Genomic DNA, 72089 nt, shown 5'->3' with positions numbered 1-72089 from the left:
TCGATCCTGAGTTAATTACTTTGGTTGAATCTGATCCTTTTTATGGCTATGAATCTGAAACTGTTGTGGCACATCTTACTAAATTAAATGATAAGCCACCTTGTTTACTCATGATGAGGAAACTCGCTATTACTTTATCCTTAAGTTGTTTCCGTTCTCATTAAAGGATGATGCTAAAACATGGTTTAATTCTCTTGATCCTAGTTGTGTCTGTAGTCCCCAGGATATGATTTATTACTTCTCTGCTAAATATTTCCCTGCTCAAAAGAAACAAGCTACCTTAAGGTAAATATATAATTTTATGCAAATTGAAGAAGAGAGTCTCCCACAAGCTTGGGGGAGGCTTCTCCAATTACTTAATGCTTTGCCTGATCATCCTCTCAAGAAAAATGAAATACTTGATATCTTTTATAATGGACTAACAGATGCTTCCAGAGACTACCTGGATAGTTGTGTTGGTTGTGTTTTCAGGGAAAGAACTGTTGATCAAGCTGAATTGCTATTCAATAATATGTTGAGTAATGAAAATGATTGGACACTTCCTGAACCAACTCCTAAGCCAACTCCAAATAAAATAGGTATTCTATTTCTCAGTCCTGAAGATATGCAAGAGGCAAAGAAATCTATGAAAGAAAAAGGTATTGAAGTTAAAGATGTTAAGAATTTACCACCTATTGAAGAAATACATGGTCGTGATAACCCGACACGGGTAGTAAAGGTAAATTATCTCTATAGATTTGATAAATGTGAAATCCCATCTACTAAGTTTGCTAGCCAATGCTTAGATGAGTTTGATGACTTTATGGTTAGGCAAGAAGACATCAATGTTTATGTTGGTAGACAATCGAAATGCAATGCTTATATGATTGAACACTTGAGTGATTATATGTCTAGAGTTAAAGGTGAACTTAAACTCATTAGTAAACATGCTTCTATGGTTACCACTCAAGTAGAACAAGTACTTAAGGCTCAGAATGATTTGCTCAGTGAATTAAATAATAAGAAAAATGATAATGTTGTTAGAGTTATGACTAGAGGGGGTAAAATGACTCAGGAACCTTTGTATCCTGAGGGCCACCCTAAGAGAATTGAGCAAGATTCTCAGAGAACTAATATTGATGCACCTAGTTCTTCTAAGAAGAAGAAAAAGAAAAATGGTGGGACTTTGCATGCTTCTAGTGAACATGTTGTTGACACACCTGAGAATCCCAATGATATTTCTATTTCTGATGTTGAGACACAATCAAGTAATGAACATGAACCTAGTGATAATATTAATGATGATGTTCATGTTAATGCTCAACCTAGCAATGATAATGATGTAGAGATTGGACGTGTTGTTGATCTTGATAACCCACAATCAAAGAATCAACGTTATGATAAGAGAAACTTCCTTGTTAGGAAGCACGGTAAGGAAAGAGAACCATGGGTTCAGAAACCCATGCCTTTTCCTCCTAAACCATCCAAGAAAAAGGATGATGAGGATTTTGAGCGCTTTGCTGAAATGATTAGACCTATCTTTTTGCGTATGCGTTTGACTGATATGCTTAAAATGAACCCTTATGCTAAATACATGAAAGATATTGTTACTAATAAAATAAAGATACCGGAAGCTGAAATTTCCACCATGCTTGCTAATTACACTTTTAAGGGTGGAATACCAAAGAAACTTGGAGATCCAGGAGTACCAACTATACCATGCTCCATTAAAAGAAACTATGTTAAAACTGCTTTATGTGATCTTGGAGCCGGTGTTAGTGTTATGCCTCTCTCTTTATATCATAGACTCGATTTGAATAAGTTAACACCTACTAAAATATCTTTGCAAATGGCCGATAAATCAACTACTATACCTGTCGGTATTTGCGAGGATGTGCATGTTGTGGTTGCAAACGTTACTATTTTAACGGACTTTGTTATTCTTGATATTCCCGAGGACGATAGTATGTCGATTATCCTTGGTAGACCCTTTCTTAATACTGCAGGGGCTGTTATTGATTGCAACAAAGGCAATATCACTTTTCATGTTAATGGTAATGAGCATACAGTACACTTTCCGAGGAAACAACCTCAAGTCCACAGTATCAATTCTATTGGAAAATTTTCAACAATCACTATTGGAGGTTTCGAATTTCCTCTTCCTACTATCAAGAAGAAATATGATATTCTTATTGTTGGAGATGTGCATATCCCCGTTGAGGTAACCTAGTGTTATTCGAAATTTCTCCGGTTTCATGTTATTCGAAATGAGTTTGTTAACAAGACCTGATCAACCTTGTTAGTGGATTCCTTTTGATGAGCATGAGATGGATGAAGTTAGAAAGCACAACTTTCTGTACCCTCTTTTTACTTTCTGTTATTTATATTAAATAAAGTAAAAATAGTATTTTCTATCTGTTTTCTGAATTATCCTTGCAATGAAAAATACCCCGAAAATAAAAGTTCTCCAAATGCCCTGAAAATGAAATGTGATTTTTTTCCAGAATATTTAAGAATTATTGGCACTGAGAACACACCAAGGGGACCCACCATGTGCCCACGAGGGTGGAGGGCGTGCCCCCCTACCTCATGGACCCCATGTGGGTCCCCTCCACTTATACGTGCACCCACACACTTCGTCTTGCTCCAGAAAAAATCACCCACCAGCTCAAACCCAAGTTCTAGCTCATCTTGCTACCATTTTCGATCTCCTTGCTCAAAGCTCCATTCGCAAAACTGCTTTGAGGGATTGTTCTTTGGTATGTGACTCCTCCAATTGTCCAATTAGTTTTTGTTATAGTGCTTTATTTATTGCAATTTTTTGCAGCTTAGGTGACCCTGTTCTTGAGCTTGCATGTCAAATTTATGTGGTCAAAAATAGTTTTAATGCATGATATAGCCTCTAGACACTTGTAGGAGTAGTTGCTATCACTTTTGTTGAGTTTGGTTCACTTCTATTTTAAGTCACTAAAAATTTCAGAAATTTTCAGAAAAAGATGAAGAGATTTTTGAGGGGCTCATCGAGCCGAAGCTCGAAGGATAAGCAAAGTGAAGAGAATAAGAAGCCCAAGTATAATCCCCCTCGTGTTGCGGAGATTCATCCGTGTGAATGGCCTTGTGATGAGTTCTTGAGAGAAGCCGGGATTCATGAAGATTTTTATTATTTGGCTGAGAATGCAGGCCTCACCGACTTCCTCCACGACCAGCGCAAATAGTATCTCTTACTCGCCAATATTTTTGTGCAAAATTTTCATTTCCATACTAGGAGATCACCACCTTCGGTGGAATTTTATTTATATGATGAGCATAAGGAGATGTCGCTTTATGATTTTTGTCGGGTTTGTAGGATACCCTTTGAGGGCAGCATAGAGGAACCACATCGTAATGATGTGGAGGGATTTATTGATACAATTGCTGTAGGGGAAACGAGGAAAGTTTCCGATGCAAGAATCACTAGCATACATTTTTCTGTTCTACGTTACTTTGCAATATTTGCTAGTAGATGCTTAATTGGTCGCGGGAACTATGGAAATCTTAGTGCTCCTGATATTGTTATTTTGCGCCATGCTTTGTTTCGTGATACCACTTTCAGCTTAGGCGCTATTGTTGCTAAACGGTTAAATCTGAACCGTACGAAGGGTCCCGTCTTAGGAGGCATCTTCGCCTCGCGCCTTGCTACACACTTTAACATACCTATTAGGCATTATGAGAAAGAGCAAAAGTTGCTGCCTCATATTTTTCTAGATTATAAGAGCATGGTAGCACATGATTTTATTGTTAAGAATAAGAAGAAGATGCTTAACTATAGACTGATGTTTGATAAGAAGCACATTGAGACTATTACCTTGCCTGCTCCCTCTTTGTTTGGCATATTTTCATGGACGTACCTTATTTTGCCGGAGGCCGTTTAGGCATACCAGAGCCTGACTTTAGCCCCAGAGCTGGAGCCACTATCTGATCCTCACCGTCAGTCTATTTATTAGTGGGATCCGGAGGAGATCGCCAACCAGTGGCACCCCGAAGACCCTCCTCGGTACGACCCCAGCTACAAATTCGATCCATGGGCATAGACCAACTTAGGCCAAAAGCCTAAGCTTGGGGGAGTACGTATTTCTCACCGACATTACATTCATGTTTACACACTCATGCCGGTTGTCGGTGCTCATACTTTTTCATTGTATCATCCATGCTAGTTTTTTTAAGCTTTCTTCTTGTGTGTTTGAAAAACCTTAATAAAAAACCAAAAAAAGTAGTTGTAGCTTTTAGCTCGTTTACTTTCTATACATGTAGTAGTAGTAATTAAAAAGAAAACCCAAAAAGATTTCTCGTTCTTCTTTTGCTTGTTGGGAGCTTTCCCGTGTAAATAGTTTTGTTTCTTTTCTTTGGGGGTCGAGAGGAAAAGACCACGATGAAAATGTTGAGTGGCTCTCATATGCATTATTGTTGATCTAACAAAGAGCCCATATTACCTTGTCTTCTCCCTTGTATTGAATGCTTGCAGATTCCAGCTTAGCCCAATGCACGTGCACTATTATTATTATCCACACTATTCGGTCGTGCAAGTGAAAGGCAATAATGACGATATATGATGAACTGATTGAGATTAAAAAGCTGGTATGAACTCGACCTCTCTTGTTTTTGTAAATATGATTAGTTCATCGTTCCTGATTCAGCCTATTATGAATGAAACATGTTTGCAATGACAATTAGAGATTATAGTTGCCCATGCCATGCTTAATTTGCTAGGAGTTTATAATGGTTTACCTTGCGTGCCAACATGCTATTAAAATGGTTGTGATGTGGTATGATAGGGTGGTATCCTCCTTTGAACGATTCGAGTGGCTTGACTTGGCACATGTTCATGCATGTAGTTGAAACAAAATCAACATAGCCTCCACGATATTTATGTTCATGGTGAATTATATCCTACTCATGCTTGCATTCAGTGTTGATTAATTTTAATGCATGTTCATGATTGTTGTCGCTCTCTAGCTGGTCGCTTCCCAGTCTCTTTCTAGCCCTCACTTGTACTAAGCGGGAATACTGCTTGTGCATCCAACTCCATAAGCCCCAAAGTTATTCCATATGAGTCCACCATACCTTCCTATATACGGTATCTACCTGTCGTTCCAAGTAAATTTGTATGTGCCAAACTCTAAACCTTCAAATAGACATTCTGTTTTGTATGCTCGAATAGCTCATGTATCAACTGGGGTTGTCTGTATCTTCCATGCTAGGCGGGTTATTCTCAAGAGGAGTGGACTCCGCTCCTCACTCACGAGAAAATGGCTGTTCACCGGGATGCCCAGTCCCATGCTCAAATCAAATCAAAATAATTGCAAACAGAACTCCCCCGGGATTGTTGTTAGTTGGAGGCACCCGTTGTTTCGGGCAAGCCATGGATTGATGCTTGTTGGTGGTGGGGAGTATAAACTTTACCATTCTGCTTGGGAACCGACTATAATGTGTGTAGCATGGAAGATATCGAGATCTCTCGGTTGTTATGTTGACAATGAACGTATACCGCTCAAAATATTATTCATCTCTATTTCAAAACCGAGCTCTGGCACCTCTACAAATCCCTGCTTCCCTCTGCGAAGGGCCTATCTATTTACTTTTATGTTGAGTCATCATCCTCTTATTAAAAAACACCAGTTGGAGAGCACCGGTGTCATTTGCATGTATTAATGTTAGTTTACATTGAGTATGACTTGACTGGATCTATTTTACCATGAATTACAATTTCCACTCAGCCCTTGATCTTCAGGGGTGCTCTGCATTTATGTTTTGCAGTCTCAGAAAGGGCTAGCGAGATACCATCTTGTTATATCATATTATGATTATTTTGAGAAAGTGTTGTCATCCGAGATTTATTATTATTGCTCGCTAGTTTATTATGCCATTGATATGAGTAAATATGAGACCTAAATGTTATTGTGAATATGGTTATTTCATAATCTGTCGGTGTACAAATGTAGGGGATCTCCTTTTGACCCCTTTACTTGTGCGCGGGCGGTCAGAGCCACGCACCGCGGCCACACTTAGCAGGGTAGAGGAGGGAAGCCGGAGAGAAGCCGAAGCACCAAGGCAAACAAGACAACGCCAAGGCCGAGAGCACAAAGAGCAGAGGGACAAAACAGGTTCCCCCGGCAAGACTCTTGCCGGGGCAGCCTCAGCGGCCCCGACGAGACCCTTGCCGGGGCAGCTCGCCCAACGCCAGCAGAGCGCACCACCCTTGAGCCCACGGTTTCCAACACCATCAACCACGTTGGGCCAGGGCTCAGGAGGCACCTCTAGGGTGGCATGCAGATCTTTGTGAAGACAGAGAAACACTCAGGATCAGATGAGGACCAGAAGACGGCGACCCTTGGCGGGATCCTAGCCAAGGAAGTCCACAAGGCCCCCGGCAAGACCCTTGCTGGGGATGACAGCAAGTCCCCTAGCAAGACCCTTGTCGGGGATGACGGCAATGCCACGGAAAGACCCTTGCCGGGCCCCCGGCAAGGCCTTTGTCGAGGGCATCAGCAGGGCCACTGCTAGACCCGTAACAGCCAAGACTACCACCGCCGTTCGCATGCAGCTGCCAGCTCAACCAGCTGGGCAGCCACCTGCGTGGCAACATGCAGCTTCCAGGCCAAATCAACAGGCACCTGCGTGGCGTCGTGCGGACCTTCATGAAGGCCCTACCAGCGCGCCACCTCAGCTGCCTGCCTGTCTACATGGCACTGCATGCATCGCTAGCCTAGGCGCGTGTCGAAGCGAGAAGCAGCGGCGACGGACGGGACGGGCCTCGTTCCCGTCCCCGATAAAGCTAAGGGACACCTAAGCGATGCATTAAATGAGTCTTGTCCTGTAATATGGGCGATAGGCTCATATTACTGCAGGCCTTTCCACCTCCTGTGTGCCACTGTGGCAGCCCCTTTCGACTATAAAAGGAGGCCTATGGCGTGCTGGAGGGGGATTCGGCTCTTTTGAACTACACAGCCACCGTAGCTAGTTCGAAAGCCCAAGAACACTGAATACATCCACCAAAGCAGGACTAGGGTTTTACGCATCCTCGTGGCCCGAACCTGGGTAAATGATCCTCGTGCTGACTGCTAATCCTGCTCTTCTCACGACCCGCGCCCCGGCAACCGTAGTAGGGATTCTTGTGATCCCATAGGTGTCATTTCCCACCGACATCTTTGGCGCGCCAGGTAGGGGTTGCAGTTGTGAGAATCTGGTCTAGCAGTTAGCCTAGTAGTTCTTCGTCGCCATGGCTCCCAAGAAGAAGGCGGCCATGGCGGCCGGTTCATCGGGAGCCGGACGGCCCGTACCGGTGCAGGCGAGCAGCGGGCCGGTCACGGACAGAACCTGAGGCGTGACCCGCGAGCACCAACATTGCTCTGCCAGTCAGAGCCTGGAGAGCGGCATTGTTCTTGCACAAGGCGACGGGCCACACGCCGCGAAATCCAGAGATGGAGCTGGGCCCCCCACAGATGGCGCAGGACCCTCCGGGGGCGTCGCCGTACCACCCGCGGGCGGCGCAGCGACCTCCAAGACGCCCACTCTGGCGCCCACAGAGCGCTCTTCCCAGGTTGTGCGCGACGAGCAGCGTCACCACGCCGGTGACCCTGGACGCCGCCGTGGGAAAATTCATGTGCGTCATCCGCGGGACAAAGGAGGCCAGCACGCCCGCCGAAGTGCTGGCGAGGACGACGCACAGCCGCTGGGCCATGATAGAGCTCCTTCTAACGTGGTTAGAAGTTAAAGCGCGCCATAGTCCATGCAGCTTTCGCCACCGCCCACGCCAGCAGAACCTTGGCACGCGCGCAGCTGCTCCTCGACTCCCCCCCCCCATCGCGGAGAAGCTCGACGAGTGGAGAGCCACTATCTGGAGCCTCATCGGCGTCGCCAACAAAGACAAGATACGGCCAGCGGGGCCCTTGGGTCGGCGCTCCATTGAGCCACTGCATGCTAGCGGTGGAGAGGTCGGAGGCGCCGCGGCCACGGTGCACTCTCCTCCTCCACGCCAGTCACCACGGATGTCGGTCCGTCGTGATGACATTTGTGATGACATTTCCATATCGTCGCCCGACCCACGTACCCGTTGCGATCAACGCTAGGTTCTTCAGGAACGAGCCCATGAAGATGCTCGAACCACCATCGAGTGCCGGCGCGATATGCGCCACCAATCAGACAGGCGGGCAGGGCCCGCTATGGACCACCCAGCACTGAGAGGCTCTGGCGGCCTACCTTACGTGGTGGGTTGCCCAGCCTTTACCCGTGAGCTGCGGTAGTTCCAGTGGCCGTCCCACCGCATGTTCAAGCCCGACGTCGGCGAGAAGTACGACGGCAAGACCCACCCGTCAGAGTTCGTGATGCAAGCCGCTAGAGCTCGTGACGACAAGGTGCTTGCCAATTACTTCCCTTTGGCCCTGAAACCCAATGTCATGTCTTGGTTGATGCACTTACCGGCGGATTCCACTTCTTCTTAGTCAGATCTCTGCCACGAGTTCGTTGGTGCCTTCACTGGAGGCAACCAAGCTCATGGCCAGGCGAGTGATTTGCATATCATTCCCCAGAAGGAAGGTGAAAACCTACGCAAGTACATACAGAGATTCAGCCGAGTGCAATACAACATCCCGAATGTTCATCCTGCCACCATGATCAGCGCATCCATCAGAATGTGCGTAACCGCAAGATGCATGAAGAGCTGGTGATGAACAAGGTCAAAGATGTGGCCGAACTTTATGTTCTGGCCGATAGATGCGCCTGGGCTGAAGAGGGAAGGAAGTACCCCGGCGAAGACGCTGGTGCGGAAACCAACTCTACCGACGAAGACACCACCACCCCGACGAAGAAGGGTCAGCGTTGCAACAAGAAACGCAAGGACAAGACTGTGCTTGCTGTCGAGGGATCCGGCGACACCAGCGCCACCAAGAAGGCCAAGGCAGACGACCCCGACAAGGAGATTGCCGGGTGTGCCGCTTGCCGGGACTTCGCGTCTGCCGACAAGCCAGGAGGCTCCGACAAGCAGTACTGCAAGATCCACCGCACCAAGGGCCGCGACCTCCAGAATGCCGACAAGTTGAGCTGCTCGCTGAAAAGCAAAAAGTCGTATATGAGAGGCGGGACAAGGAGAAGGGTCGGGATGGTGCCGAAGGATCTGGCAAGAAGCATGGCGGCCAAGGGGGTCACCGCGGCAAGGATAACCAGCAAGAGAGGCCCGCTCGGGGCCGCAACAAAAAGCAGGAAGACGATGATCATGACGAGGACGATGAGTCTGGTGAGCATGAGTTCCAGAAGGCTATGGAGGCCATGTGCGTCGATGGTGGCGCCTCGCTGCACACTTCTCACCGCCAGCTCAAGCAGTGGGCGCGTGAGATTACAGCCGCAGAGCCATCGTTCGATGCTCAGAAGCCACTGAAGTGGTCCAGCACGCCCCTCATCTTTGACGCCGAGGACCACCCTGACCGCATGACTGCGATCAGGTGTTTTCCGTTGTTGGTCTCACCAACGATACGCAACCTCAAGGTGAATAAGATGCTGGTTGACGGCAGGGCCGGCCTGAACTTGATCTCGCCCGTCGTAATCAAAAGGCTGCAAATTCCTGATGGGGACCTTGAGGAAATGAGTATGTTTCAAGGGGTCAGCCCGGGGAGGAGCCAGCCGAAGGGGAAAGTCACATTGCCCATGACGTTTGGAGGTGAGTTGAACTACAGGACGGAGAGGATCGTCTTCGATGTGGCCGAGATCCCCTTGCCCTACAACGGGATCCTCGGCCGCCCGGCACTAGCCAAGTTCATGGCGGTGTCGCACTACGCCTACAATACGTTGAAGATGCCTGGGTCGATGACCATCATCACCGTCCCTTCCGACAAGAAGGATGCGCTGATCTGCGCTGACCAACTCTATCGAGAAGCAGTTGTAGCAGCTACCGTCAAGGCACCTTCTCCTGCCGTTTAGGCCCCGGGAGGGAAGAAGAAGACCGGCAAGACCTCTTGCACCCACTCCGGCAAGCACGCCTCTTCGGAGTATTGTGCTACCGTCGAGGACGTGCCCGAGAGCTCTACCGACAAGAGCAAGAAATCCAGAGCTGCACCACCAGAGACCAAGAGGGTGTCTGTCAAGGAGGATGGCACGGGAGGGGCTTTCACCATCAGCTCCACCCTCGACAGCAAATAGGAAAGGGTGCTCGTCACTTTCCTGCAAGCAAATGTCGATGTGTTTGCGTGGCAAGCATCCGACATCCCCGGCGTTCCCAGGGAAGTGATTGAGCACCACCTTGTTGTCTGTTCCCATGCGCGACCCGTCAAGCAAAAGGTCAGGAAGCAAGCTTTGGAACGACAGGAGTTCATCACAGAGGAGATCAAGAAATTGGAAGCGGCAGGTTTGGTGAGAAGAGTGCTCCACCCGACGTGGTTGGCCAATCCGGTGGTGGTGCGCAAGGCAAATGGGAAGTGGAGGCTGTGCATTGACTACACGGATGTCAATAAGGCTTGTCCTAAGGATCCCTTCCAGTTGCCGCACATTAACTAGATTGTTGACTCCACGGCCGGGTGTGATATGTTATCATTCCTCGATGCCTACTCAGGCTACCACCAAATCTTCATGGCAAGAGAAGATGAAGAGGAGACAGCATTTATCACCCCATGTGGTACGTATTGCTTTTTACGGATGCCTTTCGGGTTGAAGAGTGCTGGTTCAACATTTTCAAGAGCAGTCCAAATTGGTTTTGAACCCAAGCTACATAGAAATATGGAAGCCTATATGGATGACATAGTAGTCAAAACCAAGGATAGGGCGACTCTTGTGCAAGACTTAGAAGAGACGTTTGCCATCCTACGCAAGATCAAGCTCAAGCTGAACACTGAGAAGTGTGCCTTCGGCATTTCGTCCGGCAAACTTCTCGGGTTCTTTGTGTCGCAGCGTGGGATCGAGGCAAACCCAGACAAGATCAAGGCTTCGAGCGGATTGAGGTGCCCAAGCGGATCAAGGATGTGCGTCGACTCGCTGGCTGTGTTGCCACCAGCCGATTCATCTCCAAGTCTGCCGAGCACGCCCTTCCCTTTTTCAAGATTTTGAAGAAGGCGGGCACAATGGAATGGACCCCTGAAGCCGAGGCGGTGTTGCAAGACCTGAAGAGATACCTTTCCTCTACACTGATACTAGTTGCGCCTATACCACAAGAGCCGTTGCTGCTGTATCTAGCGGCAAAAAAATCAAGTGGTCAGTGCCGCGCTGGGGGCGTAGAGGGAGGTTGACAAAGAGGCAGTGGCTACGGCAGGACAGGCAGACGGCAAGTCAGAGACTCCCCCGGCAGGGCCTGGTGCCGGCAAGGCAAGGCTCCCGGCAGAGCCTGACACCATCGGGATAGAGCCCACGCCGTCAAGTGGGGTGGTGCAGAAGAACAAGATGATGCAGCACCTAGTTTACTTTGTCAGCTCCCTATTGCAGGGGGCTAGATCAAGATATTCCGGTGTGCATAAATTGCTCTTCAGCCTCCTTATGGCCTCGAGGAAGCTGTGTCATTACTTCCAAGCCCACGAGATCACTGTCGTCACCCGCCTCCCATTGCAACGGATACTGCACGACCCAGATGCAACCGGAAGGATTGTGGAGTGGGCCTTGGAGTTATCTAGCTTTGGGTTGAGGTTTGAAAGTACTTCGACAATCCAGAGTAGAGTACTGGCGGAGTTCATTGCAGAATGGACCTCGACGCCTGATGAAGAGATCCAGGAGACCACTCTCCCCGGCAAGGAAACAGCTTGTGACTGGATTATGTACTTTGACGGAGCTTTCTCGCCGCAAGGCGCCGGTGCTGGTGTGCTGCTTGTCGCACCCACCGGAGAGAACCTCAAGTATGTAATCCAGATGCACTTTCCCAGGGAGATGTCCACCAACAACACTGCTGAGTAGAGGGGCTGCTCGCCAGTCTCAGGATCGCAGCAGACCTCGGGGTGAAGAAGCTCATCATCAGGGGTGATTCGCAGCTTGTTGTCAGACAGGTCAACAAAGATTGCCAGAGCCCATTGATGGATGCCTACGTAGATGAGGTGAGGAAGCTGGAGGAGCGCTTCGATGATATTCAAGCGGAGCATGTTCCCCGAGCGGAGAATGACATCGCTGACTACCTGTCAAAGTGCGCTGCACTCAAGTTACCTATAGAACCAGGTACCTTTTTGCTTCGGCTAACTCAACCATCCGTCGAACCATCAACGGAGTGGAACAAGCGGAGGAAATCGGGCCCTAGCAAGTACCTTCCCGCCGAGCCCCCAGGGGCCGCCGGCAAGAGTGTTGTCGTGGATTCCGAGCCTGCCAAGGAGCAGCTAGCTCTGGCAGGGCGCCAACCCTGGCCGTAGAGACGGCCGCCCCCATGGCGGAAGAAATGCCTTTGGTCCTTGCCTTTGAGCCCCAGGCTCCGGCATGGGCACAGCATACCGTTCGTTTCCTCCAGATAGGGGAACTTCCTGAAGAGCAGGAAGAAGCGGAAAAAGTAGCTTGTCGGTCTACCTTGTACCAGTTCGTCGATGACGTCCTGTACAGAAAAAGACCGAATGGTGTGAAATTGAAGTGCATCCCCCGGGAGGAAGGACTGGAGCTATTGGCAGAGATACATGGAGGCATATGTGGCTCCCACATAGGATCAAGGGCCCTTGCCGGCAAAGCATTCCAGCAAGGCTTCTTCTGGACCACCGCCCTCCAGGATGCAACGGCACTAGTAACTAGGTGTGAAGCATGCCAGTTCCATTCAAAGAAGCTTCATCAACCAGCTCAAGCCCTTCAAACAATCCCTCTCTCCTGGCCATTCTCGGTCTGGGGGCTCAACATATTGGGACCTTTCCCCCGTGCTGTCGGGGGCTTTGAGTACTTGTACGTCGCGATCGATAGGTTCACAAAGTGGCCGGAGGTGGAAGCAGTGAGGAAGGTGACAGCATAGTCAGCCGTCAAGTTCTTCAAGGGACTAGTCTGCCGTTTTGGTGTGCCAAACAGATTCAACACCGACAACGGCACACAGTTCACAAGCCACGCCTTCATGCAGTACACCCAAGACCTCGGCAGCAAGGTCTGTTTTGCTTCCGTGGCACACCCACGAAGCAACGGCCAGGCGGAGAGGGCAATGGCTGAAGTACTACGAGGCCTGAGAACAAAGACTTTTGACAAGCTGCACAGAAGCGGAAGGCGCTGGATTGATGACTTGTCGGCGGTTCTTTGGTCGATCAGGACGACGCCAAATCGAGCCACCGGCCAGACACCTTTTGCCCTGGTGTACGGGGCAGAAGCAGTTCTCTCCACGGAACTCATATACGGGTCACCTCGAGTGCTCGCTTTTGACGAGCTTGAGCAAGAGCAGTTGCGGCAAGACGACGCGACGCTCCTTGAGGAAGATCGTCTTCGGGCGGCTGTGAGAGGAGCATGCTACCAGCAAGCCTTGCGCCGCTACCATAGCCGCAAGGTACATGACCGAAGCTTTGAGGATGGCGACCTTGTTCTTCGGCGCGTTCAGTCGGCCAAGAATTCCAACAAGTTGACGCCGAAGTGGGAAGGCCCTTATCAGGTAATACGAGTCACCAGGACCGGTGCAGTCCGCCTGGAGACCGAAGATGCCATCCCAGTGAGCAACTCCTGGAACATCGAGCATCTTCGTAGGTTTTACCCATAAGGTGTGGCTTGCCGGGCTCCCCGGCAAGCCACTTTTTTGTACAAGCTTTGCCGAAAAGGCATGTAACCCTCTGTACAGAGCCAGGCGCAAACCCTGTGTCGGTGTACAAAAATAGGGGCGCATCTTTGTACCCCTTTTCCTGTGCACGGGCAGCTAGAGTCGCGCACACGGCCACACCAAGCAGAACGAGGGAGGTGAGCCAAGGTAAGATCGAAGCCCAAGACAATCAAAGCAACACCAAGGCTAGGACCACAAAGAGCAGATGGACGAAGCAAGTTCCGCCGGCAAGACCCTTGCCGGGTGGCCTCAGCGGCCCCGACAAGACTCTTGCCGGGACAGCTCGCCCCGCACCAACAGAGCAAGCCACCCTTGAGCCCACGTCTCCAGTGCCATCATCAGCATGGGGCCAGGGCTCGGGAAGGCACCCCTGTGGTGGCATGCAGATCTTTGTGAAGGCATATTCAAGATCAGATTAGAAGACGACGATTCTCGGCAAGATCCTTGCCAAGGAAGGCCACCAGACCCCCGGCAAGATCCTTGCCGGGGACGACAACACGCCACGGCGAGACCCTTTCCGGGCCACCCGGCAAGGCCCTCGCCAAAGACGCCGGCAAGGCCACTGCCAAGCCCACGTCAACCAAGCTTCCACCGCCGTTCACATGCAGCTGCCAGCCCAACCAGCTGGGCGGGCACCTACGTGGCAACATGCAGCTCCCAAGCCAACTCATCAAGCGCCTGCACGGTGGCATGCAGGTCTTCGTGAAGGCTCCACCAACGCGCCAACTCAGCTACATGCCTTCCTACATGGCACCGCACGCATCCCAGGCCGAGGCGCGTGTCGAAGCAAGGAGGAGTGGCGACGGACGGGACGGGCCTCGCCCCGTCCCCGATAAAGCAAGAGGACACCTAAGCGATGCGTTAAATGCACCTTGTCCTGTAATACGAGGGATAACCTCATGCCACTATAGACCTTTCCACCTCTTATGTGCCACTGTGGCAACCACTTTTCTATAAAAGGAGGCCCGAGGCGAGGAGGAGAGGGATTCGGCTCTTTTGAACCACACGCTGACCACAGCTAGTTCGAGAGCTCAAGAACTCTCAGAAATACACCTACCAGAGCAGGACTAGGGTTTTACGCATCCTCGCGGCCCGAACCTGGGTAAACAATCCTTGTGTTGTCTACTAGCCCTGCTCTCCTTGCAACCCTGGGCCCCGGCAACCGTAGTTGGGATTCTTGTGATCCCATAGGTGTCGTTCCACACCGACATCTTTGGCGTGCCAGGTAGGGGGCGCAATTGTGAGAATCTGGTCTAGTAGTTAGCCTAGCAGTTCTTCGTCGCCATGGCCCCTAAGAAGAGGACGGCCATAGCGGTCGATTCGTTGGGAGCCGAACGACCCGTGCCGGTGTGGACGAGCAGCGGACCGGTCGCAGACAGGACCTGGGTCGTGGCCCGCGAGCACCAGCATCGCCCAGGCAGTCGGAGCCTGGCGAGCGGCGTCGCTCGCGCGCCAGACGACCGGCTACACGTCGCCGGATCCAAGGACGGAGCTGGGGCCCCTGCAGGCGGCGCGGGGCCCTCCAGGGGCATCGTTGTGCCGACTCCGGGCGGCGCGGTCACCTCCAGGACGCCTACACCGGCGACCACCGTGCGTTCTTCCCATGGTGTGCGCGCCGAGCAGCGTCACCACGATGGTGACCCTGGGCACCACCGTGGGAAGAGCCATGTGCGCCATCGGCAAGATGAGGGGGTTCAACACGCTAGCCGAAGCGCTGGCGAAAATGGCACGCAGCTGCTGGGTCGTGATGGAGCTCCTTCTAACGTAGTTAGAAGTCGAAGCATGTCGCGATCCACGCGGGTGTCGCCGCCGCCCACGCCAGCGGAAGCTTTGGCACGCGCACAGCTGCTCCTCGACTTCCCCCCTACTGCGGAGAAGCTCGACGAGTGGAGGGCCACCATCCGGAGCCTCGTCGCCGTCGCAAACAAAGACGATCCGCGACCAGCGGGGCCCTCGGGCCGGCGCTCCACCGAGCCACCACATGCTGGCGCTGGGAGGACCGGGGGAGCTGCGGCCATGATGCACTCTCCTCCTCGTCATCGGCCGCCGCGGGCGTCGGCATGTCGTGAAGACGTTGTGATAACATCTCCATAGCGTCGTCCGACCCGCGGACCCTCCGTGACCAGCGCCAGGTCCTTCGGGAGCGAGCTCACGAAGACGCTCGAACCACCGGCGAGCGCCGGCGTGAAACGCGCCGCCAGTCGGACAAGCGGGCGGGGCCTGCTATGGACCACCCGGCACCGGGGGGCCCCAGCGGCCTACCTTACAAGGTGGGCTGCCCGGCTTTTACCCGTGAGCTGAGGCAGTTCCAGTGGCCGTCCCACTACACGTTCAAGCCCGACGTCAGCAATAAGTACACCGGCAAGACCCATCCGTCTGAGTTCCTCAGCATCTACACCATCGCGATGCAGGCCGCTGGGGCTCGCGACGACAAGGTGCTTGCCAACTATTTCCCGCTGGTGCTCAAGCCAAATGTGATGTCTTGGTTGATGCACTTGCCGATGGATTCCATTTCTTCCTGGTCAGATATGTGCCATGAGTTCGTTGGCGCCTTCACAGGAGGCCACCAAGCTCATGGCTAGGCTAGTGATCTGCATATCATTCCCCTGAAGGAAGGGGAGACCCTGCGCAAGTACATCCAGAGATTCAGCCGGGTGCAGTACAACATCCCCGACGTTCATCCCGCCGCTGTGATTAGCGCGTTCCACCAGAATGTACGCAATCGCAAGATGCGCGAGGAGTTGGCGATGACCAAGGTTAAGGATGTGGCCGAGCTCTACGTTTTGGCCGATAGCTGCGCCTGGGCTGAAGAGGGAAGGAAGTACCCCGGCGAATACGCCGGCACGGAAACCGACTCTACTGATGAAGACGCCGCCACCCCGATGAAGAAGAGTCGTCATCACAACAGGAAACGCAAAGGCAAGGTCGTGCTTGCCGTTGAGGGATCTGAAGATACCGGTACCGACAAGAAGGTCAAGGCAGACGCCCCCGGCAAGGAGATTGCTGGGTGCGCTGCCTGCCGGGCCCTGGCGGCTACCGACAAGCCAGGAAGCTCCGGCAAGCAATACTGCAAGATCCACCGCACCAAGGGCCACGACCTCCAGAACTGCCGACAAGTCGAGCTGCTTGCTGAGAAGCAAAAGGCTGAGTATGAAAAGTGGGACAAGGAGAAGGACCAGGACGGTACTGAGGGATCCGCAAGAAGCGTGGCGGCCAAGGAGGCCACCTCGGCAAGGACAACCAGCAAGAGAGGCCCGCCCGGGGCTGCGACAAGAAACAAGAAGACGAAGATCATGACGATGACGATGAGTCTGGTGAGCAAGGGTTCTAGAAGCCTACGGAGGCCATGTGCGTCAATGGCGGCGCCTCGCTGCATACCTCTCACCGCCAGCTCAAGCAGTGGGCGCATGAGATTACAGCAGTAGAGCCATCGTTCGACGCTCAGAAGCCGCTGAAGTGGTCCAGCACGCCCCTCATCTTTGACGCCGAGGACCACCCTGATCGCACTACCGCGGTCGGGTGTTTGCCATTGTTGGTCTCGCCAACAATACGCAACCACAGGGTGAACAAGATGTTGGTTGACGGCGGGGCCGGCCTGAACCTGATCTCGCCTGTCGTGATCAAAAGGTTGCAAATCCCTAATGGAGACCTCGAGGAAACGGGCACATTTCAAGGGGTCAATCCGAGGAGGAGCCAGCCGAAGGGAAAGGTCACACTGCCCGTGACATTTGGAGAGTTGAACTACAGGATGGAGAGGATCGTCTTTGATGTGGCCGAGATCCCCTTGCCCTACAACGGGATCCTCGGCCGCCCGGCATTGGCCAAGTTCATGGCGGCGTCACACTACGCCTACAACATGCTAAAGATGCCCGAGCCGTTGACCATCATCTTCGTCCCCTCCGACAAGAAGGACGCGCTGATCTGCACCGACCAACTCTACCGGGAAGTAGTTGCAGCAGCTGTCGTCAAGGCACCTGCTCCTGCCGCTGACGGCCCGGGAGGGAAAAAGGAGCCCGGCAAGACCTCTCGCACCCACTCTGGCAAGCGCACCTCCTCGGAGTGTTGTGCTACCATTGAGGACGTGTCAGAGAGCTCTACCGACAAGAGCAAGAGATCCAGAGCCAAGCTATCGCAGACCAAGAAGGTGCCCGTCGGGGAGGATGGCACGGGAGGGGCCTTCATCATAGGCTCCACCCTCGACAGCAAATAGGAAGGCGCACTCGTCACCTTCCTGCGGGAAAATGTCCACATGTTTGCATGCAAGCGTCCGACATCCCCGGTGTTCCCAGGGAGGTGATTGAGCACCACCTTTCTGTCTGCCCCCACGCGCGGCCCGTCAAGCAGAAGGTCAGAAAGCATGCTCTGGAAAGGCAGGATTTCATCACAGAGGAGATCAGGAAGTTGGAAGCGGCAGGTTTGGTGAGAGCGGTGCTCCACCCGACGTGGCTGGCCAATCCAGAAGTGGTGCGCAAGGCGGATGGGAAGTGGACGTTGTGTATTGATTACACAGATATTAATAAGGCTTGCCCTAAGGACCCCTTCCCGTTGCCGCGCATCGACCAGATTGCTGACTCCACGGCCGGGTGTGATCTGTTATCATTCCTCGACGCCTACTCAGGCTACCACCAAATCTTCATGACAAGAGAGGATGAAGAGAAGACGGCATTCATCACCCCATGTGGTACGTATTGCTTTTTACGGATGCCTTTCGGGTTGAAGAGTGCCAGCTCAATGTTTGCAAGAGCATTCCAAATTGGTTTTGAACCTCAGCTCCATAGAAATATGGAGGCCTGCATGGATGACATAGTGGTCAAAACCAAGGACGGGCCAACTCTTGTGCAAGGTCTAGAAGAGACATTTGCTAACCTGCGCAAGATCAACCTCAAGCTGAACCCTGAGAAGTGCGTCTTCGGCGTTCCGTCCGGCAAGCTTCTCGGATTCTTTGCATCACTATGTGGGATCGAGGCAAACCCAGACAAGATCAAGGCTATTGAGCAGATCGAGGCGCCCAAGAAGATCAAGGATGTGCGTCGGCTCACTGGCTGCGTTGCCGCCATGAGTCGGTTCATCTCCAAGTCCGTCGAGCGCGCCCTTCCCTTCTTCAAAATCTTGAAGAAGGCAGGCCCAATAGAGTGGACACCAGAAGCCGAGGCAGCACTACACGATCTGAAGAAATACCTTTCCTCCATGCCGATACTGGTTGTGCCTAAACCACAAGAGCCGTTGCTGCTGTATCTGGCGGCGACGAATCAACTTGTCAGCGTCGCACTGGTGGCATAGAGGAAGGTCGACGAGGAGGCGGCAATGGCGACAGAACCAGCGGATGGCAAGCCAGAGATTCCCCCGGCAGGGCCTGGTGCCGACAAGGCGCGGCCCCCAGCTGAGTCTGGTGCCACCAAGGCAATGCCCGCGCAGTCGAGTGAAGTGGTGCCAAAGAAGAAGATGATGCAGCACCCGGTTTACTTTGACAGCTCCCTCTTGCAGGGGGCTAGGTCGAGGTATTCCGGCATGCAAAAATTGCTCTTCGGCGCCTTATGGCCTCGAGGAAACTGCGTCACTACTTCCAGGCCCACGAGATCATTGTCGTCACCTGCCTCCCATTGCAACGGATACTGCACAACCCGGACGCAACCGGAAGGATTGTGGAATGGGCCTTGGAGCTGTCAAGTTTTGGTTTAAAGTTTGAAAGTACCTCGACAATTCAAAGGAGAGTCTTGGCGGAATTCATCGCATAATGGACCTCGACGCCTGACGAAGAAATCCAGGAGATCACTCTCCCCGGCAAGGAAGCAGACCACGACTGGATCATGTACTTTGATGGGGCTTTCTTGCTGCAAGGTGCCGGTGCCGGTGTGCTACTCATCGCACCCACCAGAGAACACCTCAAGAACGTGATCCAGATGCACTTCCACAGGGAGATGTCCACCAACAACACCGCCGAGTACGAGGGATTGCTTGCTGGTCTCAAGATCGCGGCAGACCTCGGGGTTAAGAAGCTCATCGTCAGGGGCGACTCGCAGCTCGTTGTCAGGCAGGTCAACAAGGATTATCAGAGCCCATTGATGGAAGCCTACGTAGATGAGGTGAGGAAGCTGGAGGAACGCTTTGACGGTATCCAAGCGGAGCACGTCCCCCGAGCGGAGAACGACATCACCGATTACCAATCAAAGCATGCTGCATTCAAGCTACCTGTGGAACCAGGTACCTTTATGCTCCAGTTAACTCAACCATCTATCGAACCATCAGGCGGGCAGAACAAGCGGAGGAAATCAGGTCCCGGCAAGTACTTTCCTACCGAGCCCCCTAGGGCTGCCGGCAAGGGTGTTGCCGCGGACGCTGAGCCTGCCCAAGAGCGACTGGCTCCGACAGGGCGTCAAGCCCTGGCCGTAGAGACATCTGCTCTCATGGCGGAAGAAATGCCTTTGGTCCTTGCCGTCGAGCCCTGGGCTCCGGCATGGGCGCAGCATACCGTCCACTACCTCCAAACAGGGGAGCTTCCTGAGGAGCAAGAAGAAGCAGAGAAAGTAGCCCGTCGGTCCGCCCTGTACCAGTTCATCGATGACGTCCTGTACTGGACGAGGCCAAACGGTGTGAAACTCAAGTGCATCCCCCAGGAGGAAAGACTGGAGTTGTTGGCCGAGATACATGGAGGCCTATGTGGCTCCCACATAGGGTCAAGGGCCCTTGCCGGGAAGGCATTCCGGCAAGGTTTCTTCTGGCCCACCGCCCTCCAGGATGCGACGGCACTAGCAACCAAGTGTGAAGCGTGCCAGTTCCATTCAAAGAAGCTTCATCAGTCGGCTCAAGCCCTTCAAACAATCCCTCTCTGCTGGCCATTCTCGGTCTGGGGGCTCGATATACTGGGACCTTTCCCCCGCGCTGTCGGGGGCTTTGAGTACTTGTACGTTGCAATCGATAAGTTCACAAAGTGGCCGAAAGTGGAAGCAGTGAGGAAGGTGACTGCTCAGTTAGCCGTCAAGTTCTTCAAAGGATTGATCTGCCGTTTTGGTGTGCCAAACAGAGTCATCACCGACAACGGCACGCAGTTCACAAGCCACACCTTCATGCAGTACATCCAAGACCTCGGCAGCAAGGTCTGTTTTGGTTCCGTGGCACATCCACGGAGCAACGGCCAAGCGGAGAGGGAAAATGCTGAAGTGTTGCGAGGCCTAAGAACAAAGACCTTTGACAAGCTACACAAGAGTGGAAGGCGCTGGATTGATGAGTTGCCGGCGGTTCTTTGGTCGATCAGGACGACGCCAAATCGAGCCACCGGCCAGACACCTTTTGCCCTGGTATACGGGGCAGAAGCAGTTCTCCCCACGGAACTCATATACGGGTTACCTCGAGTGCTCGCTTATGATGAGCTTGAGCAAGAGTTGTTGCGCCAAGATGATGTGACGCTCCTTCAGGAAGATCGTCTTCGGGCGGCTGTAAGAGCGGCACGCTACCAGCAAGCCTTGTGCCGCTATCATAGCCGCAAGGTTCATGCTCGAAGCCTTGAGGAAGGCGACCTTGTTCTTCGGCGCGTTCAGTCGGCCAAGAATTCCAACAAGTTGACGCCGAAGTGGGAAGACTCTTATCGGGTAATGCGAGTCACCAGGCCTGGCACAGTCCGCCTGGAGACCAAAGATGCCATCCCAGTGAGCAACTCCTGGAACATCGAGCATCTTTGCAAGTTTTACCCATAAGGCGCGGCTTGCCGGGTCTCCCGGCAAGCCACCTTTTGTACAAGCTTTGCCGACAAGGCATGTGACCCTTTGTACAAAGCCAGTCGCAGACCCTGAGCATAAATAAATGAAGCGCTGGTGCCCTAAGTTATAGCATGCATGCTACGTCGAGTCTCTTCCTTGGTTAGGGTTGATAGTGCTTAGCGGCGACTAACCCCTAGCCTAGAGGTCGAGTGCGCGTCTGTCTATTCCTTTTCTGTCCTCCTTTGGTTCGCAGGGCACATGAGCACTTCTGTTGAGCTACTCGGAAAGAAGGAAACGGACCGGTGCCCCAACCCCGGCAAGCCAGAGTTGCCGGGGGCTACAAGCACAGGGATCCAACCGCGGAAAGATGAGATTGCCAAGGGCTGCGGGTCCAGATAAGTCTTTTATCCTCTGTCATGCATTTCGGAACCGGACTGGGGCATGTGAAACCTCGTTTTTATCTCTAGGTTGTCGTGCTCCCCTTTTTCCTATACCTATAGATGATTTCCTGGGTCCGGATTAGGTCGTAGCCGCGGCGGCAAGGAGGTGGGACGAGGAGCCTAAAGCCCACTTCGTCCCTGCCTCCGCCAAGAGCACGAGAACGGTCGAGTGGAGTGGGGGGTGGCAAGGCCTGTTGCCGGGTGAAAAAACATTTATCTTAAAACAATAACAAGGATTCTCTCCTTGTCGCGGGATTTACCCATGAACGAAAAACCCGACAAGCATCCCTTTTTCATAAAAAAAACATCTCATACAGGTACAGTTCATGCGAGATGAAAAACATGAGCAAGGGGATTACAAGTTTTCTTACAAACTAAAAAAGAGATAAGATGCCCATAATCCATTTCTTGTCCCTCTCCTCGGGAGGTAGGTCAAGGAGGCGAAAGGGCAAAAGGGGCGCCTAGGCGAGCTACGAGCAGCAGAAAGCACCAAGAGAACATCTCGGTGGCCACCCACGGGTGGGCCGGTGATGACGGTGCCGGGAAGGGAGCTGGAAGACGAGGCAGCAGGGCCGGCAATACGCGATGAAGGCGTCGGTGCCCGCGTACTCCGAGTTGACGGCCTTGTCGCCCACCCTCTTCCTCTTCCGCAGCCTCCCAACGCCAGCCGCCCGAGGAGACAGCCCCGAGAAGTTCAAGGAGCTGCCCTACCCCCGGCTAGCTTCTGCCGGAGGAGCGGCCAGGTGCAGATGTTGCTACTGTGCCGCACCCGCCCAGGCGCGGGGCGTCCGACGCCTAGTCGGACTCGTCCCCGTTGTCCGCCCTACTGTCCTCCTTGTCGCTCTCGCTCGAGGACGAGCTTCCATCGTCAGAATCTCCATCAGAGGAGCTCTCCACGCAGCATTTCAAACGAGTTCCAAGATCTCCGAAGACCTTGACGGAGAGCAGGCCGTCCTCCATTAACTTGAAGTAGAGGACGAGCCCCGCCGTCAAGCTGTGGATGCGGGCGAACGTCTTCCATCCACGGCGGAGATACATAACTCGAGGAGCCGGGAAGTCGACGTCGACCCGCGTGCCCCCGTTCCCGCAGCCCCTCATGTGCAACCTGAGGGTCTGGGGCGGGGCACACTCCATCACCCGAGCGAACGGAGTGGGGAGACGAAGACGATGACACGGGGGCCGGCGGAGCCTGATGAAGAACTCGCAAGGCTGGTCTTCAACGTGGCCCTCCATCGGGAAGGGCATCATTGGCAGGGCGAGGCCGGCGCGTCGCCCCGTCCTCCTCTTCCCCGAGCGCTACGGCCTCTGCCCCGGCCTCGCCCCCTCCCCCTTCCCCTCGCGGTCGGTTCCACCACCACGGGTTCAGAAGGGGGAGGGACGCGCTGTCGAGCGGCGACCCTCGCCGCCATCATCGAAGGACCAGGATTCCCTTTCTCCATGGCGGGTGAGAGGAAGGAGCAGAAGCAGAGGGAGATAGAAGATGGAAGAATGTGGGGTGCCATCCCCCCTCCTCCTCCTCTTTATAAAGGAATGGGGTTGAGGCTCGGCCGCCCCGCTCGGCCAATCAAGACACCGGAGGCGCGGGGAATCAGGAACGACCCGCCGCCCCAACCAGCGGCGGCCCGGTTTCTCGCCTCCATCGTTTGCCACCACAAGCACATGAAAGACGCGTGGCAGATGTGCAGAACTGAGGGGACGGGTGAGGCGACCTCTCCCCACCCCATGATCGTGGGGAGTGGACGCCTTGAAGACCGCACCCCGACCCCACTCAGTAAATGAGCCACGCCTCCACGCCTCCCTCTTTTTACGGGGAAGACGCGAGCCGCCTCTTTACTGCGATGTAATGCATGTGTGTGGAAACCGCCCCACGCATGTCTCCACGCCGCGCCACGCGTGCGGGTCGTGGGAGGCGGAGCACGCGAAGAATCTTACCACGGTAAAAACCGCCCCACCTGCCTGTGCACCGTTTTGGGCCTGGCCCAACAACGTGTTGCGCTTATGTGTGGCCTAGGCCCGGGGGCTCCTGTCGGTGTACAAAAATAGGGGCGCATCTTTGTACCCCTTTTCCTGTGCACGGGCAGTTAGACCCGCGCCCACGGCCACACCAAGCAGAACGAGGGAGGTGAGCCAAGGTAAGATCGAAGCCCAAGACAATCAAAGCAAGACAAGGCCAAGACCACAAAGAGCAGAGGGACAAAGCAAGTTCCCCCGGCAAGACCCTTGTCGGGTGGCCTCAGCGGCCCCGGCAAGCCTCTTGCCGGGACAGCTCGCCCCGCACCAACAGAGCGAGCCACCCTTGAGCCCACGGCCCCCAGTGCCATCATCAGCGTGGGGCCAGGGCTCGGGAAGGCACCCCTATGGTGGCATGCAGATCTTTGTGAAGGCATATTCAAGATCAGATTAGAAGACGACGATTCCCAACAAGATCCTTGCCAAGGAAGGCCACCAGACCCCCCGCAAGATCCTTCCCGGGGACGACAACACGCCACGGCGAGACCCTTGCTGGGCCACCCGGCAAGGCCCTCGCCAAAGACGTCGGCAAGGCCACCACCAATCCCACGTCAACCAAGCTTCCACCGTCGTTCACATGCAGCTGCCAGCCCAACCAGCTGGGCGGGCACCTGCATGGCAACATGCAGCTCCTAGGCCAACTCATTAAATGCCTACGTGGCGGCATGCAGGTCTTCGTGAAGGCTCCACCACCGCGCCAACTCAGTTGCCTGCCTGCCTACATGGCATCGCACGCATCCCAGGCTGAGGCGCGTGTTGAAGCGAGGAGGAGCGGTGACGGACGGGACGGGCCTCGCACCCGTCCCTGATAAAGCAAGAGGACACCTAAGCGATGCATTAAATGCACCTTCTCCTGTAATACGAGGGATAACTTCGTGCCACTGTAGACCTTTCCACCTCCTATGTGCCACTGTGGCAACCCCTTTTTCCTATAAAAGGAGGCCCGAGGCGAGGAGGAGAGGGATTCGGCTCTTTCGAACCACACGCTGACCACAGCTAGTTCGAGAGCTCAAGAACTCTTAGAAATACACCCACCAGAGCAGGACTAGGGTTTTACGCATCCTCGCGGCCCGAACCTAGGTATACAATCCTTGTGTTGTCTACTAGCCCTGCTCTCCTCGCAACCCTGCACCCCGGTAACCGTAGTATGGATTCTTGTGATCCCATAGGTGTCGTTCCACACCGACACCCTTAGCATAAATAAATGAAGCACTGGCGCCCTGAGTTATTAGCATGCATGCTAGGTCAAGTCTTTCCCTCGTTTAGGGTTGATAGTGCTTACCGGCGACTAACCTCTATCCTAGAGGTCGAGTGTCCGTCTTTCTGTTCTCTTTGGTTCGCAGGGCACTTCTACTGAGCCGCTTGGGAAAAGGAGAACAAGCCAGTGCCCCGGCCCCGGCATGGCAAGGCTGCCGGGAGCTGAAGATACGAGGGACCAACCACGGCAAGCCCAGGGTTGTCGGGGGTTGCGGATTCAGATAAGTCTTTCATCCCCTTGTTGTGTGTTTCCGTATAGAATTGGGATATGTGAAACCTCGTTTGTGTTCTTGAAACCACCGTGCTCCCCCTTTTCTGTACCCAAGAGCTACCTCATGGGTCGGAATTTGGTTGTAGTCGCGGTGGCAAGGAGATGAACGAGGGGCCTAACCCTAGTTCGTCGCTGCCTCCGCCAAGAGCGCGAGAATGGTCGAGTGGAGTAGGGAAATGGCAAGGCCTGTTGTCGAGCGACAATGCTTACCTTAAAAATAACAATGATTCATCCTTGGCATGGGCCTCGCTCACACGCAAAGAACCCGGCAAGCACCCTTTTCATTAAAAACATCCCATACAGGTACAGTTCATACGGAATTAAAAACATGAGCAAGGGGGTAACGAGTCTTAAAATAAACAAGTGCCCGCAGGCTTACAAAAAAAGATAAGATGCCCGTAATCCCTTCCTTGTCCCTCTCCTTAGAAGGTGGAACAAGAGGGCCGAAGGGCGAAAAGAGCACCTAGGTGAGGTGTGAGAAGCAGAAGGCGCCAAGAGAACGTCCCGGTGCCGGGAGGGAAGCTGGAAGATGAGACAGCGGGCCGGCAATACGCGATGAAGGCATCGATGCCCGCGTACTCCGACTTGACGGCCGCCACCCACCTTCTTCGCCCTCTCTGTCCCTCCTACGCTGGCCGCCCAAGGAGGCGACAAGGAGCACCCCGATGGAGAGCTTGGCGAGGATGGCCCTCGGCAAGGCGCGTGACCGTGGGAGGGGTGCCGCGATCAGTCGGAGTCGGCATCCTGCCGCCCGACTCCCTCGTCGTCGTTGTCGCTATCCTCCTCCTCACTCCCGCTTAAGGAGGAATCTTCATCGTCGGAGGAGCTCTCCACGCAGCACTTCAAGCGAGTTCCGAGATCTCCGAAGACCTTGACGGAGAGCAGGCTGCCCTCCGTTAACTTGAAGTAGAGGACAAGCCCCGCCGTCAGGCTGTGGTTGCGTGTGAACGTCTTCCATCCGCGATGGAGGTACATGACATGAGGGGCAGGGAAGTCGATGTTGACCCGCGTACCGCCATTCCCGTGGCCCTTCATGTGCAACCAAAGGGTCTGGGGAGGATCGAGCTCCATCTCCCGAGCGAAGGCAGTAGGGAGACGGAGGCGGCGACGCGGTGGCCGGCGCAGCCTGATGAAGAACTCGCGGGGTTGGTCCCCGACGTGGTGCTCCGTCGGGGGAGGCATCGCTGGCGGAGGCAAGGCCGATGTGCTGCCCCGTCCTCCTCTCCCCCGGGCGCCACGACGGCCTCGACCTCGCCCCCTCCCCCTTCCTCTCGTGGCCAGTTCCACCGCCACGAGCTCTTGGGAAGGAGGAACGCGCTGGTGAGTAGTGACCCTCACCACCACCTTCGAAGGGCCAGCGCTTACTCTCGCCATGGCGGATGGAAGGAAGAAGCGGAGGTGGAAGGAGACGGATGATGGAAGAGTGTGGAACGCCGCCCACCCCCCCCCCCCTCCCCTCCTTATAAAGGGGTAGAGTCGGGGCTCGGCCGCCCCACTCGACCAGTCCGGGCATCGGGGCGTAGGGAATCAGGACCGTCCCGCTGCCCCAATCAGCGACGGCCCGGTTTCCTGCCTCCACCTCCTGCCACCTGCATGAGGGACACATGGCGAGCGAGCAACATTGAAGGGACAGGCGAGGCATCCGCTCCCCGCCCCGTGATCGTGGGGCGCGGGCGCCTTGAAGGCCACGACCCGAGTAAATGGACCGTGCCTCTGCGCATCCCTCCTTTTATGGGCAAGGAGCGAGCCGCCTCTTTACCACGATGTGACGCATGCATGTGGAAATCACCCCACGCATGACCTCCACGTCAGCACGACCCTCCACGTCGCGCGTGCAACACGGGTCATGGGGAAATGCACCGGACGAGAAGTTACTGTGGTAAAATCCGCCCCACCTGCCCACGCACCGTTCTAGGCCTAGCCCAACAACGCGTCACGCTTATGTATGGCCCAGGCCCGGGGACTCCTGTTGGTGTACAAAAGTAGGGGCTCTCCTTTTGACCCCTTTACTTGTGCGCGGGCGGTCAGAGCCACGCGCCGCAGCCACACTTAGCAAGGCAGAGGATGGAAGCCGGAGAGAAGCCGAAGCACCAAGGCAAACAAGACAACACCAAGGCCGAGAGCACAAAGAGCAGAGGGATGAAACAGGTTCCCACGGCAAGACTCTGGCCGGGGCAGCCTCAGCGGCCCCGACGAGACCCTTGCCATGGCAGCTCGCCCAACGCCAGCGGAGCGCACCACCCTTGAGCCCACGGTTTCCAACACCATCAACCACATTGGGCCAGGGATCGGGAGGCACCTCCAGGGTGGTATGCAGATCTTTGTGAAGACAGAGAAACACTCGGGATCAGATGAGGACCAGAAGACGGCGACCCTCGGCGGGATCCTAGCCGAGGAAGACCACAAGGCCCCCGGCAAGACCCTTGTCGGGGATGACAGCAAGGCCCCTTTGGGGCTCCGGAGAGCGGAATCTGTTGCCATTGTCATCATCAACCTTCCTCCATCACCAATTTCATGATGCTCACCGCCGTGCGTGAGTAATTCCATCGTAGGCTTGCTGGACGGTGATGGGTTGGATGAGATTTATCATGTAATCAAGTTAGTTTTGTTAGGGTTTGATCCCTAGTATCCACCATGTTCTGAGATTGATGTTGCTATGACGTTGCTATGCTTAATGCTTGTCACTAGGCCCGAGTGCCATGATTTTAGATTTGAACCTATTATGTTTTCATGAATATATGTGAGTTCTTGATCCTATCTTGCAAGTCTATAGTCACCTATTATGTGTTATGATCCGTTAACCCCGAAGTGACAATAATCGGGATACTTACCGGTGATGACCATAGTTTGAGGAGTTCGTGTATTTACTATGTGTTAATGCTTTGGTTTAGTAGTCTATTAAAAGGAGGCCTTAATATCCCTTAGTTTCCAATAGGACCCCGCTGCCACGGGAGGGTAGGACAAAAGATGTCATGCAAGTTCTTTTCCATAAGCACGTATGACTATATTCAGAATACATGCCTACATTACATTGATGAACTGGAGCTAGTTCTATGCCACCCTAGGTTATAACCCATGCATGAGGAATCGCATCCGACATAATTATCCATCACTGATCCATTGCCTACGAACTTTTCATATATTGTTCTTCGCTTATTTACTTTTCCGTTGCTACTGTTACAATCACTATAAAACCAAAAATATTACTTTTGCTACCGTTACCACTACTATCATATTACTTTGCTACTAAATACTTTGCTGCAGATATTAAGTTTCCAGGTGTGGTTGAATTGACAACTCAACTGCTAATACTTAAGAATATTATTTGGCTCCCCTTGTGTCGAATCAATAAATTTGGGTTGTACACTCTACCCTCGAAAACTGTTGTGATCCCCTATACTTGTGGATTATCACTAACCCTCATTTTAATGAAAAGTTTGGAAAGCTAATGTCAGAGAAGTTTGAGATCTCTATGATGAGTGAACTTAAGTTCTTTCTTGGTTTGCAAATCAAGCAAACTAAGGAGGGTACCTTTGTTTCCCAAACAAAGTATACCAAGGACTTATTCAAGAAGTTCAACATGCAAGAATGCAAAGGTATGAATACACCCATGCCTACTAGTGGACATCTTGACTTGACTAAGGATGGTGAACCAGTTGACCAAAAGGTTTATCGCTCTATGATTGGTTCATTGTTATATTTATGTGCCTCCCGTCTCGATATTATGCTAGTGTGTGCATGAGTGCACGATATCAAGCGGCCCCCAAAGAATGTCATCTTAAGGTTGTGAAAAGGATAGTGAGATACTTAATTCATACACCAAATTTTGGCATTTGGTATCCTAAGAGGTCTTCTTTTGATCTTGTTGGCTACTCCGATTCGGACTATGCCGGTGACAAGGTTGATAGAAAATCCGCTTAGGGTACTTGTCAATTTCTTGGTAGATCTCTTGTGTATTGGTCCTCCAAGAAACAAAACTTGGTATCCTTATCCACCGCCGAAGCAGAATACATTGCCATCGGTTCATGTTGTGCTCAATTACTTTGGATGACCCAAACTCTTAAAGATTATGGGATCTATGTGAAACATGTTCCATTGCTTTGTGACAATTAAAGTGCTATTAAGATTGCTCATAATCCCGTGCAACATTCTCAAACTAAGCATATTGAGGTTCGTCATCATTTCATTCGAGATCATGTTGCTAAAGGGGACATTGATCTTAAGCATATTTGTATCAATAAGCAATTGGCGGATATATCACCAAACCGCTTGATGAGAAAGTATTTTGCCCTCTGAGAGGTGAATTGAACATCATTGATGCCTCAAACTTGGAGTAGGAACTCCATTTGGATACATGCAAGGCATGAGCCTGTGACTAATCCTTAATATTTCTCTTATGATGATGATCGTATGTCTTGGATATACTTGTACCCTTGCATGTGTATCTAACCCTTGTAGGTACTTGGATGAATCTAAATCTATGAGATTGCAAATCACTCACATCTTGAGCAATCTCTACATCACCAAGTCTCTACAGTATGGTGGTTGAAGACAAGGAAGCATGAATCCTTACAACATATCCTTTGACAATTTCTTTATATCAAGATTCACTTGATACCAATTTTCATGAGTCATTCTGGATACACAAGTGATTTTCCTTGCAAGACTAACCCATGTAGGTAGATGAACTCAAACTACAAGTGGTGCTCCCAATCATTGATGAGCTACATCAACCTTGAGCATCCCGCACAAGTTCAACTACGTGATCAAGATCAACACCACCACCCAAGGTATGTCATTCCATCTTAGAGAAGCTTTACCCCAAGTCATGGGTCAAAGCATCTCAACAAGATGTGAATACATCAAGATGCTTAAACGAAAAATGGTAACCCCATTTTGAGCTTAAACGATGAGTATGACCTATGATCAAGTGTACTCACTTGACTCCTCGGTCAATATACTCTAACATAGGTGACTTTGTCGCCAACCAATTCTAGATGAAGTTCTCTAGTGTTTCTCTGTGTTCTTGCATTTATCTCTTGCATATTTGTTCCCCATCTTAAAAAAACTTCATCTAGATTTCTTTAATTTTTCTGTTCGTTTCTGCATTCCCTGCATCAAATTCTTTGCAAATCCTTCAGTTAATTCCTTGCCAATCTTTGTGAGATCTTCTTTGCCTAGTGAACTGAGGTGGCAAGTGTTCTCTCTATGTTGAACTCGGCCACACCGGATTGCCACTTTCGGTCAAATCGGACCATTTCGGTGCCACCGAAGAAAACAACTCGGTGTAACCGATTTCAACACTGAGAAGACAATCTGTCATTTGCATCCTGCATATTTGTTCCAGCTCCACTCAATGATTCTTATCCTCTACCTGCATCATATTCTACATGCTGCTTTGCCATGTGACTCAAGGACCAAACCTATTCGACTCACATTCCAGAAGACCCTTCTTGGAAAGTGATGTCAAAGGGGGAGAGAGAGAGATCACATAAAAGCTTAATCACTTCAAAAGGGGGAGAGTGCTTAATCACATTAAAGAGCTCAGATGCTTCGTATTCAAGAGGAGATAAGTCACATGTCTTTAAGAGGGGAAAGACATGTTAGTTTGTGTCATTTTTGTGCTCTGATTTGTTTAGCTCTGATTTCCTTTTCCCTACATTCTCCCATTATCTCATATAAGATTCGGGGGGAGAAAGACTTCTAAGGGAAGGAAATCTTCGAATTCATTGCATATCCTTATTCTTTACCTTTGGGGACATGTCTATATCCAGTAGAGTACCTAGTACTCACTCTCTACATGTCATCCCAATCTTGGTACTCTTGTGGTTTCTCAACTGCTTTGTCTCGTAGGTGTATCTGTGTTATCTAACCTCGTTTACCCAGGTTCATCTATTCCAAAGCCACCTCAAGACCACAAGGTAAGTATATGCATCACACTCATGTGCATGATAATCTCTTGTTGGTGTACATATTGTTTGCAAGAAGGACTCGTGAACATGAAGGTATATTTCTTGTATCTATATCATTTGCTCTGATGCATATAGCCAAGATACATGTAACTCATTGCTTGCTCTGTCATGCTTATGCATTCACATGCTCCTATTCCATATTTACATGATTGCATAATGTAGGGGGAGCCTATGCATGTTACATGTTCTTCCAAAGCTTTACTTGCTATTCTTCATATCTTTATCAAAAGCTCTGATGTATGTTGTCATCAATTACCAAAAAGGGGGAGATTGAAAGCACAAGTGCTCCCTGGGTGATTTTGGTAATTAATGTCAACATATCTCTTGTTGGACTAATTCTTTTATTAAGTATATTTCATATGAGTTCAACAGTGGAGTGGCGTGGACAAGAGGATGTGGAACCCCTTCGTGAAGCTAAGGGCAAGGATTGGCAAAAGCTCAAAAGCTCAGGACTCTTCATTTTCATTTTAGTGATCCAAGATCACATTGAGTTCATAGGAAAGCCAATGCTATTAAAATGGGATGAGGTGTTGCTTAATGGCTTGCTTACTCAAAGTGCTTAGTGATATGCTCCAAAGCACTCAACCACTTTCTCAGTTCCACATATGTCCCAAACCAAAAGTCAAACTCGACCCCACCGATTTGATCTATCCGACGCCACCGAGTTCACTTGACATAGCCACTGCCAGAAACCCTAATCAGTTCGGTCTCACCGATGGGATCTCGGTCTCATCGAGATGGGCTTGCAAACTCGGTGTTACCTGTTGTAATTATTTCGGTCCCACCGAGATAAGCAATTGGTCCTACCGAGTTTGCCTGACCAACACTCTGTTTTTCTCATTACCAAAATCGGTCCCATCGAGTTTGTGTAATCGGTCAAACCAAGTTGAGGTTTTACCCTAACCCTAGCACATCAGTCCCACCGTGTTGATCATATCGTTCCCATCGAAAATCCTAACGTTCACATTTTGAACTAAATCAGTCTGACCGAGTTTCTCGATTCGGTCTCACCGAATTTGGTAAATTGTGTGTAACGGCTAGATTTTGTGTGGAGGTTATATATACCCCTCCACCCACTCTTCATTCATGGAGAAAGCCATCAGAACGTGCCTATATTTTTAGCATACATTTTCTGAGAGAGAACCACCTACTCATGTGTTGAGACCAAGATATTTCATTCCAACCACAAGAATCTTGATCTCTAGCCTTCCCCAAGTTGCTTTCCACTCAAATCATCTTTCCACAAAATCCAAATCTTTGAGAGAGAGAGTTGAGTGTTGGGGAGACTATCATTTGAAGCACAAGAGCAAGGAGTTCATCATCAACACACCATCTATTACCTTTTGGAGAGTGGTGTCTCCTAGATTGGTTAGGTGTCACTTGGGAGCCTCCGACAAGATTGTGGAGTTGAACCAAGGAGTTTGTAAGGGCAAGAAGATCGCCTACTTCGTGAAGATCTACCCAAGTGAAGCAAGTCTTTCGTGGGCGATGGCCATGGTGGGATTGACAAGGTTGCTTCTTCGTGGACCCTTCGTGGGTGGAACCTTCGCGGACTCGCACAACCGTTATCCTTCGTGGGTTGAAATCCCCATCAACGCGGATGTACGATAGCACCATCTATCGAAACCACGCCAAAAATTTCTGTGTCTCCAATTGTGTTTGCACACTCCAATCCCATCCCTTTACATTATTGCAACTTGCATGCTTTACTTTTTGCTGCTCACATACTCCTGTCATGCTTGCTTGAAATGTATTGTGAATGGTTAAACTTGTACTAAAACTTCACCTTAACTTGAAGAAATTAAAAACTGCTACTTTTCTTTGTTAAGAGTCTATTCACCCCCCCCCCCTCTAGACGCCTCTCCTCGATCCTTTCAAACTCGCAGAGGTGTCCCTCAATGGATCGTTCTTCCATTAGAGACGCGGGAGAAGGCAGCGACGATCTGAAGCAAGCTAGCGACGTGGTTCAGATTTGCCCAGGTAGAGTGAACACTATTGTATCTCTTCTTATAGACGACGTAACCATTATTTTTAATTATAAAGTCGATGATGTTTTAAAAAAAGGTACAACACAGGAGTTCGTGTGTGGAGAAGCACCAGGACCAGGTGGGGCGCGCGACGCGCTTCCTATTTTGATGGACCACGTCGGGCTTCCTATTTTGATGGACCGCGTCGGGCCCGTCGATTGTTTTTTACCGAAATCACTAATTGAGGAGTACTCCTTCCAAAGATCACTCTCACCTCACCAGGTTGTGACAAGTTATGCGCTGCACGTGTGCCACTTGTTGCAACTTGGCAGTTTTATCTTTTTTCGTAGATTCGTTTATTCAAAATGTTTTATCTCTTAAATCGTGCGTCCAAATCTCGAACCGTTTTCATCGTTGGATTCCTCGTGTCAGATCTTCAAAGCTAGATCCAATGTTGACAGGTTTTGACTAACTTTTTTTCACGAAAAAACCGAACCGGGAGAACTTTTTTTCCCTTTCCGAAAGTTGTTCCTAAAGGCACGACCATGCCTCTCGCGAAAGCAAATCCATGCCTCTAGCAAAAGCAAAAGAGTAAAATGCACTAGTGGTCATTGAACTTATCGTGTACACTCACTTTGATCACTGTACTTAAGAATACGGTCAATACGGTCATTATATACATGTTAAGGTGATTATATGGTCACTGCCAGATCGTATAGCTATGTATTTCATCTGTTTGACTGGTCAAACAAGGCCTTGTCAGTTTTTTTCTGACTGTGTGGGCCCTACCTATCAGTGGGTGGAAGAAAGGAGTAGGGTGAAATAAAATTATGGCGCCTGTGTGGAGTCGAAACCAGGCGAGCAGGGCAACCAGCTCCACCTGTCTCCCATCTTGTCTAACTTGAGCAAAAAACCGTCTATATCCTACTAGATTCACGTGACAGCCATTGCATTTTTTTCTTTAGCGTGCGAACCATTTGGGATTTAAATAATAATCGTTTCGGCTTCAGTGGTCGGGCCTTTTAGGATTTAAAAGGCTGTTTTAGCAGTACTGTGTACTCGTACATATGATTCACGGCCAAAATTGCATTAGCACTTCCCTCGCAAGAAAACGAGATTGGATTAGCACTCCAATTTCTTTTGTTCAACATGCACGCGTGGACGGCGGCTCGACAGTGATGCGGCCGCAGCGGCAGCTCCAGTAGATTTGGCGGGCGTCGTTGCTCTGTTTTTAGCACGAGACGGCCAGGGATTTGGCGTGCGGTCATCTTGTAGCTAATTATGGCGTAGTGTGCTTATCAAAATGGTTAATATATGTCTATATAAAATTTTATTAATAAACGTTTAAATGCATAGAAGTAATATACACGTGTTAAGTACTCCAAATTATGCTTATAAATGATATCAACAGAAATATATACGTTAGTCAAATTACGCTTGCGATGGTGCAATTTGGTACGGTAAAACCGATATGGAAGAAATCACTATGAATTAGAATGCACTATCATCTAAACCAATAGAATGGTCTTATATGAACATACGCAAAAAAGAAATATCCCAACGCTGTCACGTGAATGACTAGAAGGTATAAAAGGGTTTGTCCTCTAATTAGACACAAGATTGGAACCGGAGCGGCTGGTCAGCCTGCGCGCATATTAGCTCGAGGTATTCGGTTTGAATCCCCACTGCAGCATTTCTACTTCTTACTTCCACCCACTGACAGGTAGGGCCACAGGCCATGAGGATTGTTTGACCTGTTTGACCAGTCAAATGGATGGAATACGGAGTTATACACGGGTTTACAGAGAGTGCATTCTAATCTTGTATAACTCCGTAAATTGTATAACATATTTGACCTGGGCTGGTTCCAGCCGGGCCAACATGGCGCTAAAACAGGCCCTAGCGATGCAGAAGCTAGCCACGCTACCAAACAGATTTCTCTTGCTGCATAGAGTGGGAAGCTGGAAGAAAAGCTAAATACCTGAAGTTTTGTGAAGCTAAATGGTTGCCAAACACGCCCTTAGACGAGCGGGAAGCACTCCTGAACTTGCTCCCGCTTATATATTTGGACGAGCTCTCGCTCTCATCAACGGGCACCCGCTAGCCACGTCTTAAAGTTTACAAGGCTTTACACCGGAACGACGGACTGCTACGGGTCAGACTCCCTCGTGCCACGCAAGGTGCCCACTGCGTGGTAAAAACCAAGAAGCTGTATCGATTGTCGCAGCCTCGCATTTGATAAACTGAAAAGAAAACCAGACTCCGCAAACTTGAATGCTAACGAAAATAATTCAAGATTCAACATCAAAATTGACTAGTAGATGAATTCTTGAAAATTAAGATTCAAGAGGCTGCTGCAGCAGCCTTGGATTTAGTAACAAATTGAAAAGTGGCAATTTTCTCGAATTTTGACACCCACCAACCAGACAGGGCCTACAAACAAGACAGACGACATGGTTCTGCAACCAAAAAAACATTTGTGGAACTTTAAACCTTCAACTATCTGTTCAAATGGTGTCGGGGAGCTTCCGATAGAGACAGCCCATTTCCCTAGCACTTCAGCCCAAACACCAACTATTCATATGCACTGAGCCACCTTCTGGTACAAATCCTGTGGCCAATCCCTGCTCATGTTGCTTGCCACAAGGTTTGCAATCTGCTCATCACAAAAATATTGCATCAGAAATTGCAGGAGCATTTCTGTTACAATTTAGCAACGTAAAAACAGTTGGCGATTTTTTCTTCCCTGGCGACACCGACAGAAAAACAAGTTTACGTATGCGTAGTTAGCATGAATGTGCAACACCGGGAAAGGTCTAATATCACTGTATTTTCCCGTCTCCAGCTGGTTCAGTTTTATTAGAGGCAGTCTTTAACAAGCCTACACAGTCATCATGGATAAAATTATCCAACAGCTGCTTATCGGCACAAAGCTAGGCATAGCAACCATGGTTGGTTGTTAGGGCATCTCCAGCCGCGCCCCTCCAGGCGTTTTTTTTGCGCAGGCGCCGAAAAAACGGCCCAGTCGCGTCCCCAGGAATCCGATTTTCGCCAGCCTAGGCCGAAAACAGCGCCGGCGGACCCAGGCCGAACCCGGCGCGCTGGGGGGCGTCCGGGGGCGCTGAGGCGAACTGTTTTGGCGCGAAAAAGCCGCGGGCCAGCCGCGTCAGGGACACGGCGGCTCTTCTTCCCTCAACTGCCTCGGTTCCCGCGGGGAATCAATGGCAAGGCTGCCGCTGGTCAGCCTTGCCATTGATTCCTCACAGGCGGCGCGTCACGGGACGGCGCGCCGACGCCTCCCCTCCCTCGCACGCGTACACACGGGCGCGGAGCGGCTATAAAAGCCGGCGGTCGCCTGTGCCCACACCAGACTCGCCCCTCGCCGCCGCCCAGCCCCTCTCTCTCCGTCTCCGTCTTCCTCTCCCGAGCGCCACCGGCAGCCCCTCTCTCTCCCTCTCTACCATCGCCGAGCCCGTCGCCATGGCAGAGCGCTTCCCCGGAGACGAGGCGGCGGCGAACGGCTTCGGCCGCCGTTCGCTCCGCGAAGAGGAGTCCTGGCTCCTGTTCCAGGCGAACATCCCGACGCCGCCGGACATGCGCGCCGGGCCGACAGGGTGGCGGCTCAGCGACGGGGGAGTGCCCGTTCCCCCGTTACCCGACGTCGTGGCGAAGCCCAGGTACTTCGCCGAGGAGGTCGAGGTCGCGCGCGCCTCCTGACCGACAACGAGCGCTCCCTCCCCCAGTACGCCGCCGGCAATCACGCGGCTTGGGTGGCGTACTTCCAGCGCCGCCAGCAGCAGCGCCTGGCCTCCACCAACGGCGCGCCGGTGGTCGGCGGCGTGAAGAACAGCAAGGGGCGCCACCTGTGGTGGGGCGTCCCCGGCTGGCGTACCTCGACGGCGGCAACAACCCACCGTTGACCTATCCTGCGACGGGGGCCGCCCCGTCGCAACACCGACGCGCATGGGCGCCAAGGAGGTTCGCCTCCTCGTCTTCCTCCTCTCGCTCATCTTCCCACTCCTCCGGTTCTCAGGCGCTTCTCGGCGTCAAGGCCGAGCCCGCGGCGGAGGCGCCAATCGGTCGGCGCACTCGCAGCGTCGACATCGTCATCAACGAGGGCGGCCGGCGCGCCTCCTCGTCTTCCTCCTCGTCGGCTCCTCCACGCTTCGTCAAGCCAAAGATGGAGCCGGGGCTGGCGCCGGTGAAGACGGAGCCAGGGCTGGCGCCGGTGAAGGCGGAGTTCGACGACGACGATCCTAGAATGGGCGCGCCAGGACTCCATTGTGATGGAGAAGGCGCGCCGGGAGAAGAAGGAGCGCCAGCGCGCCGCCCTGCGCCGCTTCGAGGAGCGCCGACGCGGCCGCGATGAAGACGGGGTCGTCATCTTATGCGACGGCGACGACGATGACGACGCGCCGCCGCCAGTCCGCCATGGCGACGCCGGGCAGGGGTCCAGCAGGGGCGCCCGCGTCAAGGAGAAGGCCGCCGACGACGATGGCGGCGACGGCGGCGACGACTTCAGCCCCTTTCTTTTTTAGATTAGGTTAATGTAATGAAAATGCGCGAATTTCACCGAAATTTGCCATGTTTGGCCGAAATTTAACTAGTTTTTATCATAACTTCGCCGAACGGTCCTTTTTTTATTTTAATACGCGCCTGGGGGCGGCCCTGGGGGCGGCCCTGGGGGCCGACGGCCGGGGACCGACTCGCCCCCAGGGCCATTTTTTGCGCCGGCTCACCCCCAGGCGGCGCTTTTAGACGCCCCCTGGGGGGCCAACGGCTAGAGACGCCCTTAGGCACATTTGGCAACATGTTGATAGGCCAACACTTTTTTGCCAAATATGGACTCTAAATTTGCCAAATGTTGGCTTAACCACATGTTGCCAACGTCTTGGCTAGCCAAAAGTAGGCTAGGGTTAAATTGGCTACAAATCAAGTAGTCCCTACCCCCTCCCTAGCTACTCCCTCCGTTCCAAAATAGATAACTCAGGGCCTCTTTGATTCGTAGGATTTTGAAAACATAGGAATAGGAAAAGTGTAGGGTTGGAGTGGCATGCCCATTTGAATCCTATAGAATTAGCAATGATTGTTTGATGCCACGGGAAAAACAAAGGAATTGTAAAAAGAGGTTTGAGTGGATGTTAAATTTCCTATGAAATGTAGTACAGAAGATTCCATAGGAAAAATTCCTATGGGATCCAATCCTATGAATCAAAGGACCAACATAGGAAAAAATCCTAAGGATTTCAATCCTCCAGAAATCCTATAAAATTCCTTTGAATCAAAGAAGCCCTTTGTACTAACTTTAGTACAAAGTTGAGTCATCTATTTTGGAACAGGAGTATGTGCTAAGCAGATCCAAGAAATGGTCGGTATTGCACCTATTCCATGCAGTTCAGCAACATATTTTCTGTGGTAGTGCAAAAAAAGTGCCTTTTAAAGCAAAATCTACTGATAGACGCAATAAAAATAAAAATAAACAGGATAGAGAATACCTTTGACTTGACAGCACGCAGGGTCCCATCGGTATCTCTAACATTGTCCATGCAGTTTAGAGCAACCTTCAGGAGATCTGGCACACAAGCTTGAACATGGGGTGATAAATTCCTGAATACATCGACTGATATATTCGAAGACTGTGGATCCAAATGAAGAAATGGAAGTTTGATGGTTTCCCTCAGAGCGTCAACAGTTTGTCCAGCACGAGCTAGCCTATAAATGTGAAGAATAGCTTCAAGCTGTCTCAGTACAATTTGCTGTTCAGAAATGAGATCCTTGTCTTGAACACTGCAAGCGAGTTTTCACATGATTAATTAAGTTTTCAAGGCATAAATAACCAACAGTCACATGATGTAGAAGCAGAAGATAGCAGGTAATTAACCTGGCTTCAGAAGAATATCTGGCTGTCTCCAAAATTTCATTGCCAGATTGAATTAGAGCAACAGCACGGCTTTCGCCATCTGACATATTGTGTGCCAGGGCACATACTGCATCCGATAGACACTTGTTTACTGTCTGAAGTGCCATGGCAAAGGCTCCAACTCTTTTGTGAATTTCCACTGACTGTTATTTCATGTAAAAAGTGAAGTAACATGAGATGGATACATGATAGCTCAAACAAGACTGAAGTTACATAGCTCAATAACATGAAGTAAATGGATTCAGATACATGTGCATCACATCGAAGTTGATAAACCATGCATGTTACATGTGCCAATGAAGACTAATCGATGGCATGTCATCTTGAGAATACTACTGCAGAATATGGTATGATAACCAGTGTTCAAGCATCTAGAATCAGTCCTAGGACGGGTCATATCGCTTTAAGAGCAGAGAAGTTTGACTTTCAACTCAGCTATGAACATGATGAGATAAAATAATTCAATAGAAATATAAATCCATGACAGTAATAAAATAACTTGCTCTTGCTGATCCTTTTGTGGATCCCAACCTAGGAAGATACAAAATAAAATGTTCCCTGAAGCACAAGAACCCAAAAAATTCTAAAAACAATTTGGTTCAGGAATTAAACTTACTTTGTCATAAAGCCCTGCCTCTTGACACCGATGGGCGGCTTCAAGCAAGAATTGCTGCCTACTTCTCAAATCCATCATATACTTTTTTAGTTCTCCTTCTTCTCCCATTCCACTTGGACCAAGCAGAAGTTGAATACCACCATCCCTTAGTAATATCTCTGTGAGCAGTTGCATCAACATTGAACTTCGTTGACGTTGTTGATCAGCATTCCCTTGACCAATCCATGATACCTCTCCTCCACCCATTGCAGCAGCAGCCTGTGCATAATACTCCAAGGCCAAATCAAGGTTGCCATTGCGCAAGTAAATAGAGCCATATTGCCGTATAATACTGGCAGCTTCTGCGCAAGCATCCATTACACCCATCTTCTGGCCTGATCCAACTCCCTCAGGGAGAATACCATGATCAGCTAGAGTAATTGAAATATGCACAGCATCAACATGGTACCCTTCCTCTCCAACTTCTTTAGACAAATAAAGAATTGCTGGAAGTGATTGGATGCTTAAGAGCAGAATATAGGGATAGACCAAGGGGTCTTTTCCACTCTTTGTATAATACGATGGCTCAAATTTGTTCAGATAATTTTGTAAATCCTCCAGCATATAAGGAACCAAGCCTTCATTCGCAACATTAGAAGAAGATGCACTGGAGTATTCCCGTAGAGCTGACAACTTGAACCACAAGAAATCCTCTATAGTATTGAAAAGTGTTGGCAGATCTTTAAGTAATCTGTCAATTTGCCGTCGACAGCCACAAATTATGGCATAAAGAAGCAACTTCTTTCTATCATAACCAGGACGCCCTGGTCGGTCACCCATTCTGAGCATTTTTTCACATTCCTCAGAAGCTGTCAGAGCGGTCTCTAATGACACAGCACCATTAGTAGTAATCCATTCTGCAAGCTGCCAGAGAACATATTATATGTATGTTTCCTATTAAGAACAAACCGCCATCATTATTCATGGACACTCCGCCAGTCCTTTTTACTCCACGTATTAGATTAGGTCAAGTCAAACTTTGCAAAGTTTGACCAAATATATATTAAAAAATATGAACATCTACCATACCGAATATATATTCCATGAAAATACATTTCATAATGAATCTAACAATATTTATTTGGCATTGAATGTGTTGATACTTTTTTCTATAAGTTTGGTCAAAGTAGAGATGCTTTGACTTCAGACAAAACTTATATGCAGACTAAAAAGGACCGGAGGGAGTACTTTACCAGAGGGGCGAAGTTGTAAGCAGCACGAGATGATTGAGCAACTTGCCTTGCTTCATCATAATACCCAGTTCTTAAGCAGAAATAAATCTGCAAAAGATGGAACAATAATACATAAATATATTTCTCATTGAGAAGGTACGTGCAGAACTTGTATAGGTCATAATAAAAACAATGAGTTGCATGATGATGGTAATCCTACTGTTTTTTCTCATGCTACTTTGACTTACTCATGTGATGCCTTTAACCTCACTGACTGGAACATGTGGAGTTGATTAGATGTGATGAACTGTTCACTAGGATATCTTGTGATAATTCTAACATTCTATACGGCATGTCATGCTTGATAGCCTTATATACTTGTCTTGTGCTATGGATAAGATTTCTGAGATTACATCTTTGAGAACTATTCATAGCACCTATACCTATCAACACATTCAGTTTGATTTGTGAGTATGGTACAGATGACAAGTTCTTGATTTGAGAACCATCTACCATCAAACAACATACATCATAGGTGTGTAATCACGAAATAAATTATTCAAATAAATCCCATGGCCCCAGCAAGAAATCATTTTCTGTAGTGATCGATTAATTTTAGTAAGTCCGCAAATAGGTCGGTCAATGGCCTACCATATGCATGGTTTCATGACAGACCTAAGTTAAGTTGAACAGAACAGTCCCCCTTTAAAAACCAATGGTTGCACCGTGCTTCATCTTGATGCTCTAATGAAGTGATGCGATAAACGTATCAATTCCTTGATTACTGCTCTTATCTTATTCTAGTAGCAATTTTCCATTTAACCTATTAAGCTTACTTTTAGGAGTTTTATGTTGCCATTACTAGATAGAAAAAAAATGCTGTCAGTTACAATTTTCATTCGATGTTTAATACAGTCAAACAGGCAAAGTAAACCTGCTGCCATGTTGTATCCACTGGTGGCTGTCTGCGAAGATCACTTGCATCAAAGTCTAACACGCCATGATCCCGCAACCGGACCTGTCAATTCATACAGATAAAATAATTGCATTTGGTTACAGATTTAAACAATGCAGAAAATAGACAGATTAATCATCAAACTCAAAACAGACCCGAAGAAATGCACGAATCTTTTGAAGATTGCCAACCGATCCACCAAGAGCAGCCTAGAACCACAAAGCATGACACACAGATTAACCATAATCGATCTTCTACATTAACAGGGTTCACAAAATATAAACCAAGAATAAAGGAAAACATCATTTGGTTAGAAAAACTATTAACAGGATGGTAGAGGAATGATTGGGAATTTGAGATAGTATACAAAAAACTATAAAAATGGATGCAAGAGTAAATCAAACAATCACCACTGACTTCATCACTAACTAAACTAATAAGTGATTTTTTCCCTAAATACACAGGCATATAGGATCCACTCCATCTTCAGGGAACTCAATAATGAAAAGCAACATGGGAGCACTTGAGGTGTCAACTTCCACGGCGATGACGGAGATCGCGTCCAGGACCACCGCCCCCTCCGCGCCAGCGGCCATCACCACTACGGGGGATCCGCCCCCGCTCCTCTCGCCGGAGGAGGTGTCGTGCACCCTGCGGGAGCTTGTCCAGGCGGTCATGGGCATTACCCTCTACCTCGCCGGGAACCAGCCCCCGCCACCGAGCGCCGTCACCACCGCCTACGGACCGCCGCCGCTACAGTGGGCCGCCCCGGCCCTCCAGGCGCCCTCCGGAGGGGCGTCGCACTACTCGGCGGCGGGACAGCCTTGGCCAGCGTGGCCGGCCTCCACCGCGCCGCTGGGGGGCCCGGCCCAGCAGTTTCTTCCGGCGCCGCCGCCGCCCCCCCCCCCCCGACGCAGGCGCCGGTGCAGCAGCTCCACCCAACGCCACCGCCATCGTCAGCACCACCACCCGCATCTCGGGCCACGGGTCGGCCCCTGCACTAGGTGCAGTTTCCACCGTCACCATCGTCGATCCCCGCGTGGGCGACCGGCTCGTCTCCGGGCCCGGTATACTCCACGGCGCCGGAACACCCGACCCCCTCCCTACGATTCGATCACCCCTCCAGCTCAGTGAACTACACCCCGGCGCTTTCCGAACCGGCATACGCGCTGCCGGCGACTGCGGCCGCCCCCAGGCACGGCGGGCCGCCACCCCCTCGCTTCGCCAAGCTGGACTTCGCCACCTACGAGGGCACGGAGGACCCCCTCAACTGGCTCAACCAGTGCGAGTAGTTCTTTCGAGGGCAACGGACACTCGCTTCGGATCGTACCTGGCTCGCTTCCTATCATCTTCGAGGCGCAGCACAAACTTGGTACTACGCTCTCGAGCAGGACGAGGGCGGCAGGCCACCATGGGAGCGCTTCCAGGAGCTTTGTCTCCTCCGCTTTGGGCCTCCTATCCGCGGGAGCCGACTGGCGGCCCTCGGCCGTCTACCTTTCACATCTACGGTGCAGGACTACGCCGACCGCTTCCAGGCCCTGGCGTGCCACGCGCCGGGCGTCTCCGCGACCCAGCGCGCCGAGCTCTTTGTGGGCGGCCTGCCGGACCATATTCGCGTGGACGTCGAGCTCCGGGACCCCCCCCCCCGACCTCCAGACGGCCATGTACTATGCCCGGGCCTTCGAGCAGCGGGCCCAGGCACTGCAGCAGCCACTCGGACGGAGCAGCCGCCAGCCCAGTCGGCCAGCTCCGACTCCCCCAGCCCCGGGTCGGCCTCCTCCAGCCACGACGGCCACACCCCCGGCCGCCACACGACCTTTCCGTCGGCTATCACCGGCCGAGCAGCAGGAGCGCCGCCGTCAGGGTCTCTGCTTCAACTGCGATGAGCCATACACACCGACCCATGTATGCCCCCGCCTATTTTATTTGGAGACGGTCGACTACACTGAGGCGGACGACTCGCCCGACGCCCTACCTCCACCTGCGGCGCCCGAGGACGTGGCCGCGGATCCCGCGGCGACGGTGTGCGTCGTCTCCCTTCACGCCCTGGCCGGCATCCGGGGCGAGCGGACCATGTTGCTGCCTGTGGTGGCCCTGCTGGATACGGGCTCCACTCACAACTTTCTGCCCGAGTCGACCATGCGTCGACTAGCCCTTCCGACGACAGGCGGGGAGCACCTGCGGATCACGGTGGCGAACGGCGATCGCCTCCGGTGCCATGGACTCGCCCGCAACGTTCCCATCTCCATCGGTGGCGAACACTTCTCCATCACCTGTGCAAGGATCGACCTCGGCTGCTTCGACTTCATTCTCGGGGTGGACTTCCTCCGGACCCTCGGCCCCATCCTGTGGGATTTCGATGCGCTCACAATGACATTCTGGCGGCAGGGCCGCCGCATCCGGTGGGAGGGCCTTGGGGGCGCCGCGCCGGCCGTGCCACACCTCCAGTTGGCCGCCGCGTCCTCGAAGGCCAAGCACCCCCTGCTGGATTCCCTTCTGCAGCAGCACAGCAACCTCTTCGACGAGCCGCAGGGTCTTCCGCCTGCCCGAGTGTACGACCATCATATTCACCTCGTACCGGGCTCCACTCCGGTGGCGGTGCGGCCCTACCGCTACCCCCAGCTGCAGAAGGATGAGTTGGAGCGCCAGTGTGCACTGATGCTCGCCGCGGGCATCATCCGGATCTCCACGTCGCCCTTCTCGGCGCCGGTGCTTCTCGTCCGTAAGTCGGACGGCACATGGCACTTCTGCATCGACTACCGCACCCTCAACGCGCTCACGCTCAAGGACAAGTTCCCTATACCGGTGGTCGACGAGCTCTTGGATGAGCTCCACGGGGCGCGCTTCTTCACCAAGCTCGATCTCCGGTCGGGCTATCATCAGGTGCGCATGCATCCGAACAACATCGCCAAGACAGCATTTCGCACCCACCATGGTCACTTCGAGTTCTTGGTGATGCCCTTCGGCCTCGCCAACGCCCCGGCGACGTTCCAGGCCCTGATGAACGACGTCCTTCGACCCTACTTACGGCGGTTTGTGCTTGTTTTCTTTGATGACATTCTTATCTACAGCGCCACCTGGGCCGAGCATCTCCAGCACGTCGCCATCGTCTTCAACAAGCTTCGAGCGCACCGCCTCCACCTTAAGCGCTCGAAGTGCTCGTTCGGGACGCCTACCGTCGCCTACCTCGGCCATGTCATCTCGGCCGACGGGGTGGCCATGGACGCCGATAAGGTGGCGGCCGTCTCCGCATGGCCAACGCCTCACTCGCCGCGGGCTCTCTGCGGGTTCCTCAGACTCGCCGGCTACTACCGGAAATTTATCCGGGAGTTCGGACTCATCGCGGCGCCCCTCACGCGGTTGCTTCGCCGCGACGCCTTCGCCTGGAACGACGAGGCGACGGCAGCATTCGAGACCCTCAAGGGGGCCCTCACGACGGGCCCCGTCCTCCAGATGCCAGACTTTGACCGCCCGTTTGTGGTGGACTGTGACGCCTCGGGCGCCGGTTTCGGCGCCGTACTTCATCAGGGCGATGGGCCCCTCGCTTTCTTCAGTCAGCCTTTCGCGCCGCGCCATCTTAAGTTGGCAGCTTACGAGCGAGAGCTCATTGGCCTCGTCCAGGTCGTGCGTCATTGGCGACCATACTTGTGGGGGCGGACCTTCCATATTCGCACGGACCACTACAGCCTGAAGTTCTTGTTGGATCAACGGCTGTCGACCGTTCCGCAGCACCAGTGGATCAGCAAGCTCTTCGGCTTCGACTTCTCCGTCGAGTATCGGCCGGGCCGTCTTAACACCGTGGCCGACGCGCTATCCCGTCACGATTCCAACCTCGCGCCACCCGCCGACGCGTCCGCCGGGACGGCCCTGTGCATCCGCTCCGGGCCATCGTTCGGTCTCTTCGCCGACATTCGCCGCGCCACTGCGACGGCCGATGACGCCGCACTTCTTCAGCAGCAGCTCGCGGGCGGCGACTTGGAGGAGCCCTGGCGCTTCTCTGACGGACTGCTCCTCCATGGGCGCCGGATCTTTGTTCCGGCTCATGATGATCTCCGTCACCAGGTGTTGCAACTCGCCCACTCGGCGGGCCATGAGGGTGTGCAGAAAACCCTCCATCGTCTTCGCGCCGACTTCTACATCCCTGGCGATCGTGCCCTGGTCCGCGACTGGGTTCGGTCTTGTCAGACTTGCCAGCGCAACAAGACGGAGACCCTGAGGCCGGCTGGGCTCCTTCGGCCCTTGGAAGTGCCATCTCAGGTCTGGGCGGATATCTCCATGGACTTCATCGAGGGCCTTCCCAAGGTGGGGGGCAAGTCGGTCATCCTCACGGTGGTCGATCGCTTCTCTAAGTACGCCCACTTCATCGCGCTCGGCCATCCGTACACGGCGGCGTCCGTGGCCCGGGCCTTCTTCGACGGCATCGTCCGTCTACACGGGTTCCCTACTTCGATCGTCTGTGATCGGGACCCAGTCTTCACGGGCCATGTCTGGCGCGACCTCTTCAGGATGGCGGGTGTCCAGCTCCGCCTGAGTACAGCATTCCATCCTCAGACGGACGGTCAGCCTGAGGTGGTTAACAAGGTCATTGCCATGTATTTGCGTTGTGTGACAGGTGATCGGCCTCGAGCTTGGGTGGACTGGCTCTCTTGGGCGGAGTACTGCTACAACACCTCTTATCACTCCGCCCTGCGCGCGACGCCATTTGAGGTGGTCTATGGTCGACCACCCCCGCCTATACTTCCGGTCGACCCGGAGACGGCTCGGACAGCGGTTGCGGGTGACCTTATCCGCACCCGTGATGAGATGCTGGCTGAGGTCCGTCAACGTCTACTTCAGGCCCAGCAGACGGCCAAGCACTACTACGACGATCATCATCATGAGGAGGAGTTCGCAGTGGGTGACTGGGTGTGGCTGCGTCTTCTCCACCGCTCTACGCAGTCACTGGACCCGCGCGCGAAGCGCAAGCTCAGCCCCCGCTACGCCGGGCCCTTCCCTATCGTGGAGCGCATCGGGAAGGTGGCCTATCGTCTTCAGCTTCCAGCTCGCGCTCGCATCCACGACGTGTTTCATGTGGGGCTGCTCAAGCCTTTCCGTGGCGAGCCACCGGCGGCCCCTCCGGCGCTTCCTCCAACCGCCGATGGTCGCATTCTTCCAGAGCCAGCAAAGGTGTTGCAGGCCCAGCTCCGTCGTGGCATCTGGTTCGTCTTAGTTCAGTGGGCAGGCCTTCCGGAGGAGGAGGCTACTTGGGAACAGCATGAGGAATTCCGTCAACACTATCCAAACTTTCAGCTCGAGGACGAGTTGTTTGCGCAGGCGGGGAGAGATGTCATGACCGGTTTGGTCTATACTAGGAAGAGGCCCACCGGGCATTAGTATTAGGGGCTTGGCCCAAGTTATCTTAGGCAAGTTATCTTAGGCTAAAGTTATAAATACTCGTGTAAGACATCGTTTGAGATCGAGCAATAAGAAGAATATTATCTCCTATTGCCCGGCTCCCTGAGGAGCCGGAAACCCTAGCCGCCAACAGCCCTAACCGCCGCCGCCCTTCTCCTAGCTCGCGACGGCGCCCTGCCGCCGGCGCGCCCGTTCCTCGCCACGCCCTCCTCCATCCTTCCCTTACCACCTACGGCCTAGACCTGGTAGAGTACTTGATTCTACCATATGTATAGAACAGAAGTACCAATAGGCCATACCACAACATAGAAAAAAATTCAGGTAAATACAAAACAAATATCATTATTCAGAAATCTTACATAGCACTTGTGAAATCTTTTTTTCATTTTCAGAAGTGAATTTGGATAGAAGTATTCAGTAATAAAAAGCTACACAGAAATACTCACTAGTGCTGGCTGGCTGTTGATGGTCTCAATAATGTATTTCTCATGACCCCATTCAAGGTGTCGCCTTGCTCCAACCACTAGTGACATTTTTCTTGAAACATTTTTATGAGTTGACCCTTCCCCTACTAATGCCTGAATTAGACAAACAGGAAAAGCACCTTAAATAAATCACAATGAAATAAGAGAAACAAGGAAATGTCACATAGACATCATATAGTTGATATTGCATACTGTTCTGTACAATTAAAGGTTATTGCCTGAATCAAATGCCACACTTTCTGCATGGTCACTGACTTCGAGCCAGTAGCATCAAGAGACAAGGACTCGTAGGCAGCTCTGAAAGCTGTAGCAGGCTAACAAAAAAAAGGTCTCAATAAGCATTAGTAGAATTCGGTGCATCAAGAGAACTTATTGCCCCGATGATAACATACAAAAATACACTTAAGACATTTGTCAAACCTAAATTAATTGGAGAAAAACAGGATGACTAACAGACATGAATACTAATCTGCACATGACCAATAAGGCGCTGACATATAAAATCTTGATATAGAAGCTTACACTGAAAGGCAGACTGCGTCCTCTAGCGTCGTTGAGATCCTTCACAACCCCCGCGTAAACTGAAGATTTACTATCAATTATGGTCTTGTTAGGTATGGGCATGACTTCCGCAGCAGGCAGCCCTGATGAAGCTTGAGGACTGGAAGCTGAAGATGGCATCAGAGCATAACGAGACAGACCACCAGCTAGATTGGTGTTTCTCTTTGGTAATGTAGAAAGTCGGCTTAGACTCTGCAAGAAATCTCTCTTCTCCTTCTGCCAGTCATCCTACAACAAAGTTACTAAAAATTGTTAGAACTGAACAGTAAAGGTATGTTTGGATCGTAAACAAAGTGTACCCTACCAATTTTTTGGTATAACCAAAACATTGGTCTTTGTTTGGATGAGGACCAACATTTTGGCATGCCAATGCTCCTTTCCCAACTCTAGTTCATTTAATTTTTCTAGCCAATGTTGGCCAATCCATGGGCAAGCAAAACCTCAACCAAAAATTTGGCTAGCCAATATTTTGGTAGGGCAACCTTGACACAAACCAAACACGCCCTAAAACAATTCAAAGCATCCACTACCAAGCATATTAAATTGCTAAGTTGTCAGCGTAGCAATTCAAAAATGAAGACATTAGCTCAATGGTGGAACTTGCTCCGACCTGTTAGTTACAACACCTAGCATTACAAAACTACCACAAATATAGCTAATTTCTGAAAGATGCAACAGATTTGATTAGATAACACGACCGAAAGCATGGATGGTAGTGGTACATACCTCAAGATGCTGCAAAAAGTTGCAATATGAACTTATGAAGGTATTATCATAGCTACTAGATCTGCTACAAAAATAAAGCTGAATAGAATAAAACCAAAAGGCAACCGACCTCAAGAACTTGCATCATATAATTGTTAAAACTCTGTAAGTTGTCCTTTTGTGCTCCTTGGATGGATGAGACAATTGCCATTTCATGAAGCTGAAAACACAAACTCCGTGATGCACTCCATGAAATTCAGAAGAAAAATCACTAAAGAGAGAGGTGTTCACCTGTTGCAGGTATTCCTCGACAGAAGTTGCTTCCGATGGAAAAACATCCTCAAAGGTGGTCTACAATTAAAAAAAATGCAGCCACTATGATGTATACTGATAACCTGTTGCCTGAGTGATATTCAAGAGCTGTAGATGTACAATAACAAGCAAGCGCAGATATACATAGGGCAACAGGGTAGAAAACTATGTGCTGGCCTAATTGGTCGCAAAAGATTGTTACACTATGATAAGTAGTAACATCTGACCTGACCACTCACAACAATATTTTCTGTCTTTTGAGTAGGAAGCTTTAAATGAAAACACTACATTGCCTCAACTGAGACTAGAAAACATTGTTTCAGATAAGTGAGTGATTTGCAGCCTCCATACTTAGGGAATGTGTATTAATAAAGTGGACTACAAGCTAAAAAAAGACTAAGGAATGTGTGTCTAAAAGTAAAACTAGGATCTTATGTAAGAAACTGAGAAGGTAGCGTTATTCATGCTATTCTTTTCTTTCAGGCAATCAGCATGAGTTCTGCAGTTCTGCCTCTTCATGAAGTGGGGAAATTCTTAACACTGCTAATCGAAGAAAACAAGTGAAGAGACCCAATGGCCGGCTATGGATGAAAGAAAAAAGAGTGCAGCACAAAATGTCAAGACTTCGACAAAATCAACTGCCTCGTCTAAACGACCGACACATAAGATTATCTATATAGCATTCTCTGAAATGAACCCTGCATGCATTTCCAGGTTTACAACCTAATCACCTTGAGTTCAAATGACTTGAGGTCCCTGGTGAGCTGCTCCGCGTTGATCCCCTCGCGCGCCAGCAACCTGCAGATGCACAGCCGAAACCCTAAGTACCTCCAAAACACCAGAAGCAGCAATCCCTATTCGAACGCAACATCACGGAGAGATGGGCAGAGAGGCCCTCTCAGAGTTAACTAAAGGGGTCCAGGAGAGCAACCTGGTGGCGGAGAGCGACTGCGACGGCGCCTCGGCGCGGATCGTCTTGGCCTTAAGCTTCGTGGAGAGCACCTCGAGCTGGTCCAGGTTCCTCTGCGCGGGCCAACAACAACGAACCCATCAGGCGGAAGAAAGCGAGGGAGGCGCCGGCGCGGCAAGAGATAGATGCGGGCGAGGAGGGCAAGGAAGAGCGCGATGCGGCACCTGGAGGGTAGGGAAGTGAGGGGTGGGGGCGGCCTGCTCGAGGAGCTTGGTGGAGATGTTGAGCAGCTCTGACCAGCCGCCCATCTCCGTGTCTCCTCCGCCATCGGCGCCGACGCCGGCCATCGCCGCCGTAGATGGAGGTGTTCGCGGGGAGCTATTTATCTGCGCTCCGGCGCCGCGCTCGAACTGGGGTTTTGGGAGTGGGGAGGGGAGGAACGAGTTGTTGGGCAAAATGGTTTGGGCTCGCTTCTTCGCTCCTTGTGTACCCTCGGGCTTCTTTCTGGCTTTTGAATAGGAGGGGAGCTTGGGTTGTGGGTATATATGGGTTGGGCCAGATGCCAGAACTGATCATTTTTCAGTTCAAATTCACCGGAATTGCTGAAAAAAAAGGTTAAAATGCGGGTCAGACAATCTTTTCAAATGGGTGGTCTAAGAAACAATCCCCTCTCGTTAGGGTTTTAGGGTCCTCTCGGCAACGCACTGGCGGCACCGTTGAGATCTCACCTCCCCCGCTATTTTCTTCCAGCGAACAGCTCAGGCTCACCAAGGGGCGATCTCCGCATCGCTTCCCGGCCTTGGTTGTTTCGTTTTGACAGGACGATTTTGGGATTTTCCCTCTCGACGATCTACTACTCATCAGGCTAGGATTCACAGTGGCAGAAAAGGCATCAAGCTCGAGGACGGCCCCGAGCAATGTCGAAGAGATGATGGCAGCGTTAGGACTCTCAGAGAAGACCTTGACGATGTAGTTGTCGAGGAAGAAGAGGAGATTCCGGCGACGGTTGTTCATTGAATGGCTATTGCAAGAGTGCACATGGAGAAATCCTATAGCCAATACTTGTTCTACTGAAACATGACAGTTGCATGGGATCTGGCAAAAGAAGTGCAGATCAACCCCCCCCCCCCCCCGGACAAACATGTGCACGCTTCAATTCTCATGCTTGGGCGATTGGGAATGGGTCATGGAAAAAGACCCATGGACATTCAAGGTAATGCAGTGATCTTGGCACCATACGACAGATTCACTAAACCGTCAGCATATGCACTGGACACATTGGAGATTTAGGCACAAATTCATGATCTTCGAGATGGCTATTTCTCCGTATGTGTATGCAGAACCAAAGTCACTTGATTTCGAGGGTAACTTCTTTCAAGTGCGGGTCAGGATCAACATCAAGAAGCCTCTCAAGAAGCAGTTTCACTGGTTAAGGGGAAGAAGAGAGAAATATTCTATATTAAATATGAATGCTTGCCTGATTGGTGTGCGGTGTGCGGCCATCTGGGGCACATGTTCAAGGAGTGTGGAGATGTAATCCATCCACTCAAAGCCGTGGTTTTCAAGGACCTCCATGCCTCCTAGTTATGTGGTGGTGGCCCTGGCCTAGGCGGAGGTATAGGGAGAGAAAGAGGACAGGGACGCGGTGGCGGTTGTGTAGATAGAGGCCCTGGATGTGGACCTGCACATGCTAGTGACGATCTGGCTGGCCATGCGAGTGGGGGAGAAAACTCTGATGCAATAATGTCTTAAGCCGATCTGAACAGGAAGCCCCTGTCTAATCTTGTTGATCTCTCTCAGGTTGACACGGCTGCGAGCCTTGCTTCTGTGTAGGGTAACTTGCTAGCCCTCCCACCACCGCAGATCCCTCCTAGCCCATCATCTAAACAAGATCTGAAGCAGATTGGAGCAGCGGTTGACAAGAGTACTACACCAAGCACTTCAGCTCCTTGCAAGGGCAATGAAGCAAAACTGGTGGGCTCCCAAATAGAGCACCTCCGAGCCCAGTGAGTATATTATGCTGGAACTATCGTGGTGCAGGCACGTCGGCTATAGTTTGGGAGCTTCATGACCTAGCGAAGCAATATGCCCCAATGATGCTATGTATTGTAGAGACACAAATTTCAAAAGCACGTGTCAAAGGTTTAGCAAATACTCTTGGTTTTAATCATATTTATTATGTTGGTAGTTCTGGTCGAAGTGGTGCACTACTGCAGGATGCTGCTAACGCGACACTACAATCAGAGACCCTTTAACGAAATTGTGTGCGATGCATTAATCGCAAACGGGGATGTAAAAACCGTCAAAAAAGATGCAAAACATTTGCGATGGCGGAGACATCAAACACGGTTCAGATTTTAGTTACGTGTGCGACGAGGGGCATAAGGTTGATCCATAAGAATTATTTGCCATGAGGAAGAACAACAAAAACAGGCAGCCATATTAATGTGTGTGTGATATAGGGCATACAGTTCGCTCCGATGAGCTATGTCCTATTAGGGAATGTAACAGAAATGGTCAGCCAGATCAAGGTGTGTGTGATATACGGCATACGGTTCACTTGGATGAACTGTTTTTGATTAGGGAAGAGAACAGAAACGGTTCAACATAACAAGATGTGTGTGATATGCGGCATACAGTACACATAGATGAATTATTTGCCATGAGCCAAAAGAACACAAACGATTCGTGTAAACAAGATGTGTGTGATATGCAACAAACAGCCCACTCGGATGAACTGTTTGCGATGAGAAATTATAACACAAACGGTTACTATAGTTAGTTCGTGTGTGATTCTGTTTGTACAAAAAATTTTGAAAAATGCAAACTAGTTGCTTGCGGTGGCTAGGAGTATCGCACACGATGCGTCTGCGAGTACTCGTGTACGATGATTAGTAAGTTACACATCGATGTGCTGGCCAGGCTCGAGCGCATTCTTGGCGGAGTTGATGTCCCCGATGAAGTAGAACATCGCCAACGTGATATCTTGAGGATGCAGGTGATGGACGGAATTTGCTACCAGGCCAAAGACATGGAACTAGAGCGGTTCCGCGAAGATATCATGCGCGCGGTTGCACGCTGTCAAGCTCTTCTGGAAGAGGCCCAGCAGCCCCAAGAGCCTCCCAGTGCTAGCAGCTCCGTAAGCGGAGGCGGGTCGGGACACTTGGAATGAACGGCCGGGGTGCTACGTTGATCATGGAGTCCGAGAAGACCATCGCCGGAAGGCCGCCAACTCAGCCTTTTAGCCTATATTTTATTATAATTGTATGCATATGTAGGTCGTGAGTGTTTTGGGTCTTGCCGCATGTGGCATTTTAAATTATCCTGAATATGTAAGACAATTACTAACCGTTGCCATTATAAATTTGCCTCAACGGTGAGCAGAGCGCGCGTAGGGACGCCAGAGCGGAGCGCGCCGTGGCCGCCTCAATGGCGAGCAAAACGCGTGGACGAATGCGAGCAGAGCGCGTCGCGGCCGCCTCAACGAGGAGCAGAGCACGTCGCGGCCGCCTCAACGGCGAGCAACCACGTGGTCAACCTTCTGGCACCTAGTAGGAGGCGCGACGGCGCATCCATAGGACATGATGGTGATATCTTGACCGCGTGTGATAGTGGGCAAACACGTACACGTACATCCGAGAACGCGGGCCCATGTTTCGAGCTTCCGATGCGTGGCATACGGTTGGTCCAAAAGAACTGTTTGCGATGAGCCAGAATAAAAGAAACGGGCTTTGTAGGCCCAGAACCATCGATAAATTTTGACTTCGTTTCTCGTCACATTGCAGATTACAACGCAATAAGTAATTGCAAATCTGTTCACACCTATCAAACTAATATATGTTCACACTTAGCACCGGATTATAAAAACTACCCACTCAAAAATTACTTCACAGTTCTTCTCCTCATCACCCACAAAACTAGTCTTTCCTGTCAAGTCATTCCACGCTCCATGACCAGTAGGAGGAGTTTCGTGTGGACATATATGACGACCCGAGACCGACGCTCCAAAAGCCTTCCAGTTGTTTCGTTGTTCCTGTGTGTTTTTATTTATTTGTTGCATTCATCATGTCATCATTTGCATTGAATCAGCACTCTGTTGTCGTCATGTTTTCAAAACTTGCATCTGTTCGTGGTTGCCGCTTCTTCCTTGTCTGCCAGACCATTCCCTTCTCTCTTATCTTCTCCGTGGCAATGTTGTCAGACCGTTTGTCTTCCTTGACGATTCTCAGTCCAACCACACAGTTGACCTCGTCTGCCTAACCCCTCTTTGCACAGTGCATTGACCCCTCGCCCGTGTCCGAACTGCCCCGAACTCGACCCGCTCAGTAATCACCGTTGGATTCAGATCATCCCCAAACATCCCTAAAGTATCTTCGGTTTCTCATTTGGACTCCCTAACCCATTTATTCCAAACCGCCCGATCACGATCGAAGGATCCAAATCACCACCCATTTCGTATATATAGACCCCTAGTCCATTTAGACCAAACCCTAAAATCTAGGAAGTTTGTCCCTGTCGCCGCCGTCGCACTCATCTCCCACCTCGGGATCCCCATCGCTCGAACCCATTCCATCCTCTCCTCTTTTTCACCACCACACCAACCCGAGCGATCCACCTCTCCTTCCACCTCTCCTTCCACCGCGCCTCTCCATCGGGATCCTCCTGCAGCATCCCGCGCTCGATCCAGGTGGGATCGAGGCGACCACCTCGTGCACGCCGAGCCGGCGAGTCCAATCGTCGGACCAGCACCACCACCAGGCTGCACCTCTCCTTCCCTGATCCCCCTACTGCTTTCTCTCCCTCCCTTCTCTCTCTCACGACCTCCCTTTCTTTGTACTTTACCACTGCAGGAACGGCTGCAGCTCACGGAAGACGCCAACGTCCGCCTCTAGCCCGAATCTGGCCATCTCCGACGCCTCCTCGTCGAATCCCGTCATCAAGTCTTCGTCCCCGTCGCTTGCACGTGCTCCATCGTCGGGTCAAGGTCGCCGACGCCCTGCTTCCTGTCCCGCTTGTGCATCGCCAGCACCAAGGCCAGAGCCCATCCTCTGCTTCATCTCGACCAGGCCTCCCCTGCCCCGTGCTGACCTGCTGCTCGTCCTCAAGGTCGCGGGCATGCGTCCCGCCAAGCCGCCGTGCCCGTTCCCGATCTCGTCCCCGCCTCGAGCCGCGCCGCCCTCGCCGGAGTATGCGCCAAGTCCGTCGTCGTCGTCCTGCTTCGCGAGGACAAGCACGCCCCTGCCTCCTCGCCCGCTTCGTTCCGCTCGCCCGTGCCCATTGACTCTGTCATCCCACGCGTGGGCCACAAGGGCACCGAGGCCCAGCACCGCGCGCCTTGCCAGCCGCTTCACCGAGCCGGCCCATCTTCTCCTCTGGGCCCAATGTGAGCAGCGCCCATGTCCTGTTTCGGCCCAGTGCATGGATTCGGCCTGTAACTTGTTTTTTTCCGAGTCTGTGAATTTGCCCAGTAATTCTGAGAAGATAGATTTGCAGAAAAACCATCATAGTTCATGCATTTAATAACTCAACAACCGTGCATCGTAATAAAATGTTTTATACATGTAAAATGCTTAGTTTTTCATGTACTTTCATAACATGCCACTTTAATCTATGTTTAAAATGTTTAAAATGGTGTTTCATTAAATTTTCTCAAATGCCATGTCAAAATGATTTATTTCATAACTAATTAACCGTAGCTCTGAATTAAATAAACTTTATATGTAAATGAGGTGGAAAAATGCATAGATTAACATGGTGCACTTACTGTTGCTATTTAACAACTCTAAAATTGTGCAATAGGCAAAACAATAGCAAATCTGAAATATGCATATGAGGGTTTCCGGAATTGGTGTTTGTTATTTCGGCCTCATTTAAACTTGCCTAGATAGATAGTTTTATTATGCCTCACCTCTTGCCATGTTAACCAACATTTAATATTGTTGAGTACCTAAACGGGAGTGAACTAAATAATTGAATGTGGTGTTTCGCCAATATGCAACTTGTTACATATTGAGCTCCACTTAACTTGTAGTGTTGTTTGTGCACTTTGCCATGCCATGACTCATTAAATCGGACATGCATCATACTTGATAGTGCATTATGCCATGTTTATGCTTGTGTGTTTACCATGTTGTTTGTTTCTTTCCCGTTTGCTTCTCTCGTTAGCTTCGGTTTCGTTCCGGAGTTGTGAGGATTCGTTCGACTACATCTCTTTGTCTTCTTCATGGAGTCGTTCTTCTTCCTTGCGGGATCCCATGCAAGATGACCGTTCCTTGATATCACCTCTATCTTTGCTTTGCTAGTTGTCTCGCTCTATCGCTATTGTCACGCTACCTATCTATTTACTTGTCAGCCTCCCACATTGCCATGAAACCTCTAACCACCCTCCTAGCAAACCGTTGATTGACTAAGATACGCTCTGCTCAGCCCCTCTTATAGCGTTGTTAGTTGCAGGTGAAGTTGAAGATTGCTCCATGTCGGAACTTGGGTATTTTGGGAATATCACAAAATCTCTTATTTAAGTTAATGCACCTATATACTTGGCAATGGGTGGAAGGCTTGGCCTTTTGCTCGGTGTTTTGTTCCACTCATGTCGCCTTAAGAACCGATAAACCGGTGTTATGTTCCTTGATTTTGTGTTCCTAACACGGTTGGGGTTTATGGGACCCCCTTGATAGTTCACTTTGAATAAAACTCTTCCAGCAAGGCCCAACATTAGTTTTACCATTTGCCTAATAATAACTAAAACTTGCATAGGGACCGGCTAACACCCGAGGACTTGATTAACAACCCGGGCCAGTGCTCCTCATGAGTGTTGGTCCAAACTGGGCAGCCTGCGAGGCTGCCTCGGGGAAACCCGAGGTATTTGGTATTCACCCGTAGCTTGTCCCATCCGATCGTGGCTTGAGACGACATACGCACGGCTCCTATCGGGGTGTCGGAACATCGGGAGGTCTTGCTGGACTTGTTTTACCATTGTCGAAATATCTTGTGCACCGGGATTCCGAGTCTGATCGGGTTGTCCCTAAAATAAGAGGTTTTACCTCTGCTGATCGTGAGAGCTTGTGATGGGCTAAGTTGGGACACCCCTACAGGGTTATGATCTTTCGAAAATCGTGCCCGCGGTTATGTGGCGGATTGGAGTTTGTTAATATCCGGTTGTAGATAACTCGACACAAAAACTCAAATAAAATACACAACTTGTGTGCATAGCTGTGATGGTCTGTTCTTGAGGGAGTTCAGGAAGAGAACACGACTGGGTTGTGAATGACTCGTAGGTAGACAGGATCATCTAGTGATCATGACTAGTTTACGATCGTTGGCTTAGCTTCTCTTCTCGCTCTGAAAGTTCGTAAGCTAGCCACCACATATATGCTTAGCGCTTGTTGCAACCCCACTTGATAGCTTCTCCCCTCCTAAAAGCTTTGGTAGTTATGATACCCAGGAACAAGATTGCTGAGTCTTCATGACTCACGGTTTACTACACAAACAAGTGCAGGTACAGCTGAGTTTGATGCAGGCGATGGCCAGGAGCTCCAAAGGGAGTTTGATGAAGAGCGTGGGCGTATGTACGTGACATACCCCGATGATTAGTAGTGGTTCCTACTAGGGCCGATCGGGCATAGTTGGGTGGTTATCTTCTTTTCTTTTGGATCCGTCCGTAGTCGGACCTTGTGTGTACTCTGAATGATCTATGAATAATTTGATCATTGTGTGACGTGGTGATTGTAAGCCAACTATTTACTTCCTTGTTCTTTTACATGGGAATGTGTGAAGATGACCCTTCTTGCGATCATAACAAAATGTGGTTATGCCTCTAAGTCGTGCATCGACACGTAGGAGATATAGCCGTATCTTGGGCGTTACAACATATAACCAGGCAACAAAGAGCAAAGCCGCGGAAGCACTAGAGAGGTCCCACCGCGAGGCGGACGCAGCAGAGATGTCCCAGTGCGCCGCGGAGCCCTCGAACGAGCTCTCACGGGCAAGCGAGGGCTCTCACAAGCGCGGTCGCCGCGTCGGCGATTGCGGAGAGCTGGCGTTGCTGAAGTCCTTGCCCGGCGACGACGACATTCTCGCTGGCCTCATTAAGCAGCAGGAGCTGGTCGAAGGCTTGATGAAGCTGCTCGAGATTAGCGATGCCTTGGTTGACAAGGCAACCAACCTCGTCGAGCAACTCATGGGTGACAATGCGAAGCTCCTCAGGGTGCTTGCCGAGAAGGAGGAGGAGGCCGCCAGCTGGAAGATGCTGCATGAGCAGAGTAGTGCCTCGGGGATGACGCTGGCAGCGGTCATCGAGGAACTGATGGGTGAATTGAGGAAGCTCCGGATCTAGCGTGAGCAGGAGGTGGAGGAATCCGTGGCTGCTTCCAACCAAAATCGTGAGGAATTGAAGAAGGACCTGGAGGATGTCGCCGCCCGGCAATCCATCGACGAGTAGAGACAGTAGCGACCCAAGTCGTTGTCTGTGATTTCCTTCTTCTCTTGCCCCTGTGTCTTCTGGGCTTTGCCGCATGTGGCATTTTAAATTATTCGAAATATGTAAGACAATTATTATCCGCGCCATTGTAAATTTGTCGTCGTATTATCCGTTGCCATTTTATTTGTTGTCGTATTATCCGTTTCCCTATGTGGCACTTTAAATTAGGCCGGAATATGAGTTGAAAACATGAACAAAGCAAAATGCTGCCATGGGATCACAAGCAAACACCTCCGTCCAGGTGCTTTAATTAACCGTGTGTTAAGCAGCATCTCGGACGCCATTAATGAAGAAGTTGTGAGCGAGGCGGGCGGCTGGTGGATGGAGGTCAAAGAGCTCGCTTCCCGGTGAGCATGGGCGGCCTTGCTACTTGCACGTGTCCCGTCGAGCCTGTGAGGTGGACAAGATGCACGCGTCCCATCAATCCTGCGCGACTGACTGCTCGCACGCGTCCCGTCAAGCCTGCACGGATGACTTCTCGCGCTCGTCCCGTCTAATCAAAGAGCTGCACGCATGCCACCAAGTATGTTTAAATTTTGGCAGAGGTAGTGGCCGCACTTAAATGGTTACGGGAACATGTGGTTCATATAATACAACTATTTGCGATACTAACGTGTCAGCTATTTGTTTTAAAAGGACTTCGTTGGCTATTAATGTGCGCGCCTTGTCTCAAACTGGACGAGTTTTTTACCACGTCATATATGTGCCATGTCATGAAACCATGCCAAGTTTCATGTTTTTTGGGTGAGTTTTTGATTTACTAGGATTTAAAAACTGAGATTCCCAATGCTTCAGGACAATGAGAAGTTTGTAATTCATTCCCATTCCTTAAATGAGACCTAAACATGCACCCATTCACACATGTATGATTTCTCATCCATTTTGCTTCACTGGAGCATGTGCTTGTATTTCAAATTTGAATTATGGACTACATTAAATGCCTATAAAACTTAATTAATATATACAATGGCCAAACGAACCCTGAACAATTTCAAATTTCAACACGACACTTCAGTTATTCTATGTTGCCTGTAGAAAACAAAGTTCAAGGCGAGAAGAGGTAGCGATTATTGTTTCGCCCATAAGAGGGGCATCTTTCCCTACCGGAACCACGAGGGTTGCAAGAAGCTTCGGTTTGTAAGAGGCTTGTAATATAGCTTGGCCCAAATTGGACAATTATTTTATCACGACATATATGTGCCATGTAGTGACACCAAGCCAAGTTTCATGATTTTCTAGTGAGTTTTGGATTTACAGAGATTTAAAAACCGAGATTCACAATGTTTGTGGCCAAGCAAGGACACCGAGACGGTTGAATTCATTCCCATTCATTCCATGGGACCTAAACATGCACCCCAACGACACATGTACGTTTTTTCTAGCCATTTTGGTTCACTGGAGCATGTATTTGTAGTTCGTATTTGAATTATGGACATTAAATGCCTAGAAAACTCAATTAATGAATAAAAAAGGTCGAACGACCCCTGAATAATTTCAAAGTTCAGTGTGAAAAATCTCGTGTTGTTCCGTGTTGCGTGTAGAAGAAAATACAAGGCTAGAAGAGGGAGCGATTATCGATTCGCCCACAAGGGGACATGTTTCCCTATCAAAACCACGAGGGTTCTTGCGACAGGCTCCGGTTTGTAAGAGGTTTGTAATAAAGCTTGGCCCAAATTGGACAATGTTTTTACCATGACATATATGTGCCATGACGTGACACCATGCCACCTTTGATGACTTTCTGGTGAGTTTTGGATTTATGAGGATTTAAAAACCGAGAATCCAAATGATCGAGGACGAGCCAGGATGCCGGTACGACTGTAATTCATTCACATTCCTGGCATGGGACCTAAGCATGCACCCAAGGACACATGTATAATTTTTCTAGCCATTTTGGTGAACTAGAGCATGTATTTGTAGTTCAGATTTGAATTATGGACATTAAATGCCTAGGAAACTCAATTAGTGTATAAAAAGGCCAAACGAACCCTGAATAAGTTTAAATTTCAGCATGGATATCCTGTCATTCCATGTTGCCCGTAAAAGAAAATACAAGGCGAAAAGAGGCAGTGATTATCATTTCATCCACAAGGGGGGCATGTTTCCTATTGGAACCACGAGGCTTCTTTGAGAGAAGCTCCGGTTTGTAAGAGGCTTGTAATAAAACTTGCGCCAAAATGGACAAAAAACTCCTCGACATATATGTGCCATGTCATGACACCATGCCAAGTTTCACGATTTTTGGGTGAGTTTTGGATGTACGGGGATTTAAAAACCGAGATTCTTCTCACGAAATGTTTTCAAATAGCACATGGTTCACTCATGAAAGCCGTGTGCCTACCAAACCGTGCCCGATGCCCCCCTCCCCCTGCTGCGTGCGCGATCTGAGTCGTGCGTTCTGATTGGCCAGAACCCAAACACCATAGATCATACGTCTACACCGTTGGATGCTCCCAGATCGAACGACAATCCTCAACCCTTTCGACAGCACATGCAGTATATGGGTAATCACTATGTGCATGTGTCGTGCTACTTCACATTTCCTTCTCTACTAAGATTTATATATTAATGTTGCTATATATCCAAACAGGCTACTGTTTCCCGCCACTCCTCTCATCGGTTTCCCGCCTCTTCTCCCATCGTTTTCCTGCTACCAGTGGCAGTGCTCATTGAAGGCTAGGCGGCGACACACCAGCCATGTAAATATCACACACAATTTCTAAAAGCACAAATGTGTGTTATAGGAGGGAGTAGGTCCCATAGGGTGACCAGCGTGAAATGCCTTAAAGGCAAGGAGGCAATTCCTATCAGCAAGATGCGGCTTCCCATCCGCTAGCCTAGTTGAATAGAACGTAGAAGTTAAGCATGCTCGGGCTGAAGTAGTCCAAGGATGGGTGACCTGGTGGGAAGTTGCATATCTCGAGCTTCATTTAAATGCTATGACACGATCATTATAGAGATAAAGAGATAAATATCTCTATGGTGACCTGTCATGGCGATTATAAAAACCTTGGGATCCTTGTTTTGCTAATTTGTACACTATATTTTTATTGGTTATTTTTTGCTCTAAAAATTAAAGAATGATTGACTCTATAGTGACCTGTCATGGCGATTATATAAACCTTTTTCAGGTCGCATGTAGGGTACAGGGGGCAGGGTGTTCTGGTCAAGCACGTCTCCCTTATGCAGTTTATAGACGCTGCACATATCTGTGGGCTCCCCGAGGTATATATATTATCATTTACCGATAATGAGGGGGCCCCACACAATCTATCCCTTTGACCCAACAACGAGAGGGGATTGACCATGATGGTTTCCTATTGCTATGTGTGCCATGTTAGACCAAATAAAGTTTGAGCGCATGCGTTGGACGACACCCCCCCTGCAGCCTCGAAGTTGGGAAACCGACATCGTACGTATTGAACCAGGCTTGGGGTCGAGTACGGTGTTTGGTTTGTAATGTAGTTAGTGGCCCATCGAAGTTGTGCATTCGGTATTTAAACACATCACAAACCACCGTACCCATACATATTTTCGGGCCGCATGTAGTGTATACGGGGTCTTCTGATCGACCACGTCTCCCTTGTGCAATTTTTTGTGACGACGCGCATATCTGTGGGCTCCTCGAGTGTATATATATATCATCCCTTTGACAAATAACGAGGGGTATGTGTTGGCCACGAATGGATTCCTCCTAGTTCGTGTTAGGGCCGGTCACCGTCACATGTCGTTCAACCAAAGCTCGGGCTCATGCGTTGTCACGATTCCCTCCCACATGCTCAGATTGTTGGGTTCGACCTACACCGTACCCTGCATATCTCGTCCTTAACTACCTGGCCTTCATGGTTGTTGTCTGTATCGAGATATAGGCACCACATCTAAATTGTACATTATTCTATATTGAAAACACACATCACCCCTTCCAACATACATCATTTTGGGCCGCATGCAAGAGGTGCTGGTTTTGTGGTCCCTCTTGTGCAATTTTTATGATGGTTCAATCTATTCACTGGTCCATCTTATGGTAGATCATGGCGACATGCATGTATGACCAAAGTATCATTACGTGCATCCACCCCACTGTCATGAAGTGGGAGGTGGTGGGTCAAGCACCCTAGCTAGCTACGACATTATGTCATTATAGATATATCCAAGGGTGCTTTCGGGTTTGCGAGGAAGGTGCCATCAAAGTTGTGCATTGTGTATTTAAAGTTTTAAACATCACACCAATATTCCTACATATATTTGGTCACTTCTAGGTGGTTCTTGACTTCTGGCCCCTCTCATCGATCTTCGACGACGCGCCCAACCGTGGGCCCACACGGTCAAGGTTGTGTATTGGAATTTTGAACATCACAGACCACCCTTTTCACTCATATATATTTGGGCGACATGCTAGTGTGGCTGTCTTCTGACCCTCTCTAACATTTTTTTGCTGCAAAGACTCTGATGACGCTCAACGGACATGGGTATAATGTCTTAACCATGTGTGATGCAAGTGCATGATACATCCATTTTGCATCATGCTTTTATATCGATATTTATCGCATTATGGGCTGTTATTACACATTATGTCACAATGCTTATGCATTTTCTCTCTTATTTTACAAGTTCACATGAAGAGGGAGAATGCCGACAGCTAGGATTCTGGGCTGGAAAAGGAGCAAATATTAGAGACATATTCTGCACAACTCCAAAAGTCCTTAAACTCTAGGAAAGTTAGTTTTGGAATATATTAAAAATATTGGGCGAACAAAGCACCAGAGGGGAGCCAGCCACCATCCACGAGGGTGGGGTGGGGTGGGGCGCCCTACCCTCCTGGGCGCACCCCCTACCTCATGGGCCACCTGGCAGGCCCCCGATGCCCATCTTTTGGTATAAGGTGTCTTTTGCCCCGGAAAAAATGAGGAGGAAGCTTTAGGGACAAAGCGTCGCCGTCTCGAGGCGGAACCTTGGCGGAACCAATCTAGGGCTCCGGCGGAGCTGTTCTACCGAAGAAACATCCCTCCAGGAGGGGAAATCGTCACCATCGTCATCACCATCGATCCTCTCTTCCGGAGGGGGTCAATCTCCACTAACATCTTCACCAACACCATCTCCTCTCAAACCCTAGTTCATCTCTTGTTTCCGATATTTGTCTCAAAACATCAGATTGGTACTTGTGGGTTGCTAGTAGTGTTGATTACTCCTTGTAGTTGATGCTAGTTGGTTTATTCGGTGGAATATTATATGTTCAAATCCTTTATGCATATTTATACCCCTTTGATTATGAACATGAATATGATTTGTGAGTAGTTACGTTTGTTCCCGAGGACATGAGAGAAGTCTTGCTATAAGTAGTCATGTGAATTTGGTATTCGTTCGATATTTTGATGAGATGTATGTTGTCTTTCCTCTAGTGGTGTTATGTGAACGTCGACTACTTGAAACTTCACCATTGTTTGGGCCTAGGGGAAGGCAATGGGAAGTAATAAGTAGATGATGGGTTGCTAGAGTGACAGAAGCTTAAACCCTAGTTTATGTGTTGCTTCGTAAGGGGCTAATTTGGATCCATATGTTTCTTGTTATGGTTAGATTTACCTTAATTCTTCTTTCGTAGTTGCGGATGCTTGCGAAGGGGGTTAATCATAAGTGGGATGCTTGTCCAAGGAAGGGCAGTACCCAAGAACCGGTTCATCCACATATCAAATTATCAAAGTAACGAACGCGAACCATATGAGCATGATGAAAACCAGCTTGACGATAATTCCCATGTGTCCTCGGGAGCGCTTTCCTTTATATAAGAGTTTGTCCAGGCTTGTCCTTTGCTACAAAAAGGATTGGGCCACCTTGCTGCACCTTGTTTACTTTTATTACTTGTTACCCGTTACGAATTACCTTATCACAAAACTATCTGTTACCGATAATTTCAGTGCTTGCAGAGAATACCTTACTAAAAACCGCTTGTCATTTCCTTTTGCTCCTCGTTGGGTTCGACACTCTTACTTATTGAAAGGAGTACAATATATCCTCTATACTTGTGGGTCATAAAGACTCTTTTCTGGCGCCATTGTCGGGGAGTGAAGCGCCTTTGGTAAGTGGAATTTGGTAAGGAAAAATTTATATAATGTGCTGAAATTTACTGTCACTTGTTACTATGGAAAACAATCCTTTGAGGGGCTTGTTCGGGGTATCTTCACCCTGACCAGTAGAGCAAAGAGTTTCTCCTCAACCTAATGAACCTACTGAAAATGTTTACTTTGAAATTCCTTCAGGTATGATAGAGAAACTGCTAGCTAATCCTTTTACAGGAGATGGAACATTACATCCCGATATGCACCTAATCTATGTGGATGAAGTTTGTGGATTATTTAAGCTTGCAGGTATGCCCGAGGATGTTACCAAGAAGAAGGTCTTCTCTTTATCTTTGAAGGGAAAGGCATTGACATGTTTAGGCTATGTGATGATATTGGATCATGGAACTACAACCGATTGAATTTGGAATTTCATCAGAAGTTTTATCCTATGCATCTGGTTCATCGTGATCGTAATTATATATATAATTTTTGGCCTCGCGAAGGATAAAGTATCGCTCAAGCTTGGGGGAGGCTTAAGTCAATGTTATATTTGTGCCCCAATCATGAGCTCTCAAGAGAAATTATCATTCAAAATTTTTATGCTCGGCTTTCTCTCAATAATTGCTCCATGCTCTATACTTCTTGTACTGGTTCTTTTATGATGAAGACTATTGAATTCAGATGGGATTTATTGGAAATAATTAAACGCAACTCTGAAGATTGGGAACTCGACGAAGGTAAGGAGTCAGGTATAACACCTAAGTTTGATTGTGTTAAATCTTTTATGGATACCGATGCTTTTCGTGAATTTAACACTAAATATGGACTTGACTCTGAGATAGTAGCTTCTTTCTATGAATCATTTTCTACTCATGTTGATCTCCCTAAGGAGAAGTGGCTTAAATATCATCCTCCCATTGAAGTAAAAGTAGTTGAACCTATTAAAGTTGAAGAAAAGACTATCACTTATAATGTTGATCCTATTGTTCCTACCGCTTATATTGAGAAACCACATTTCCCTATTAGAATGAAGGATCATGCTAAAGCTTCAACCCTGGTTCGTAAGAGTAATACTAAAACACCTACACCCTATGAGCAAATTAAAGTTGAGCCTAGTATTGCTATGGTTAAAAATCTCTTGGTCGATAATATTGATGGTTATGTTATTTACTTTTGTGATGAAGCTACTAGAATTGCTAGACCCAATACTAAAGATAAACATAGACCTGTTGTAGGCATACATGTTGTTTCTATTAAAATAGGAGATCATTGTTACATGGCTTATGTGATATGGGTGCTAGTGCGAGTGCAATACCTCATACTTTATATAAAGAAATTATGTATGATATTGCACCTGCTGAGATACAAGATATTGATGTTACTATTAAGCTTGCCAATAGAGATACTCTTTCACCAGTCGAGATTGTTAGAGATGTTGAAGTCTTGTGTGGGAAAGTTAAATATCCTACTGATTTTCTTGTTCTTGGTTCCCCACAAGATGACTTTTGTCCCATTATATTTGGTAGGCCCTTCTTGAATACTGTTAATGCTAAGATAGACTGCAAAAAGGATATTGTTTCTGTTGGTTTAGGGGATATGTCTCATGATTTTAATTTTGCTAAATTTCGTAGACAACCCCATGATAAAGAATTGCCTAGTAAAGATGAAATTATTGGTCTTGCTTATATTGTCGTGCCTCCTAATGATCCTTTAGAACAATATTTTCTAGACCATGAAAATGATATGTTTATGAATGAAAGAAGGGAAATAGATGAAGTATTCTTTAAACAGGGACCTATTTTGAAACACAACTTGCCTGTTGAAATTCTAGGGGATCCTCCTGCACCCAAGGGTGATCCCTTGTTTGAGCTTAAACCATTACCTGATACTCTAAAATATGCTTATCTTGATGAAAAGAAGATATATCCTATTATTATTATTAGTGCTAACCTTTCAGAGCAGGAAGAAGAGAAATTATTGAAAACTCTGAAGAAGCACCGCGCTGCTATTGGATATATTCTTGATGATCTTAAGGGCATTAGTCCCACTCTATGCCAGCATAAAATAAAATTGGAGAAAGACGCTAAACCGGTTGTTGATCACCAATGATGGTTAAATCCTAAGAAGAAAGAAGTGGTAAGAAATAAAATACTAAAGCTTCTGGAGGCAGGTATAATTTATCATGTTGCTGATAGTCAGTGGGTAAGTCCTGTCCATTGTCTCCCTAATAAGGGAGGTATTACTGTTGTTCCTAATGATAAAGATGAATTGATCCCACAAAGAATTGTTACAGGTTATAGAATGGTAATTGATTTCCGCAAATTAAATAAAGCTACTAGAAAGGAACATTACCCTTTACCTTTTATTGATCAAATGCTAGAAAGATTATCCAAACATACACATTTTTGCTTTCTAGATGGTTATTCTGGTTTCTCTCAAATACATGTGTCAAAAGAGGATCAGGAAAAGACCACTTTTACTTGCCCTTTGGTACCTTTGCTTATAGACGTATGCCTTTTGGTTTATGTAATGCACCTGCTACCTTTCAAAGATGTATGACTGCTATATTCTCTGACTTTTGTGAAAAGATTGTTGAGGTTTTCATGGATGATTTCTCCGTGTATGGAACTTCTTTTGATGATTGCTTAAGAAACCTTGATCGAGTTTTGCAGAGATGTGAAGAAACTAACCTTGTCTTGAATTGGGAGAAGTGCCACTTTATGGTTAATGAAGGTATTGTCTTGGGGCATAAAGTTTCTGAAAGAGGTATTGAAGTTGATAAAGCTAAAGTTGATGCTATTGAAAAGATGTCGTGTCCTAAGGACATTAAAGGTATAAGAAGTTTCCTTGGTCATGCCGGTTTTTATAGGAGGTTCATTAAAGACTTCTCAAAAATTTCTAGGCCTCTGACTAATCTCTTACAAAAAGATGTTCCTTTTGTCTTTGATGATGATTGTGTAGAAGCATTTGAAATACTTAAGAAAGCCTTGATTTCTGCACCTATTGTTCAGCCACCTGATTGGAATTTACCCTTTGAAATTATGTGTGATGCTAGTGATTATGCTGTAGGTGCTGTTCTAGGACAAAGAGTTGATAAGAAATTAAATGTTATCCAATATGCTAGTAAAACTCCAGACAGTGCCCAAAGAAATTATGCTACTACTGAAAAGGAATTTTTACCAGTTGTATTTGCTTGTGATAAGTTCAGACCCTATATTGTTGATTCTAAAGTAACTGTTCACACTGATCATGCTGCTATTAAATATCTTATGGAAAAGAAAGATGCTAAACCTAGACTTATTAGATGGGTTCTCTTGCTACAAGAATTTGATTTGCATATTATTGATAGAAAGGGAGCTGAGAACCCCGTTGCAGACAACTTGTCTAGGTTAGAAAATGTTCTTGATGACCCACTACCTATAGATGATAGCTTTCCTGATGAACAATTAGCTGTCATAAATGCTTCTCGTACTGCTCCATGGTATGTTGATTATGCTAATTATATTGTTGCTAAATTTATACCACCTAGTTTCACATACCAGCAAAAGAAAAAGTTTTTCTATGATTTAAGACATTACTTCTGGGATGACCCACACCTTTATAAAGAAGGAGTAGATGGTGTTATTAGACGTTGTGTACCTGAGCATGAACAGGAACAGATCCTACGCAAGTGTCACTCCGAGGCTTATGGAGGACACCATGCTGGAGATAGAACTACACATAAGGTATTGCAATCCGATTTTTATTGGCCTACTCTTTTCGAGGATGCCCGTAAGTTTGTCTTGTCTTGTGATGAATGTCAAAGAATTGGTAATATTAGTAGACGTCAAGAAATGCCTATGAACTATTCACTTGTTATTGAACCATTTGATGTTTGGGGCTTTGATTATATGGGACCGTTTCCTTCCTCTAATGGGTATACACATATTTTAGTTGTTGTTGATTACGTTACTAAGTGGGTAGAAGCTATTCCAACTAGTAGTGTTGATCATAACACCTCTATTAAGATGCTTAAAGAAGTTATTTTTCCGAGGTTTGGAGTCCCTAGATACTTAATGACTGATGGTGGTTCACATTTTATTCATGGTGCTTTTCGTAAAATGCTTGCTAAGTATGATGTTAATCATAGAATTGCATCTCCATATCACCCACAGTCTAGTGGTCAAGTAGAACTGAGTAATAGAGAGCTTAAATTAATTTTGCAAAAGACTGTTAATAGATCTAGAAAGAATTGGTCCAAGAAACTTGATGATGCATTATGGGCCTATAGAACTGCATATAAAAATCCTATGGGTATGTCTCCATATAAAATGGTTTATGGAAAAGCATGTCACTTACCTCTCGAACTAGAACATAAGGCATATTGGGCCATTAAAGAGCTCAATTATGATTTCAAACTTGCCGGTGAGAAGAGACTATTTGACATTAGCTCACTTGATGAGTGGAGAACCCAGGCCTATGAGAATGCCAAACTGTTTAAAGAAAAAGTTAAAAGATGGCATGACAAAAGGATACATAAGTGTGAGTTTAATGTAGGAGATTATGTTTTGTTATACAACTCTCGTTTAAGATTCTTTGCGGGAAAAATCCTCTCTAAATGGGAAGGTCCTTACGTTATTGAGGAGGTCTATCATTCTGGTGCCATAAAAATCAACAACTTCGAAGGCACAAATCTGAGGGTGGTGAACGGTCAAAGAATCAAACGTTATATCTCAGGTAATCCCTTATATGTTGAAACTAATGTTATTGACACCGTAACCCCGGAGGAGTATATAAGGGACACTTTCCAGAATGTTTCAGACTCCAAAAAGGAAGAGGTATGTGGTACGGTAAGTAAACCGACTCCAAAACAGTTCCAATAGCAATTTTTCTCTGTTTTGGAATATTAAAAAAATAGGAAAATAAGAAGCAGTCCGGAAAGGACACGAGGCGTCCACGAGGCTGGAGGGCACGCCCCCTGCCTCGTGGGCACCTCGTGTGCCCTCTGGACTCCGATTTCTTGCACGATACTTCTTTAGGTCGGTAAAAATTCATTATATAATCTCCCGAAGGTTTTGACCACCGTACCACGCAAATATCCTCTGTTTTTGTTTCGAGCTGTCTCTGCTGCAAATTTAGAGCAAGATGTCATCTCAAGATTCTGACAGAGAGAGCTATGTCTCACATCTCATTGCTGACCCAAAGACCTGTGGGGACCTATCTCCTTATGGTCGAACTACGGATGATGAGGAGGATGCTCATTTGATGAGAATCGATGATTCAAGTTCGGAGGAGGAGGATGTTCCTCTACCTCAACCCGAAGATATGCACGTGAAGTTCAAGAAGTCTAGTCTCCCTAAGAGGGCTAACCTGTCTAATAACTGATCTATTCCTTCTTGTTTTCGGTAGAAAAGCAAATGAGATTTATGTGACAAGATCTTGAAGCTGGAGTTGGAGGTCGATGATCTAAAGGAGGAAATTGCTCTCCTCCACTATAATATGAAAAAGCTGAAGGCACAATTGTCATCACCATCACCATCTTCTTCACCACCAAAGAAAGAGACATAAATACATGGGTATGAGCACTCCCCTTGGCAACTGCTAAGCTTGGGGGAGTGCCCCGGTATCGTATCACCATCACACTTCTATCTTTACTATTTTTCTTAGTTCGATCCTTTTGGTTATATCTTGATCTAGTAGAATAAAGTTTAGTGTGATCTAGCTTTGAGTATTGTGTTGATCCTTATCTATGTAATCAAGTCCGTGAGCTTTATATAATAAAGATTAGTTTTAAGTCAAGGGCTTTGTTATCTTGCTATGATCATATGGATCTTATGGAGAGTAATGACTTTACATATAAAGAGTATGATGAATAAAAGTTGTTGAGAGTTGACAAACATAGTTTTGGTCATCGTTGCAATTAATAGGAAGTAATAAAGAAAGAGAGGTTTTCACATATAAATATACTATCTTGGACATCTTTTATGATTGTGAGCACTCATTAAAATATGACATGCTAAAAAGTTGATGTTGGACAAGGAAGACAACGTAATGGGTTATGTTTTCTTATATCCGAAATAAATTATATTGTCATGGATCGTCCAACATGTTGAGCTTGCCTTTCCCCTTCATGCTAGCCAAATTCTTTGCACCAAGTAGAGATACTACTTGTGCTTCCAAATATCCTTAAACCCAGTTTTGCCATGAGAGTCCACCATATCTACCTATGGATTGAGTAAGATCCTTCAAGTAAGTTGTCATTGTTGCAAGCAATAAAAATTGCTCTCTAAATATGTATGATCTATTAGTGTGGAGAAAATAAGCTTTATACGATCTTGTGATATGGAAGAAATAAAAGCGACGGACTACATAATGAAGGTCCCTATCACAAGTGGCAATATAAAGTGTCGTTCTTTTGCATTAAGATTTTGTGCATCCAACCATAAAAGCACATGACAACCTCTGCTTCCCTCTGCGAAGGGCCTATCTTTTATTTTTGTCTTATACGTTATACAAGAGTCATGGTGATTTTCACCTTTCCTTTTTATATTTTATCCTTTGGCAAGCACTGTGTGTTGGAAAGATCCTGATATATATAGCTAATTGGATGTGGGTTTTCATAAACTATTATTGTTGACATTACCCTTGAGGTAAAAGGTTGGGAGGCAAAACTATAAGCCCCTATCTTTCTCTGTGTCCGATTAAAGCTTCATACCCATAAGTATTGTGAGTGTTAGCAATTGTGAAGACTAAATGATAGTTGAGTATGTGGACTTGCTGAAAAGCTCTTATATTGACTATTTTCGATGTTATGATAAATTGCAATTGCTTCAATGACTGAGATTATAGTTTGTTAGTTTTTAATGAAGTTTCTGATTCATACTTTACATTGTGAATAGATTGTTACTTTAGCTTAAGAAATCATATGACAATATATATATATATTGTCATATATATATATATTGTTGTTCTAAGAATGATCATGATGTCCTCATGTCCGTATTTTATTTTATCGACACCTCTATCTCTAAACATGTGGACATTTTTCGATATCGGCTTCCGCTTGAGGACAATCGAGGTCTAAGCTTGGGGGAGTTGATACGTCCATTTTACATCATGCTTTTATATCGATATTTATCACATTATGGGCTGTTATTACACATTATGTCACAATGGTTATGCCTTTTTTCTCTTATTTTACGAGGTTTACATGA

General features: G+C 49.1%; 1 protein-coding gene across 1 annotated transcript; it reads right to left on the bottom strand.

The window, feature by feature from the left end:
* Window positions 1–35602: 35602 nt before the first annotated feature.
* On the bottom strand, window positions 35603–50878 carry LOC123085866 (nuclear pore complex protein NUP93A). The gene is made up of 15 exons (XM_044507582.1): window positions 50586–50878; window positions 50383–50474; window positions 50183–50249; window positions 49431–49490; window positions 49270–49359; window positions 48396–48662; window positions 48092–48187; window positions 47835–47966; window positions 42150–42203; window positions 41974–42057; window positions 41061–41147; window positions 39829–40731; window positions 39174–39355; window positions 38788–39079; window positions 35603–35948 (listed from the first exon to the last, which is right to left on the bottom strand). The coding sequence occupies exons 1-15, from the start codon at window positions 50706–50708 to the stop codon at window positions 35871–35873; spliced, it is 2607 nt and encodes an 868-aa protein (XP_044363517.1). The 5' UTR covers window positions 50709–50878; the 3' UTR covers window positions 35603–35870.
* Window positions 50879–72089: the final 21211 nt, after the last annotated feature.

Source organism: Triticum aestivum, chromosome 4A, assembly GCF_018294505.1.
Source record: "Triticum aestivum cultivar Chinese Spring chromosome 4A, IWGSC CS RefSeq v2.1, whole genome shotgun sequence".
NCBI classification, from domain to species: Eukaryota; Viridiplantae; Streptophyta; class Magnoliopsida; order Poales; family Poaceae; genus Triticum; species Triticum aestivum.
Note: the sequence above shows the minus strand (reverse complement) of the source record. Positions and strands in the feature narration are given on the sequence as shown.

Bases quoted from the DNA above. Each gene is read 5' to 3' on its own strand.
- LOC123085866 (XM_044507582.1), bottom strand. From the start codon at position 50,708: ATGGCCGGCGTCGGCGCCGATGGCGGAGGAGACACGGAGATGGGCGGC. The intron at 42,058-42,149 runs GTCTGTTTTGAG...ATGAATTGACAG, and splicing joins AGATTCGTGCATTTCTTCGG to GTCCGGTTGCGGGATCATGG. The intron at 39,356-39,828 runs GTAAGTTTAATT...ATGAAATAACAG, and splicing joins AGGCAGGGCTTTATGACAAA to TCAGTGGAAATTCACAAAAG.